Source organism: Hakea prostrata, chromosome 10 (assembly GCF_041222555.1).
Source record: "Hakea prostrata isolate BN-2017 chromosome 10, UWA_Hpros_2, whole genome shotgun sequence".
Taxonomy (NCBI): domain Eukaryota; kingdom Viridiplantae; phylum Streptophyta; class Magnoliopsida; order Proteales; family Proteaceae; genus Hakea; species Hakea prostrata.
Genome location: NC_142609.1, coordinates 13848420 through 13920508, shown reverse-complemented (window position 1 = coordinate 13920508; position 72089 = coordinate 13848420). Strand labels below are relative to the sequence as shown.

Below are 72089 nucleotides of genomic sequence, written 5' to 3'. Positions count from 1 at the left end.
TGAGACAGTTTATTAAGAAATTATATAAGTAACAAATAGAAGAATACAAAAGACATTTCATAAACCTATGGGGGTATATGAGGAATATCTCTAACATGCATGAATGATTTAGTAATTTATTAACTGTTTAAGCAGCATCCAAGAATGCAATTGGAAATTGGAACATACCAAACAGAACTTGTAATAGCAACTACTTGTCATTTTCTCCCTTCCAAGTCCCAAGTTCCAAGTTCCAAGTTCCAAGTTCCAAGTTCCAACCACAACAAAAAATGATGTATTCTAGCATTTCTATTAATTTTTTAAGGTTAGAATAACAATTCGATTAATCATTTGGTATGATTGCTAACTTTAGCGTCTGACTTGTTGATTTTTTAGGATATCTCATCGATCATAATTCATAAACGCTTCCTCCTTTATCACTCTTTCTACATATAGCCTGAATTTTCATTAGAATGCGAGTGGAATGTGATGAAATTGACCGAACCAGGAAATAGTAGGATAAATTACTTAATGTTCCTTAACCTTACTAACAATTGTGCATATCTCTTCATGTTTTTTAAATTTCATTACACTTAACGTTACTTTACTAGTCCTTTGAGAGTAGATTACCGTTAAATTTGAAAATCGACTTTCTTGTCCGTCACTTTAAACTTGAAAGGGACCATAGGGTTGAATTTGCAAGTAGAAAGCTACCTTAGATTACGACATAGATGATAATGTCTAAATGTGTTAAACAAGTTTATCTCAATACGTGTTAACAAGGTTACTCATACATTTATTTTTATTTTTTTAATAAAATATTTGATATATTTAGGGCTTGTTTGATTACATGAGTCTGGAGATTTCAAATCTATAGAGTCATAATTCATAAAATTAACTGTTTGATTAACTTGAATTTGTGGAATGAAATTAGTGGATTATTCATCTGTGATTTTTGTGGATGCATAAATATTTAGTGTTTTTATAGTAGAGGTGAAATCTCTGAATTTCACCACATACTCATAAATCTCAAGATTCTCGTTTTAGTGTAAAAAGACAAATCTAGGGATTTTCACAACTAAATGGGTATAAATATTGTATTCATAAATCCAGAGATTTGATGTAACCAAATAGACCCTTAGATATGCCCATTCAAATAACGGTTTTCCATAGTCTACATATCATATGAGGACTTCGAGGTAGATTATTCGTAAGTGATGTGCTATGTTGACGAGACAAAAACTTAATATTCTCTCCTATTTGTTAGAGTTAGGATCCTCTACCTATGAGGCTATATCATTGTGCTCTCTTCAGACTAAATCTAAATCTCTTTCACCTAGCCTATCAATCTATCAGACCATTCTCCCACATTTGCATGAGGTAGTGGAACTGACACTCATAGGGTTTGCCTGTCTCAAACATGAAAATGTGGGTTTCTTGCGAGTGTGGGAATATGGTCTAACGAGCAGGCTAGGTGGAGAGAATCCGCATTATAAACCCCATCCACCACATATTTAGGAGGATGCCCCACCTCTAATCGATTATAGTACTGCTTAGAGGAAGGCTCCCTCCTACATGTGTGGTGGAGAGAATCCGCATTATAGACCCCATCCACCACATATTTAGGAGGATGCCCCACCTCTAATCTATTATAGTACTGCTTAGAGGTAGGCTCCCTCCTACATGTGTGGTGGGGAGTGTAAGGAGAGCACAATCCTCTACCATGTGTATAAAGGATCAAACACTACTTGTTCTATGTCAATAGGTTGCATGTTTAATGAGAAAATACATATAAATGGGAGGTTTAGATGGAGAATTAAGTAAACCTAATTTTTTTTGTACAATTGAGTACGAGATGCAAAAGTGTTTGTTTGATATAATTTGAGTATCCACAAACAGTGCCACCACAGGTCCCTCTTTAGGGTTTGGGATGCTCCACATGCGAGAGGAGTATGCGCAGAAGTTGACATCCTCTACCCACAAGGGTAAAGCCCTAAGCGCTTCCTTTATAACTCTCTACTACATATTTAGAATAGGGACCAACCTCAATCCATATCATCAGTGCTTGGAAGTGGGTCATCTTCCTAAATGTGTTATTATTAAGAGAAAATCTCTAAGTTTGAATGTTGGAAAATTTTACATGTTCCTCCTATGAAATCATTGCATGGGGAATTCTTATGCGAGAATGCAGCCTACATTAATTGATGTTCTTAACATACCAAACCAAAGACAAATGGAGAGCTCTATTCATGGAGTTTGGATCCTCTACATTATACTTCCCTCATACACCTCCTCCACACTTTTAAGGAGGGGACAGGGGCGGAGCCAGGATTGAACATTGGGGGAGGGGCAAATGTATATGGGCCAATGTGGGACCCACTGTAGGTTCCATCTCATAATATATTATTATATTTTAATGTGGAGTTTGCATTAAAAATTAGGTAAATTAATAGAAAATTCGTGAGTGTGAGAGAGAGAAATGAATAATTTGAGAAAGAGAGAGTGAATACCTGATGTGGAGAAGATTCAGAAAATTCTAAAGTTTGCTAACTGCTTTAATATTTTGTGAGACGTGTGAGAAAAAATAGGAATAAAAGAGGAGATTCATGAGAAAATAAATAGAAATGAAAATAGGAGATAATATATAAGGAGAAATTCATGGATCGTGAGTTAATTTTTAAGTTAGTTTTTAATTAGAATTTAACTTTTTATTCCTTAAAATTAGGAATTTAATGATAACCATTAGATAAAGATTATGAATGACATTTGTATCCATCATCTTTATCTTAAATTTTTATTTTTAATTTTTAAAAAGGGTCAAATAGTGGTATTTCACATTTAAAGATAGAGAAATAAAGAAAAAAACAAAAATATTTACAATTTCAAAAAATCTGGGGGCCATGGCCCCCTCTGGTCCCAACGTGGCTCCGCCATTGGGAGGGGACCCATCTTGAATCCATCTTATACGTACTTAACTACGGATCTTCTTCCTAAATTTTCGTAGAGGATGCGTGTGAGGAGAATATAACGTAGAGGATTCAAATTCCATGACGGAGCTCCCCTTTGTCTTGGATATGTCGAAAAATATCAATTAATATATGCCATGTTCTTATATAAGAATTTCGCAATAATTCCACTAGTGGAACATGCAACTTATCTAACATTCCAACTTTGGAGAATTTTTTTTTTGACAATAACAAAGATAATAATGATATATTTATATTATTATATAATTAGTAATACTCTTTGTTTATTTCTTTGAAAAGGAATAATTACTAATATTCTAATTGGATAAGAAGATGATTGATGGCAACACTTATTTTTACTTATTTAATACCAACAAAAAAATGACGCCAGCTAATAATGAAAAAAAAAAAAAAAAAAAGGAAAAAAAGGAAAAAAGTGAAGCAAACTAGGTTGGATTCTCCAGTCTAACGTTCTCTAGTAAGCACGTGCGGACTGGAGTTTAAAGACTTCTTGGTAAGTAAAAGTCATTCCTTTCTGGCGTGTCAAACAACTAAAACCCTCTTCTCCATTATTCCAGGTAAGATGAACCTTCACGAACAGCATTGCTTTTTCTCCATTGATTCCTTGCTTCCAAGGTACAATCCTTCTTCGAATTTTTTTCTTGTCTTTCTCTCATCAATATAAAGACGGAAATCGCAGGAGTTCGAGCTGATAATCGCAGAAAGAGCAGGTACGAGAACATATTTGTTAATCTGTATTTCTCTTAAGTATCTGAAGTTGCGTTAATTACATTCTGCTGTTGATCCTTTCTTATTCAGTAAGAATATTTTGGTTCTCGTTATAGTTTCATATTTATTTCTATGTAATTGATTGATTGATAAATTTATGACTGTAAAACAACGTTAAATGCTGTAGTTTTCTAATATCGATCTGTCGGAGATTTCTAAGGAATTGGTATTTCACCTTGAATTGCTTCTTCTTTTTTTCTTCTCAGCACGCTTTGGCGTGTTCATTACTGCTGCAATAGGCAATTGTTAAGACACGAAAGAAAGAAACAAACTTTTTGAAGATGGACTCTTAGTTGAAAAAATCTACAGATCTAAGTTGTCAAACTTGGTGAAACGTTAATTAAATACCTAGTGTTTACGGGAAGTAAGCTAAAAGAGGTATTGCTAGGATAGGTAAACTTACGGGAAGTAAGCTAAAAGAGGTTTTGCTAGGATAGGTAACCTGTGGCTGTGGCAGTATTTGGTTATGAGATTAGCTATGAAACATGATGTATTGGCAACTTGTTAACAGAGTTCGAATGGATTTGAATGATTTATTTTCCATTCTTCCTCTTTTTACTGCTTTGTTTTGATTTAGAACATTGAGATTTACCCGGAATTCTAGGCCTGTCCGTTTGTTTATGGTTAGTAGTTTGTACCTTACTCTGCTCTCAAAGCCAGCTAGGATGTGCCCTTTTTCTTATGAACCATTTTGACAGGTCACATGCTTGAATGTTGTTTTGTGTTGAATGTTGTTTTGTGTCTTCCCTATAGAAGATTAAGTTGATAGCTAGGCCATAGCACTTGGTATGCACGCATTCTGATTTATGTTCATAAGGTCTTTGAACATTTTCCCTTTATTTTTGTAAGAGCCATTTAGAATGTTAGGTTAATACCCCAGCCATAGCTCATGGTGCGTGCATGTTCTGATTTATGTTCATGGACTATGACTTCTATTTTTATGTTTCTGTAACAGACATTTAGAATGTGAAAATTGATGCATACACTTATTAGTTAGCCTTCCTTTTAGCTATCCTCAAGCTGATGAAGTGAGGTAGTGAGAACAGTGAATTCCAAGTTTACAGGAATAAACAAAATTAAATGAAAAATAAAAGGGTAAGTTGCATTCTGCCACAGTTGCACAACCCTACCAAAAAATAGCAGCCCCTGGAGACTCAGCACCAGAAACCAGCTGCTAGCATAGTCAGAATGGGTAGATTTTCCACCTACGAAAAAGCTCTTGTTAACAAGCAAGAAGAGAGAGAAGGGACTGATCTGGCCTAGGGATTAGGGCTTCTCAGATGTCGGCTGAGGACTTAGGAAGGCTCATAAATCCAGAATAAACTTAGTGGAAGGTTGGAGGTGAAAATCCTATGCTTCCTAAGACACTATACTGTTATTCACATATACACAAGACAACTAACACTGTTTCTAATTATTCATCTTTTATAATGGACATCATGTTGAGAACCATACTTCGATGTCGTAATGGTTAAGCATGAAGAAGGCCAAGCTTGATACCTCACAGGCAGCACCGAAATGGAACTCCCTGTTTTTTGAGGCCTGTAAGGGTCTTTCTTCCAATGCTGGGAGGTCTAGGATATGTGGAACATTTGTCTCCCCTTACCCACCCACCAAAAAAGAAAGAAAAAGAAAAAGAAAATTAGTTTATCAATTATGGATGAGGCAGGAAAGGATCCATCCTGTTGGTTTAAGTAATTTTTTTTTTGTGAAAATGCTAAACAGCCAAGGGACTTTATTGTTATCACAAAAAACATCATCATTGTCACCAACATAGCGTTGTCTCTAATTACTAGGGACTGTCCACATGGATCATTGCTATTCGATCATTTCTAGTTGACATCATACATGACATAAGGCCTAACTTGTGCATATCTTTCCTTACCACTTCTCCTATAGTTTATGTCAAGCTGACACCCATTTCATTAACTTCTTTTGGAGCCTTCACTGTGAATCGAATCTCCTCCAATATTGGGGTGTCTCTATGCCTTCCCTAGACTTGGTTGTGGCACCTCAAACAACTCTCACATAACTTATCTTGTATTGCTACACGAAAACTAACCTTGTTGCAGTCATTCCGTAATTTGTTTTTCCTATTCTTGCCACACATCCATCTCAGCATTCTCTTCTTGGCTACATTGAGTTAATCACAGTAGATGCTTCTTAACTGCCCAACCTTCCACGCCATATATCATAGGTGGGCTTATGATAGGTCTGTTGAACTTTCCTTTAGGCATGGTTTGAGTCTTGGTCTCGGCCAAGATGTGCTCACATAGGTATTGATGGACAAGAATTAGAAGTGGATTTATTTGCAGGGATCAGTATGACCAATTTTAATGGGCATTCAGAAGTTTTTATGGAGGGGGTCAATGTCTTTCTAGTTACAGTTGGTTTGCATCATATGTCATCTCCTAGCCTGTCTTGTCCATGTTAAGAATAGCAGCACAAGGAAGAATAAGCTCTCACTCATTGACCTTTTGGGACTTGATTCATTGTAAAATTGTGGTTATGATTGGTATCATACAGAAGCATTTGTGGTGTGACGCAGCTGATGCTTTACAGAGTTAATTTCCTTCCCAAGGTTGGTTTCAGTACTTTGTCCCTTTGTGGATACTTTCAGATTGTCTAGTCTGGTCAGTCATTCTACATGCATGAAGGTTACTGGCAGAAGGAACCCAAAACGAAAAAAGAGTAAAGTAACTATGAATATTCTACAAACTCAAAATGATCAACTTCTAAGGGGAGAGTCTGCCATCATGCACCCACTAGTCTGGTACTTAAAGCTAAAGCCATTAGTGGATGAATTGACCTTCCTATCTCTAAGAAAAATAGGGTGTACCATTGTCACAAAAACAAATGTATACAAGAGTAGGGACTGAGAATGATGTCGTTTGTCGTATTGTAGTTGTTTAAGTTAATGTAATTTTCTTTCTTCATTTGAAAAATAAAAAGTGAATACAAGTATGCTAACCTTTTCAACGAGTTCTTTTCTTTTCACAATAAATGGTCAGATCAAATAGAGTTACTTTCTTGTGCTCTTCAATTAATTTTTTCTATAAATTTGTTTCTTTTTATTCTTTTACCCTTGAAATCATACACACCTGTATCAGGACCCTTTTACTTGATATTCGTGTGTGGATTAAGTACAGAATAATTGTGTTTGTTTAAAACATTTTCACTATACTTGATATTTATGTATAGGAAGTGCAAATTCTGTTTACTGGAGGTTGGTACCAATTCCACTAGAAGGATGTCTTTACCTATTGAGGATGTAGAAGTTTTGAAGCCTTCATTAAATGGTGAAGATTAGTATGTTTGGGTGGCATAATCTGTAGAAGTTCATACCACAGACTTCGGTTCAGAGTCTGTTTTACAGTTCTATGAACTATCATTAATTGGTTTCTTCTACCCCCCCCCCCCAAAAAAAAAAAAAAAAAAAAGAAAAAGAAAAGAGAAGGGAAATAAGGTTATAAATTGAATTTGATGTGGTTACTCGCTGGGTTAGTTACAGACTTTTCTCTTTTAATTAGGGTTATTATTGTCAACTTGTAATTATTATTCATTCTTGTTTAACCATTGTAGGAGTTCAAGTTAGTTTGAACTCTTATCTTCAGTCCTGTTTCAGATAAGGCTTCCTTAGATCTTCTTTATTTACTGGTATGCAACTTAGATTGATTAGCTAGATGATTCAATGAAGTTCGCATTTGGGTGACCTCTCCTTCCTCCCTCCCTCTGAGTCTGAGTTGCAACTCACCTATGAGTTTTCTCTCTTAGTTTCAGTCCCTTCTGTTAACAGCCAATTGGTTTTAGTGGTTATATGTTCCAATAAGACCAGCAAGCTCTTCTATTTATAAGAAGCAAAAGGAGGGAACATCATTAATAAGCCCCACACTGCTTGTGTCCAAGAAGAAGCCAAGCTGTGAGGGGGGTAAACCCCAATTACCCCTGCAGGTTACATATCTCTGTACCCTCTTATCTTTTCCTGGTTCATCTTTCTATATTCTCTTGATTTTGTATTGGTGGCATCTTGGAATTGGTTGTGTTTGCTTAAAACTCCTACAAACCAGTTCAACTTGTTACTTTAGTAGTTGGATCACCTCCTTTGGGAGACTCAGACCCTAGCTCCATGGCCTCCATTAGTTTCCCTGCTATGAGATTGAAACCAGGAATCAATCTGGTTCTTTTTCTTCTTCCCGTCATAGCTAAATTGTGGATCTGTTCTTTGAAAGATTACCTAGTTCAGGAACCTCTGTGGTTTGGAAATCCATAGTCAGAGATTGTGAATTATTCCCTGAACCTTTTAAAATGTTTGAGACCATATGGAAGGGTTTGATCCTCGCACATGAGGTTTTTCTTCCGCTTATTCTATCTGTGATGGTAGAAGAAGAAGACATCAGGTATTGAAAGTGGCAACTGACAAGAGTTCCTTAATGGTTGGTCAAAGACCCCCCCGACCCTATTTTATTCTCAATAATTCTACAAATTCCAGAAACGACACTGCTGTAAATTTTATTTCTTATCCCATCTTGGATTCTTTTTCTAACGTAGAAGGGGGTTTTCAATTGTTGTCTTAATTTACGATATTGCAGCTTCTTTTTAATACTTTAATTCTTTGTTACCTGTGGGCCCATTATGACTATAGCCTGGAATCATATTGCTGGTTCTTTTTTTTTTTTTTTTGGGTTGGGGGGGGGGGGTGGTGGATAGATCAAAACTTCATTACTTAAAAAGCACAAGTGCGTAATTCCCACGTCTATCCTGGGATCATATTGCTGATTTGTTAAATTGACTAAGCTTACTAATGAAATTTCTTTGTTCTATCAATGCAGTGAGAATATCCATTGCTGATTATTCAAGTTTGGCCTCCCTAAATTGTATACTGCCTTCACCTGAATTACAAGATAGCTGATATAGCGGGCACCCATAACCTTCTCTTTATTGAACCTAATGATTGGATGGATAGGAAGCAGCATATTGCAATTTTTACAACCGCGAGTCTTCCATGGCTGACTGGAACTGCTGTTAATCCTCTGTTTCGTGCTGCATATCTTATAAAAGATGGGGATAGAAAAGTTACATTGGTGATTCCTTGGCTATCTTTGAAGGATCAACTGCTAGTTTACCCCAACAATATTACATTCAGGTCTCCTGCAGAGCATGAAGCTTTTGTTCGTCACTGGGTCGAAGAGAGAACTGGATTTACAGCTGGATTTGATATAAAATTCTACCCTGGGAAGGTAAATTAAAGCTACAAATATTTTCTTTTGACTTCATATAAAATAAGCGTATAAAGAAATGAAGATTATGTTTATTTGGATTCATTGAAAATAATTTCTAGGATTATGATGCAATGCTGGTTCTTTAAAATTTGGAGATTATGATTCAGGACAATGCCCATGGATTTCAATTCACAGTCCATCTTATATTGTTTCTTTGTTATGTTTCTGTACACTAAGACAAGGCCCCAGTTTGCTTAAGCAGTCTCTCCCAATTTAAGTGTCTTGTTCTTCTTTCTTTTGTTTGACATTCAGTCATTTTGTGGACATCCAGTTCTCTAGAGACAAAAGGAGCATCCTACCTGTTGGGGATATTACAGAAATCATACCAGATGAAGAGGCAGACATTGCTGTCTTAGAAGAGCCTGAGCACCTGACATGGTATCATCATGGGAAGAGATGGAAAATAAAATTCCGATTAGTCATTGGAGTTATTCACACCAATTATTTGGAATATGTAAAGAGGGAAAAGAATGGGCTTGAAGCATTTCTCTTGAAACAAATCAACGGTTGGGTTATCCATATCTACTGCCACAAGGTACTACTTTCCTCTCCTCCATAGGCTACTCTATGCAGCAATCTGTGAGTAACGATCCCTATTGCCTACCCCATTTACTTGGGATAAGGCTATTTTATTGTTGATTTTAGTCTGCAATATGTTAGTTTTTTTCCGAAATGATCAAAACATCAAATTGTCACACCTCTCGTATTAGTCATGCCAGTAGTTTGTGGTGTACTGTTATGTGTTTACGTTCAAATTTTCAAGATGGGCTCTTTCAGTTGGTTGCTAGGAACTATTATTACATTATGGAGTCTATATGTAAAGGATGGGGAAGTGCTCTGAAGTGGAAACTACTATGAATGGTATTAGCCAGTCATCACTTCAGCAATCTTGTTTGCTTTTTCTTAGGATAAACAGCTAATCTTAGTTCAGTTTAGGATTGAAGGGGATCATGAACAGTAATTATTGGGTTCAGGATTGTGGAATACTGCAAGTGAGCATTTGACTTCAATTGGACTTAGGATTTTAAGAAATTTGAGATCCAAAAATGGAAAAAATGAATGCCTTATAGGTCTTGTGAGATATCGAACTGATTTAGGGCTGGCCAGTTTAGGAGGGGTATTTCTCAGCTGTTGCTGTTGGTTATGGTCCTTTTTTTTTTACTATTATTTTTATTACATTTTTTGCAATAATCTAAATAGTGGACCTCATTTAGTTGCGAGGAGGCTTGAGTTCTTGTTGTACCAATCTACCTTGATCACATTCAAGGGGTTCCTTGATCAAACACAAGGGTTCAATGCAGAAGATAAAAGCAAAGTAAAAACTTTGGAGATCATATTTATGTACTACACTCCCCCCCCCTCTTCTCTCTCTTTGTGTAACCGTATATAGAGAAAAAGAAAAAGAAAGACTCATTCCCGAAAAGGAAATGCATGGCCCAATTCAACTACTTAGATAGCGTAAAACTGACTAGCAAAGTGTCAAGGAGACAGACTCAAAACAGAACTGGACTTACAGAATCCTAATCCAGGGTAACTAAAACACATGGTAACAGTTAAAATAAAGAAACAAAGACACTTAACTATGTAATTCTGTTTGCCTAGCCTCTTTTCACGTTATAGGCTCATTACATCAAAATCCCATGGACCATTACAGTGGCATGACCCTTGTAGAGCCTACCAAAGGCATATTTTTGCTTACAGAAGCCTATTTAGGTGGGTCTAACTGCACCAATCCTGCTTCTTCCCCTTTCCTTTTCTAACTATCATAAAACCTATCTCTAGCCAAGAATTCCATTAGTGATTGAGGGGGAGCAACTAATTGGCAAATGAAAAATCTCAGTCTAACACAGCAATAACCTAGAAAAGAAGAGGATTGATGACTCCAATAACCTGTAGGAGTGACTTCAATATGAATCACGGGGCAGCACACAGTGATATGAAACTGGAGGCAAGCAGGCCAGATTAGAATTAATTTTAGAATTTAGTCACACTTTGATGAGGCTGATTATTGGATGCTTAAACCCTGTAGAATATATGCTTCAAACTGAACAAATTAGCAGAAATTTGCTGGAACATAAATTAGCGACATTTTATGAGACAGCAGGAAAGTCAAATAGACTCCCAACTCTTGTTGAAGGGAGTGTTATAGAGGAGAACAACTGGTCAAAATATGGACCAGATCTGAAACAGATCCAAAACCAGGAGCTAGAACTGGGAAAATTAAGAACTAGATGTGCTGTTAGGCAGCATAGCTTGAGCAGAAACAAGGTGAGCAAAACTGATTTTCAATCACCTCTGAAACTCAACATATGTTTCATGTGTTTAGCTTTAAGTATAAGAAGATAGTAGAAGAAGGGAAGAAGAATGATATGGCTATGCTTCACCACCTTGATTTCAATTTTTTCACTACAAGACTTCTACTTAACTGAATGAGACAAAATAATCCATGGCCAATGTGTGGGGGCTTCTGTCCCTCTATTTTATAAAAAGAGATTGCTACATTCGAAATCAGCAGGGGGGGGGGGGAGAAAAAAAGGAAGGAAACCCTCCATGTTGTGAGATGTCCTTACAACTTGGAAACAACTGAATACTGTAATTTCGTACAAAATAGAAACTCCCCAGGTCCTAGCACAAATGGGAATTTGCTACCATAGTCCTTACATATTTCTGCAGCTTATAACAATTACCAATCTTCTACTAGCATCTTGGCCCGTGCCATGGTCCACACATGTGATAAGCACTATGTTTGGTCTACACCAGAATCTGTCACAAAACCAGAACCTAGGAGGAAATTTTTTAGCAGGTTCCGTTCCTTCTTCCTGCTGTTGGATGCTGGTACTAATTGAGCTTACGTCAAGGATGACTTACTGAATGCAGCATGCATCCTGGCTCCCAGGACTCTATCAGCAGCTTCATGCAGTGCTGGTTTGATCTGATATCACATTCCACCACTCCTTTATTCATTTCCAATGGCCTGAGTATTTCAGGGTTTATTCTGTTTTTCATACCACTATATGCAGTATCATGCTTCGTTATCAAGGCATCTACTTAGGTGCCTAGGCGGGTTTTGACTGCCTAGGTGCTGAGCTGTTTTTTTTGACATGCAAGATTTGAGCCACTTTCTCACCTTGTGCATCCTATTGTAGCCTAGGTGCTAAAGCGATCATTTTTTTGACATATTTGTTCCTAAACTTTTTCTTTTTGGATTATTTGAAAACATTAAATTTTATTCTACAAAACCATGTACAAATATAATAGTTATTTATTTCAGATTCGGATATCATTATATTGACAATTATTCAGAATATGTGATCTATTAATTTATCAGTTTGGTTAAAAAAAAAAAAGACAAATTAAATTCCGATTCGGATTTGAGAATTATTCTTTTACTTTAAAAAATTGGGTAAAAAATTGGATGTTCAAGTTAAGCAACAAGCCAACAATTGTATATATTGTAGACCATCATGCATTTTTGTCCCACTACAATATATATATATATGCTTTTTGACTAAAGGTTTTAAAGGAGCTGACTTCCCTTTTGAACTAGCTCCATCCCTTGCTTTGCCCATTACTGCTAGAGTACATAAGACTTGGTACCCTATCTTTTTTGCATCCTAAATGAGGTAAGTGTGCTCCTTACTTTTGCAAGAAATCTTTCCTTTCCCGATAGGCTTTATTATAAGATGAGCTTTTTAAATTTTGTAATATAAAGGATTTTCAATGTTCTTGGCAAGGAACTTAATTTTGGCAAAATATCGTCAAAATTCGCTGGTTTCGCCCCCTAGCTAAACGATACTCAGGGGGCGAAACGAGTTTTGCAATTTATCGCTGAGATATCGGCGATATTTCGCCTGTTTCTCGCTGAAATGGCGATTTTTAATGATTTATCGTCGGAATATCGCCGTCTTGAGTTTGTTGCTGATCTGAAACTAAGCTTTCCGTTTCCGCCCTTCCGGTGATGGCAAAGAAATAGCTTTTGATTTTAGACCGAAACGACGAACAGAAGAAATGGAGAAGAAGATGAACAATTTATATTTTTTTTGAAAGTTTTTGAGTTCCGTTTTTGGTACTTGAACCTAAGTTATGGCATTTGAAGTAATGTCCACCCACTTGGCTCATAAATAACCATAAAATTGTTTATAAAAAACACAAAAACAAAAAACTTAAATGTAAATATGAGATGATTTGACTAGTCGAATTTTTCAAATATTATTTGATATAAAAAACACAAAAAACAAAAAACTTAAACGTAAATATGATTATGATTTGACTTAGTCGACTTTTTCAAATATTATTTTTTATATTTTTAAACACAATGCCTGACGACTTGATGTTTTGCAGAGAAATTTTACAGTAATTTGGGGTGAAATATTGCCGAGATTTCGCCGATATTCGCTGCCCAAGCGAACCGGACGAAACGAACGAAATTTCATTCTTTGGTTCTTGGATCCTTTTCTAGGCTAATTAATTCTTTTATTAAAAAATTTGGTCAAATAATTCTAAATAGACCATATACAAATATAGTAGTTATTTATTTCAGATTTAGGAATCATATGTTATAAACTTATAATGTCATTACATTATATTGCTAATTGGTTTTGTATATTTATATTATGATGAGGTGGAACTTATGTTTTTATTTTTATTTTTAATATGACAATCTTTCATAACTATGATTCTTTAGTATTTGTTTAACTTATAGGAAAACTATGTCAGTTTTTGGTAAATTATATGTGTCACATAAAATAGTTATATTAATAAAATGTGCTCAAACCACTTCGGTTGCTTTGACAACCATGATATTACAATGTCTCTTCTTTCTCTACAAATAAGAGCTTGGCTATCCTTATTTGTCTGAGTTATTTTGGGTATCTTCTACTCTGCAGGCCATACTTGATATTATGGCACAAGTAACAGGCAGTTATTTCTTGTTACCACCACATTAACGCTAGTCATCCTCAGCCTTCCCCTAACCATTAATACTTGTGAGTGCTCTATTTGTGGGTACTCACTAGTGGTTTCAGATTCACATTTATGTTTTTATTGTTCCTTCTCTTCCTGATGATCTCAGCATCCTTAACATAGTAACAAATGATTGTGTTTCAGTTTTCACTTGTTACCTTACATTGATTCATACCGAATTTATTATCTTGTACTATTAATAAAACTAGCATCTTAGCTATCGTCACTTTGTATATGGTGAAACTCCAGGCACCCCACTTTAGTGCCAAAAATTACAATTTACCCACTTCAAAATTAAAAATTACCCACAGTTACTTGATTATGTTAAGTCATTCAAATTTTGAATGTGAATGATCATAGGGGTAGTGTAATGACCGAATTACCTCCCATACCCAACCTAAGGTGGGTGAAGGGATCCCCCCCCCTCTACTGGAAACAAACCCAACATCTTCCCCAATTAAGAGTTAAGGGTTTATTCTAAACCCAAAACTAAAAATAACGGCGATTGGAAAACCCTCACTCTATAAATATGGTGATTCTTAACCCTAGAAGTCATGTATCAATTGGGTTCCATTCCTGGAGGGTTTTGGCCCTCTGTTTCTCTCTGTCATGTTCCTTGGATTAGGTTTTCATTTCTGATGGGTTAATCAATTGATCCAAGGTTTTGCCGTTTTGATTTCCGATGGGTTCTATAAACTTTTTCCAGGTCTTGTAGTAATTGATTGCCTTGCAAGATCTCAATTTTTGCAAGCCCTTAAGTTGTCGATTGCCTTGCCAGATGTGGATTTCTGCAAGCCCTAATGTCCAAGAGATTTCTGCAACCCTAATAATCGAGGTGTTAATCTGTGTACAAGATGAAGTTCATATGGCACGGTTGGAAGTGAGGAATCTTCCCCAACTGCTTGACTGTGATGATGCTAAGCTTTATAGTTTTCTCTATGGAGAATCCAAGCCAGGAAAGTGATCCATCCTTCCATGCGAACCAAAGTTATCTTGGTTTTTCTTCCTCCTTTGATTTTGGTTTTCCTTTTCCCATTTAATTTTCTCATTTGATGTTACACTGATTCTAAGTTTTGTGTTTGTATTTTTAATATTTTTCCAAATCTTCTCAATTAATCATGCTAAAAGATTTCATAACTGGATGTCTTCAAATTGAATTGATCTGACAGGGGGAAGACTTTCCCTTTACTATAATGGAGCAAACAAATTTTGTGTTTGCAGAATCCATTAGTGAAAGTCAGAAATCAAACAAAGAGATGTTGATGTTTTTTTCAGGTTTTCACTTGGAAACTCCATTTCTGTGGTCTCATATTCCATCACCTTGGGGAGGCAGCATTGCTGCAATGACCTCTTTGGATAGGCCATGAGACATATATTACTGATCGCTCTTTAGCTTTTTCTTTACATTTTCTTTCTGCGTTTTGCTCGCCTTTGAATCCTCCCTTCAATTCCGTTTCTCGTCTTCTTCAGTTCATCTCCAAAAATAAAAAATTAACAACAGATATTAACTATATACAACACAGAAGAAATAATTTGAAATTCTCGAACCAATCCAATTCACACCATTGATAAATCTGCTTATATTTTTTTCGGTAAGAAATGAAACTGCTCACATTGAGTTTAGGTTTATTATTCCTTAATTAATCCGTGTCCTTGCCGATTGATTTTCTTTCCTGGGAAGGGGGAAGATGGTGGGTTTGTTTCAGCAGGGGGGGGACGTGGTAAAGGGGTGGATAACCGGAAATCCGCCTGCAAGGTGTAGGAAGAAGAAGGATTAAGAGAGAATCCCTCCTCCCACCTAAGGGTTGTGTATGGGAGGGTAATTCAGTCATTATCACTATGCTTAAGGGCATTGTGGTCGTTCACATTCAAAATTTGAATGACTTAAAGGAATCAAGTAACTGTGGCAACTTGTAATTTTGAAGTGGGTTAACTATAATTTTTGGCTCTAAAGGGGTTGCCTAGAGTTTCACCCCCACTAAAGTGGGTAAACTGTAAAAAAACTAAGGGTGTCAATTTGGTTAAAAAACCGTTAAACCGACCGATTCGTTTAAACCTTACCGCCGACCGTTTCCAAATTCGGCACGGTTTGCTATCCGAATTTGGCCGAGATCTGATAAATGATGTCATACCGTCGGTAAATACCGTTGACCGATGCCTTTACCGCCACGGGGAAGATAGTAACGGGTTTAAAGTTTAAACCCTAAACTTATGTCGGAGAGTCATGCTTCACTTCGAAGATCGGAGGACAAGAGTCACAAAGGTCGGTAGTGTTGGGAGCATAGAGAGTGATATTATATAATGCTTGAGGTAAGTAACTAATCAAATGTTATAGATCTAATTAATTACTACCCCTTATTCTGTTTGAAAACGTGGACATGGACGTAGTCAAGGCGATATTCAGGGGCAATGGATGTAGTGAATGAATTGGAAGGGTTGAGAGAAGAATTCCCTCCTCCCAGACAGAACTAATGGATAGATTTAATGATTGCTCTTTTATGGGTTTTTGTAGATCATGGTAATGTTGCTGACTCAGTCATTATAGCTATGCTTAAGGGCATATGTGGCTTCGTCACATCACATATCTAGACTTTCAAAAAAAAAATTCCTGAAAGACCCATTACAAGTGACAAATCAAGAAGAACTGTGGCAACTTGTAATTTTGAAGTGGGTTAACTATAATTTTTGGCTCTAAAGGGGTTGCCTAGAGTTTCACCCTCACTAAAGTGGGTAAACTGTAAAAAAACTCAATGTTTTATAATGTAACCATCTTAAGAAATACGTGAGTACTTGTGAATTTACATTTTATTTCTATTTCTTGTTAATTTTTAATTCTTGGACTTCTTTGTTGCAATAATTATGGCTAGCAAGCTAAATCTTGCTTCAGTTTACGTTCTTTGCATGGCCTCTTTCTTATCACTCGTGCACTGTTTTGTTTAATCAGTGACACTCTTAACACTTTCTGATGATTAGCGCATTGGTGGGTTGACCTTTTCTTAACCAAACTAGTGCTGATTCCACTGAATCAATTTCAATATGCCTGTTACTTTGATCCCCTTTTCCTTAATTTACTAAGTAGCTTCTCTTATGACAGGTTATAAGATTATCAGCTGCAACACAGGATCTTCCAGAGTCTATTATATGCAACATCCATGGTGTCAACCCCAAGTTCCTTGAGGTTGGCAAGAAAAAGCAAATGCAACTGAAAAATGGGAACCAAGCCTTCACCAAGGGTGCTTACTATATTGGGAAAATGGTTTGGAGTAAAGGTTATAGGGAGCTCCTGAACCTACTTTCCAATCACCAGAAGGAACTAACAGGTCTTCAGGTGGATTTGTTTGGAAATGGAGAGGACCACAATCAAGTCGAAGAAGAAGCTAAAAAACTTGAACTTGAAGTGAAGGTTCACCCTGGACGCGACCATGCTGATCCTTTATTTCATGAGTAAGCTCTAAAAAGATCAATGACTATATCCTAGTCCCTACTGATGTTAAGTTTTATATCTTGTTTCTTTGCACTGTTTCCACTCCTCTCTTGGAGATAGAGGGGAAGAAGGCAAAAAGGTAAAAAGGGAAATGATTTTAACACAACTAAAGTGGAAATATTTGTCATCATCATGAATAAGATTTGTCTTAACGGCACAAGACCTTCAAATCTCATCATTATTTACTTTGCAACCAAATAGTACCTTGGTTTAGAAAATCCCTTTCCTTCCTAGATTTTACTTACAATCTGACAGCTCCATGGTGGTAACAAGTTTGGACACCCGATGCTGGTAGAAATCCAGTCTGTTGGCATGTAGTTTTTCCTCTCATCAATGCGGGTGAAATGATGTCTTATTATTCTCTTCTTTACATGGTATCCCCAGGGGAATTTCAGATTTACCTCATGATAGATTATTTTGTTTCATATACATGAAAAATTCATGAGGTTGACATCTTCTAATTCATTTCTTTTCTGCTCACAGTTACAAGGTTTTTCTCAATCCAAGCACAACAGATGTTGTCTGCACAACCACAGCTGAAGCTCTAGCAATGGGCAAAATTGTCATTTGTGCCAACCATCCCTCAAACAACTTCTTTAAACAATTTCCAAATTGCCATACATACGATGATGCGAAAGGGTTTGTACAAGTGACACGGAATGCACTGACTGAAGAGCCAGCCCCCCTCACTGATGAACATAGACATGAACTGTCATGGGAGGCTGCGACAGAACGATTTCTGAAAGTAGCTGAGCTCAATCTGGCCTTTCCAAATAGATCAGAGGAACCCCTAAAAAAGAACTTTATGTCGATATCATTAAATTTGAAGAAGAACTTTGAGGATGCATCAGCATTTTTACATTTTGCAGCTTCAGGGTTTGAAGCTACACGCAGAGCATTTGGCGCAATTCCTGGAACCTTGCAACCAGATGAGCAACAATGTAAAGAGCTTGGGTTATCGATTCCCAAAGCAAAACATGGTTCAAAGCGGCATTCATGACATTGACGCAGTGGTGTGCATTATTGTAGTTCATCGTAAACATTTTAGATACATATTTGTCAATATCCCCTGAAATAAGAATTCTCCTTGACGACACAAAATTTCAAACGTAATCTCAGGTATGGATATAGTATCTCATATTTTCTCTTCCAAAAATTACTTTGTTTGGTGTTGCTGTAGTTTTTTCATGGTAAAACAGGTAGGCACTTAGCCTTAATTGCAGGTAGGATATAAACTGTCAACAGAGTGGTATATCTGCTTCCTTTATTATCATACGTCTCTCACTGGTTTTCTGGCCTTCATCTTGGCTTCTCACCTAGGCAATCCCAACAAAAGTTCGCAGCATTTCTGTGGGATGGTTCTTGTTAACATTGTTCATATAATAAGTGTCTTCAGAATCTGGTACAGATGCAGATAAACAGGGAGGTCTTTTTAAGTGAGTGAAACAGATCTGAACTTATGAGTTCCCAGACTGAGTTCATCAAGAAGATTAGATTTCCCCCTCATTCAGTCTTTTGTCAAAACTTGTTAAAGGTTTCCATGTCCCCTGAATGTGTCAAGAGGCAGGTGAAGGTTGAATGGTTTGGGCTCGGATTCTGAGCCCCCATCCCTGTGGAAGTAGACCGAGTCTTTAGAGTCCGGATCAGCGACCCGGGGAGCACAAAGTGCTCCCCGACAAAGATCAGTGGGGCCCACAGTGAAAAACACTTTTTGGAAAAAAAAAAAAAAAAAAACTTTTTTTCACCAGTGGGACCCACTGGTTTCTGTACTCCTCCGACGGGGAGATGATCCGGATGATTCGAGTCTTTAGGCCTAGATCTAAATTGTGGGTTTTAGGGCATACATATGAGAACTGAATTTGAACTGATATGGGCCGTGAACCAATCAATCAGTGTCATTTTGGCTTTTAGGAGAAAATGGAAGCCAGTTTAATGATTAAATATGTTCTGTTTATACGAGAGTAAAAGCTTGAAACACAAAAGCAAAGACTCTTCTTGTTCCAATGATGCTTGGATTCTCTTCTGTTTTCTGTGTTGACTTCTCTGAGAAGAGCACAAAACGTAGCTCCACTTCCCAGTAGAATCAATTTTCATGAGGACATCTTAGATCACCATGATGTTCTCATATTTTTATTATATTTTATTCTAAGTTTATTCATGTAAAAATGCATATAAATATATAGAGGAACAAAAAACTTACAGAAAACTTTATTCGAGATTGTATATTAAGACATTTAGATGGATAAAATCTCATCCTGCATCTATGATGACAATTATTTGGAGGATATTGGAGTTCTATCTCAGTTTATTCTTGGTTGGTATTTGTTTTTTATTGTAAGGCTGCGTTTGTTTGCTGGAATAAAGGTGGGGTGGGAAAATTCATGAAAGAAAACAAAATTTTTCTACTTTTCCATTAAATCTTAAAACTGTATGTTGTTTGGTTGCTTGGAGTGGGAAAGTGAACTTTCCTCTTTTAGAAAAGTCTTTTTTGAGAACCCCAACTTTCCACCCAAAAACCCCACAAAAAGTGTGGAATTTTATAAAAAAGTATGGAAAAGTAAAATGTGGGATTCATAATTAATACTTTTTCACATTTTTCTTTCCTTTCCTTCCCTTCTCCCTCACCCCACGACACATGGAATTAGCATGCTTTTTCCTCACCTTTTTATTCCCACTTCACCTTAACAAACAAATGCATAGAGAGGTTAGTTTTGTAGTCAATGCTCTAGTAAGGAGGGTGTTGTCTTTGGCAAGTAAGACATCTTTCGCCAGTTTTCTCTTTTGGCTTCTTGTTCTTTGTAATTGAAATGTTGATCTTGTCCTGAATTTCCATAAATTGTTTTCTACTAAAAGAAAAAAAAGACAATTATCTATAGATAATGGGTTGTCAGTGAGAAGAGCATGTTCCTTCATAGAAAGCATCAACACATTAGGGTGTATTAGATGAATCCGGATCCTCACCCCCCGTAGGTTTTTAGTGTTCTTCTATTATTTGAGAATGGAAGAACGGATTGGGGAGACACGGATGAAATGTAAAGTTTTTCCTTTTGTTCTTTCCAAGAAGTGGACTGGATTCTTTGTGGTAAAGAACAGGATTGCCAAAGTGCTCCTCGGGAAGCTGATCCGGTCTTGATTAGATAACATTTTAAAAAATGTTTTTATTGTTCTTCTATTATTTGAGCCTGGAAGAACGGATTAAAAGAGTTTCTTAAAATGGTTTTTTCTTTTGTTCTTTAAGAATGGACTGATTTTTATTAAAGAACAGGATTGAAAGTGATGAAACTGATTAAAACCTTAGAATGAGTTTATTGAATATTAATTTATCCTATTAGTATTTTAAAAAAAAAATTAAAATAGGTTTACCAAAGGCCCATTTTTAAGCAAAGCAGTCTTCTAAACAGAAATATTAAAAATGATTTTGCAACTAACGGGGTTGGTCCAAGTGGTAAGCAGCTTGGTTACCTTAAGTAAGGTTCCGATATCGAATCTTTATGGATGTAAAAAATTTCGCTGGGAGACTCACCCACCACAGCTAGGTGTGCGACATGGGTCGAACCACCTGTTTATAAATCGGGATTGGCAAACCAAAAAAAAAAAAAAAATTTTGCATGAAAGATTACCACATACATAGTTGTAATTGAGTAGTGAGGAGACAAGTGAATTTGGAGTGATGCCAATGCCAAGTTCCTGCAAAACGTCTTTAGAATCTTTTTATGGAATTTTAAGTGAAAGTGACATCACCGAGAGATATATGTGAGATTTTAAGTTTTAATTTTAAAAGAACGCATGGGGAGTCCAAAAAGGAAGGTGAGAAAAGGAGTAGACAGAATTGATATTCAGGGCTTTTTGGTTCTTTCTTGGCTGCCGCCTGCTGGTGCCGGAAAATATTCTTCTTAAACGTCATATTTGATGTAAAGGGACATCATTACGGGCTTTGCTTCAATCCTGCACATTATAACTAACACTGTCAAACGTGTCATTTTAATCCGTTAGATCTTTCAATCTCGACCAAAATTTCGATCCAACAAACCAAAATTTTGCTTGATTGTCATGCGCATTAATTTCTAGCAATTTTGCATCATCACGGACCTACTCAAAATTGGGTCTTGCTTGGGTCCTGTGCATTAAATGTGCAAGACCATCAAGCCACACATTATGGGTTGTTTGATCAAAATTTGATTCAGCCAGTGAAATTCAGCGGTCGAAATTCAATTTTGTCCGAAATTTCGGACCAATTCAATTTAGCTTGAGATTTTGGAACTGACGGTTTGAAATCTCAGCTTGACGGTCAAGCACATGATCCAAACAATTTCCCTCAAAATCCTTATACTTTATTTACTACAACAACGATGTTTTTTTTTGGTAACCACATAACTATGCTTTCTTTCTTATTTTTGGTAAAAGGATATTTAATTAGAAGCAGGACAAGAAGAGCCCTAAATATCCTGAATACATGCTTCAATAAGCCAAGGAATGGAACAGGGTTAAACAGTCCTACTTATCACGGAATGGACCATTCTAACTATGGAATCGGCTACAGAATTAGCTCACCTAAAAACATAATGGATCGACCACGACGGGTCAGAACCCATAACACAACTATGCTTTCATAAGAATGTAAATATATCAACACTTTGGAAACATGCCTTTCTGTTCTGCTTTAAATTTGCTTCAGAAGCTTGAGAAAGGATGAGTTTTTTTTCCTTGTATTAATGGGGGGTTTTCTTTCCCCAGACACCAAATCCTTCTGAAAGCAGCGCCGCCTGCATGAAATAAATTTCCCCAGTTGCGTTTGATAAAAGAGAATGATTGCGAACTCAAAACAAAAAAATTGAAATTAGCAGAAAGAAATAAAGTGTAAAGTGTCTGCCCCAACCCAACAACTTTCACAGGAAAAGAGAGAAAGGATGAGAAAATCAAGGTCATGCGACTCATGCGTGGGTTTGAACTCATGGATTCTTAGACAAACTCCTCGGCCTGAGTAGTCTCCCCTCCTGGTTTTGGGGTTTTAATCTTCTAATCTCTCTGCTAGTTTCTTTTCCAACTGCAATTGTCTTCTACTCTCCATACTTAATTCTATGGGTGGCATGCCTAGCTTTACTATGTTATCTATTAGAACAGATAACGTTTCCATTTGAGTCTATATTGAAAGGGAGACAACTAGATGTGTTTGACCTCCCACTTCTTTTAGTTGGGATCTCTATCCATGGGTCTGTGCTCCTTTTGCACATCTTCACCCCATGTTCGAAGAATCAGTTTACTGTCAAGGAAGAATAATGTGTTCCCTTAACATTCTTGAATCGAATCACACAGTAGGGGGTAGAGTTCAAATCGAGTCTGTCTTTGAATTCTAACAATGGATCATTGGTAAGATCTCTGTAGCCCTTTTTCTAATGTGTAGTGAAGATTTGTGGAAAAGCACAAAAGTTTGGATGGAGGACTCAAACTCCATTTTTTAGTATAGAGGTTTGTGTTTTCGTTACACTTTTCTACTAAATATTAAGAGGGGTTTACCTCTGAATCCTAACAAGAAAATCAAAACTAAAACTCCTCATAATATGTCATGTAAAAATAGAATAAACGTGACTTCATAGAAAAGCGTGGAAATAATAAAGTAGTTACGACCCACAGTTAACACTTTTCAACAAAATTCATTATTTTTATTTCCTTTTCCTTCACCCCATACATTTAGAGTGGGGTTCATCTCCCAGTCGGGACGGTTTTCCAACCACAAAAACAGTAGGGCCCATGGGTGAAAAACACATTTTGGAAAAAAAAAAAAAAAAAAAAAAAGCCCCATTGTATTTTTGTAGTTGGAAAACTTTGGGGAGCACTTTGTACTTTCCGGACAAGGAAATGATCCCGATTCATACATTTAGGGTGCATTTGTTAACGTTCTTAAAAAATGTTTCTGGCGTTCTTCTGTTCTTTGGGAACGGAAGAACGGATTAGAGGCGTTTGATAAAACGGTTCATTCTTCTGTTCTTTAAGAACGGATCAGTCAGAAAAGTGTTCTAAAGAACGCTTTTTGCAAAATATAAAAAAGATATTTTTACCAAAGAATAGAAACGGAAATGATAAAATTGGTTCAAATTGAAGCCTTAGAACAAGTTTATCAAACACCAACTTATTTTTCAACAAAAAAAAAAAAAAACACTAACATATTCTATGTAGTGTTTTAAAAATATTTTCAGAACGGATTTATCAAACGCCCATTTTCAAGTAAAGAAAGGTCTTTTAGCACATAAACATTAAAAAACGGTTTTGCATAAGAACTGGTTTCTCAAAACGGAAACGTTACCAAACACATACTTAGAGCCTATATATTTTTTATTTTTTCACCCCACCTTTCGGGGTATTTCTTTATTTATTGTTGTCTTTTTCGAGCCCCGGATATAATACTGAACCAGGCATGATATATATATATATATATGACTTGGGACTTGGGACTTGGGACGGGAACAAACATAGCCGTTAGAGTGAACACAACAATAAACCGAGGACCCTTTAGAAAGATTGTACCTTAAAGAGACCGTGCCAATGTATATGTAGACCCCAATCGTCAACAACATGATTTACAATTTCTTGGTACAAAGAAAGAGGCAAAAGAGCATTGCGTGAAGTTTTGTGAGGTCTTACTGCTGCAGACTCCATCAACAAAGAGAGCAGAATTGGGTTTCTATTTTGCCTAATGTGACTTCATAGTCATTAAGCATTAATATGCTTTTAAAAGGAAGGAGAAATTTTTTTTTATTGTAAATGACTAAAGGGTATTTTAGTCATATCATGTCATATTTAACAATTAAAGAGGCATTTTAATACTTTTATATTAAAATTTGAAAATACTTAACATAAAATAACAATATTAGTTCAGACATACTCTATTGTACTAAGAGAATCCAACATTATTCTATGATGTACTAAAAGAGAAGGAAATTTTTGGTATCTGAGGTTCATCCAAGCCAGCTTGCACGGACTTCGATTACATCCTCAGGGGGGAGTTTTGTCGTTCGTATGGATCAACTCATGACCTCTCCACTGAGAAGTATGGATCTTACTACTCTACCAACCCTACATTGACACTTAGAGATGGAAATTGCTTCAGTCTTGCGCATTACGAAATTTCAGATCATAGAATCCAAAATTTCAATCGATATTTTGATCCGACGACTAAAAATGTTTGGCTTAACAATGCGAAGGACTGAAGCAAAGTCCCTAAGAGAAGTCATGCTAAAAAACACTCATAATAATGATATTTTACATAGCCTGGTTTTGTCTTTATTAAGTCATTTTGAGCTTGACCCAACCCTTATCCTGGCTGATCCTGTCTATTGCATGTACGATAGTTTTGTCATCGTTCGCTCCTTGGTTCAATTCGAATCTTGTGTACTCATGAAGTTATGTTTGTACCTTTTTTAATTCTCTGAATGAAGTGTTGTTTACTTAAAAAGAAAAAAAAAAAAAAAACAAGTGCAGTTTTCAATGAAGTCCATATTCTGTTTCCCATAAAGCCGACCTGTCCAAACTCCGGACCAGTTTTAGGTGGGCCACATGAAATGGGGGCCCAGTACTTGACTTACAAAACTGGAAAGCAGCTGGAAAAGGGTATTTTTGGAAATATAAATAAAAAAGAGGTCCAAGGCTAAGTAAGCTGTCTAGGTCAGAACTGGAATGCTGGAAAGAAAGAAAGAAAGCAAGAAAGCAAGAAAGCAAGGTACCTGCGGTGCCGTACAGAGGCCCATAGGTGCTTCCAGTGCAATGCTGGAATGAATGATTTCATTTCTCATTTCAGCATTGGAAAGGGAATCTCATCTCTGACACGTGTCACACGTCACTGTAATCATTTCTGACAAAGCTTGCAGTTGTAAAATTTAAATATATATACCATTAATATATAATAATGAAATGAAAAGCAAGTTTCAATAATATACCCTCCGGATTTGCAATCCATTACATTTCTACTTCTAATTACTACCTCATCTCTATTGTTAAATAATAATATCATCACTAAACAATAATGGTGGTGTGGGCCTAAAGATTTCATTTCTAGTTTTTCTTGTTAGTATTCGAACATAGCTCATCACTATTGTGTGTTTGAAAACTGTCAAGAGAGCACATTGTTTACAAGAAGGTTATCTAGATTCGAACCTGAATGTTGTTTAGAAAATCTCATGATTCTCAACGAATTCCCTTGTAGCAATTCTCAGCCGTTTCAACTCCTCTTTCACCGACTTTGGTGATCCTCTAAGAGTGGAAAGGGAATTTATCAGGTCTATTTTAGAAATAGACCATCTATTTTTTTTTGTTGGATGAAGAATTCATGTCCATCAATCACATTCAAAAGTTTAGATTAAATTAAAATTAAAAAAATTATATCTTCTAAATATTAACTCAACTTTTGGATGTGATTGATGGACATGTATCATTCGTCCAAAGGGAAATGACCTGATAAAGTTTTGAGTGTAAGATGATATTCAGAGAGAAAGAGAAGGAAGACGATTTAGGGTTTTCAAGTGCCCTAGTTATTTTCAATTATTACTTTTGGAAGGGTAGGGGTTTTATAGGAGATGAATGTGCATTTACGGTCCCCCCCCCCCCCCACCAATGAAATCTTCTCATTGTCTTGCAAATATTGACCAAGAGACAAATGTTTTGATGGGTCATCATTGTCGAAAATTTATCAGGTCTATTTCCTTGTTAGAAAAGGAAATTGACCCAATATTGGTCCCTTCATTGTCTGGTTTAGTTTTCGTATAATGTTACAAACCAATTAATTACTAGGCTAGGTATAGAAACTAATTGATTTTTGGCCAAGAAGAACCTAACTAGGTCACTTTCTTGAGTAGTCCATTATAGTTTTTGTAAAGGAAGTGAAATGCAAGTATCTTACAACTCAGTCTGTCAATCATTGGCTTCATTGTCGATCGTTGGCTCGAATTTTTCGTTGGAAGATTGCTCTAGCAACACAAGTTGTTGGCTCTTGTAAAAGCAGAATAATTGGCATTGTCATTGCCCTTATTTGTGAGACCTCTTCTTTAAATCCACATGAAAGAAGCCACAAAAGAAAGATTGATTGCATTGAAGCTGCTACTCAGTTAGGTAGGAAGAATTAGAATGAGTAACCAAGTAAGATGAGGAAGGAAGGCTTCTTTCTTCTTGCTGTTGGGGTGATGTGTAGGGAAAGAAAAAAAACAATTTATTAAGGAAGAGATTGGCTCAGTTGGCAAAATCAAGATCTCATAAGTAATGTCAAGAATTTAAATTTCCATGGGGTCAGGTAGGGGTACATTTGTCTCAATAGTTTTTTTTTTGGTAGATACACTATACATAAAACCAAACAGTTCTCTTCTCTTCACCGGGCATTTTCTGTATACGCATAAGCTTATTAGGTAACTTGATCAGCCGAATTACCCCTATAGATTCCCAAGTTCTTCCATAATTTTATTGGGACTTTGTGTCTTGTCTACTTTCATCATCTTTAATGCTTCTTTTATTTTAGATATGGTAATTCTCTGTATATATGTTTGAAAATTGATGCAATTATGAAAAGTGTAATCATTCGAATCATGGATACCTGAAGTATATTTATTTGGCAAGCTGAATAAATAAACTTTACATCTCTTCTTGATTTCGTCATCATGTACTATTACTTTAGCATTCTCACTTTTAATACATCTTACATAGTTTGTATCACTAGTCTTCTTGTTTCTTATTCTAGCTATCTCTTTTATAAATAGTTTTATCTCATTCTTTTATGTCTTTTATTATATGAATCTTCATACTTCTTCTCCTTCACTTTTGTCACAATTTTCTTAGTTTCATTTCTAGTTAACTTATACTTTTATGAATCCCTCTAAGTCATTACTCTTTTAAAATGTCTAAAAGTTAGCTTTCTTCTTACACACACACACACACAAAAAAGCTAACTTTCTTATTCTTGATGATTGCTTGAACATCACCATCCCACCAATAAATCTCTCTATAAAGATGTTGCTTTCCTTTTAACTCACCTATTACATCTTTAGTCATTTGCTGTTGTTTAATACATGTGATCATCTCATTTCTTATCATATTAGTATTAATAGGCTAATTTTATTCAACAAAACGGGAACAACACAAGGGTTTCGACCTTAGGTTGAGAAACCACATAGTGGAAATCAGCCAAGATGTCCTCACCAAACAGAAAACAACCCTCCTAGCCACCTAGTTAGGCGATCAATCAAAAAATAACAACTTGTGTAATATCCCAACCTGCAAATGTAAAAGAACTTGCAATCAAAAAATAACAACCCCAACTATTTAATGTTCCTTACAATTTCCTTGACCTCAAGCAGAACAACTCTATTTGAGTTCAACAAAGAGACTAACTCTAGGTTATCTGATTCCACGATTAAGTAATCCAAACCTTCAGCCACAGCAGCCAGGATGCCTTCTCTAATTGCACTTGCTTCACCTCCTAATACCGAGACAAAAGGAGTTGGGTCTGACATCGCTAGGATCACCTCCCCTTACCGGGTTTTGATAAGGAAGCCTATTAAATTTTCTTTATTTAAATAAATAAATTAAGATTTTGACTTCTCATAATTATCATGTGGCCCAAACATTATTGGCAATTAGAACTTAGTTCAAGGTAATCGCCTTAATAAGTATTTAGCGGTTACCTGGATGTGTTTAATGGGAACACCATTTCTACTTGGCTCATTTGAACTCGTATTCTGAGAAGAAAATATTACGATAGTTTTCTGTGAACTCTGATCCTAGTTTTATTAGCAAGAAAATTTCTTGTCTCTCCATCATTCGGTTGCTAAGGAAAAATTGAAAGAACTGGATTTCTTTAACGTTGAAGAGGACAATCTTCTTAGAGAGGAACTTGCAAACAACTTCCAAAAACAAGTCTCCATGGCTGGAGGTAAGTATCTTATTTTGTCTTTCGCATGATTAAACAAAGAACTTGATTACAACTTGGTTCTAGGGTTCAAATTCAGTAGATTGTATACTCTGCATGTACTTCCTTACATTTGGTATCAAAGCAAGGTTTCTCCTCTACTAGGAATTATTTCTAAAGATGATGTGATGATCCATGATGTTATTGATCTTGAGATTTTGATGTTTGATCTATTAATCCATGATAGAAGTTGTTTTAAAAATAATTGGGGAATTTTTCGAGTCCATTAGAAGTGTTGGATGTTGAAAATTTTGAAATCTAAAAAATTTTGGACGTTTTTTGGATCCCATGTCTGATGACGGAAGGCAATTTTTCATCAATAGAGTGCATTGTCTGGTAGAAGGCGGTGCGCCATCTAGGTGACAAGGCGCCTTTAGAACTAGACGACATGCCTTGTAACTATGAGTACATTGCAAAGAGCAAATGGAGCAGTCCGTCTACCAGAAGGTGCGCCATCTAGGTCAAATGGTGAGCCATCTGGTGGTTGTTTTTTTACCCTTTTTAAGCTCAAAGACATGTATTTTTTAGATTGAAATGTTATATTGAAGAACATATTTGATTAATTTGGATTAGTCACAAAATCTTCATTATGAAAAATATGTTTATATAAAGTGATTAATCTTTAGATCACATGAATGAAAATGACATTGAATTCTAGTCGTGCAAGGAGATATGTATATTGTTTCTTCATGTATGATTAGGATGAAATAGAAAGTTGTTGTAATTTCTTAAGTAGCCTATAGGTATTGAGATATTTCAACGATTTTCTAGTTTCATCAAATTTTAAGATAAAATCATTATATTGTGAGATTTTTACCCACAAGGAGGTTTTATGATATACAATTTTATACATTTGTGTTAGAGTAATTGTGTTACACCCCACCCGACAACCCGTGGCAGTGATCCGTCACAGGATCCACGGTTTTAGTCTATCAATAATAATAAATGCAAGTAAAGACAATCATGAACAAGAATAAGTTGAATATTTAAATAAAAGGATTATAGGAGTCCAAATACTTCAATAAAATAATCAAGGAAATAATAAATAATCAAAAAGAATATGAGTTCAGCGGAAGCAATAAAAAAGAGTTATATGATTTTCTTTCCAGTTTCTTTTTCTAAAGCTAGATAATTTTTCTCATGTATTTCTAGAAAGGGGTCCTCCAGTTCTTCTCCATATGATGAGCAAATTGCCTGGCAACCTGTCTCCTCCACCCATCAATGGGTGCTATAAGCTCATTCCATGCACTCATAGGAGCTCCCGCACAGGTTATCTCCATTTCCCATTGCCGTTGCCACATCTTCTTCATACGAGACGGTTCCTTCATGGGAAACCAATCCATCTTCCGGTGTATATCCTCCATTTGTAAAGGCTAATAAAATAGAGACAAATAAAGGAATGAGTTATGGAGAACTCAGTAAGAACAACAATAATCCCTATCCATATGTCAAACCAATCAGAAAATGCATATATGATATGTATGAGTGCAGAGTATGAATACCGCTAAGATCTAACTATCCAAGTCTCTAATAGTTGACATGCTTTAAGATATTACACCAGCTCTCCTCTGGGTAGGTCTAGTCACACTGATCCGGCAAGGACTAGTTACCTCTGTAGGGGTCTTGGGTAAAATGGAAAGTCCACACCTGACTCTCAAACCATGGTTGGGGTTAAGTCAACACTCTCTCACCACGACCATTGGCATGAGTACTGGCACATGTTGGGGTTTCTAATCCAATGCAAGTCATACTGGTAACATACTACATGAAGTCCAGATACATCCCATATGGCACCAACCAACTCGGTTCAGTATCCTTTGCAACCTAGGAATGAGAGCCCTCACGGACTGGTTACCGCTATTAGACTCCATTCCATAACCCTATGATCATCCACATATTGTTGGGGCGGAATGCTCTCATGACTCCTCATGACACCGGGTCCGTTCCTTGGACGTCCATGAGCCCAACCCTAACATATGCAACCCTACCATTGTATGACCAACAGCGGACCATCGTCACATCACTGTCGTCACGGGTCATCTGGCTTCAATTCCCTTACCAAAAGGGTAGTAGCATGTGGGGTACCTAGCCATGCAACTCTAGACTCTACCTAAGTATGTCATCTAGTAGTTATGACAAGTCTGGAGACATCAGCGAGCATGTGTTCCATACCACAACCCTCTGATATCCCAAGCCAAGATATCCCAATGGAATACCCCTTCCATCAAAACCACAAACCATCAACCATTATCATATCACATTCATAATCGACAAAGTATAAGTAAAGACAGCACAAACAACAAGCATCTAATAAGATCAACATGCTAAACAAGGTTACAACAACATATGAAATGAAAGGATAGTAATAACAGACACTGGAGTAGCATGTTTGAGTCATTTCATAAAGATATGATTGTATGTCCTTCCCTGTAAATAAGTAGAATTCTTCTAACTTGCAAACCAGGAACAATTATAAGAATTCTATTTGAAACAGAGAACACCTATATACAGGGTTACAATAAGGTATAAGTCGAATAAATCAAATCGGATCAAAACCAAAAGTCATTTGGTCACTGGAAACATGTCGGTCGCTTGGGCTGGTCGCTTAGGCTGAGCAACCGCCACTAGTGACCGCCCCAAAAACAAAGAGTTTCAATCCAAAACTCAGGCTTCTAATCATCCGATTTCAATCCGAATTTTGGATGATCATAGTTCGAATTTCAAATCTATCACTCCCATAACCAAGGGTGATACTAAACATAACCAATGACATCAATTTGGTTATCCAGAATCCTCCCTCTTGATTAGATCAACCTTTTTCACGAAAGCAGAGTTTCCTTTTCAGATCTGATCTCACCAAGATCATCAAAAGGGTAGACAATGCAATAGAAGGATCATGAACAAACAAAGAGGAACACTAATCTACTTTTATCATAGCTAAAAGTGAAGTATGAGTGAACAAGGAATCACTTACCTCAACCAGATCAGCTATGAAGGACAGTAGAACCTTCTGGAACACTGACAGCACTTCAAATCACCTTTCAGCACGTCTCCACAACCGTCTAACCTCCAAAAACAGCAATCCCAAATATAATATTCGTAAAATAGGTGAGAGTTGCTATTTATAGAAGTCTAAGGGCAAAATAGGGCAAAACCCCGCAACCAGGACCAGGCAGTCGCTTGGGGCGGTCGCTTGGTCTAATCAACCGCCACTAGCAACCGCCCCCAAGTATATTGCTATACAAGGGTGCTTTGCTCAGGGGGTTGATGTCCAAGTACAACCTAACCCTAATGGACACATGGGGGAGGTCTTACCTTCATTCCGAACATCTCCCAACATCAAATTTTGTGAGTTGTGTTGATTCTTGTAAATCAACATTTGGCTATGTCTTTATGCTAGCTGGTGGGGCCATCTCTAGGATAAGTGCTAGGCAAACCTCCTTGTTATAGTGTTGCAATGTTATTTCAGGCTTTCATTGATGTTGAGAAGGATTTGACTAAGAGGGAAACTCCAATCAATAGATTGATATATTGAGATGTTGGCTTTGGCAAAATAGAAGTTGCTCTATGTGCCATTTTTTGTGTTGTCTCAATGGGAATGCAAGCTATGGTTCTAGCTCCAACTATTGTTTTGGCAAAACAACATTTTTATGTAATTTCTGAGCACTTTTCAAGGTATCCTCACATCAAGGTTGGACTCTTGACCAGGTTTCACGTATGAATGGTTCTCTTCATATTAGACTAATCATATTTTTCATTAGTATTGCTTCCCTTCCTATTAGACTAACTATATTTTTCATGAATATTGCTTGAATCCTAGTTAATCTTAAAAAAAATGATGTACTAGAGAAACACCATTCAAATTAACCTATCAAATTGAAGCTCTAGCCCTAGTGGGAGTGATGGCTAGAACCTTCAAAGAAAGAGAGTTTGAAGAAAAGCCCAACGAGGAGTGTTTATTAGACAGCTTGGAGTTCCTAAATGAAGTTCAGGCAAAAACAATTATTCAAATCCATCATTACCGCATAGAAATGTATCATCCTATTACAATGTGGTTAAGAAACTTCATTTTCAGGCTTAGAGTTGTCGAGTCTATCTCTAGGCCAATGAAGTTATACTGTGATAATATTGTTATAGTGTTATTTGCTAAGAATAGTAAGAGTGGAAGTCGAAGTAAACATATCAACATTAAGTACTTAGCAATAAGAAAGCACATTAAGGCTAATGAAGTGCTCATAGAACACATAAGGACTGAACAGATGCTTGATGATCTGTTGACAAAGGGCATGCTACCTAGAGCTTTTGAAGATCATGTTGTTCATTTGGGACTTCGGGAAGATTTATCTTCATGAAAGGTAATTATTACATATCCTGATGTAATGATTGTTGTGTTATTTGTTTCTCATTTTCGCTGTATACATTTCTATTGAGATTTCAAACATGTTGTTGGACCAGTAATAAACATTTGAGGTTTATTCATAATTATGCAAGAAAATAAATATTGTATTATGATACATGGAAGGTACTGTCTGGATCAAAGATGTCTACCGCTATGATTCGTACAATTCTATTTTTTTGTTTAAACATTAAGAATTAAGATGTAATGTTTGTTAGGGCCAAGTGGGAGAATGTTAGATTTCCTTAATTTAAATAAAGAAATTAAAATTTTAACTTTTCATAATTATGATGTGGCCCAAACATTATTGGTAATTACAACTTAGTTCAAGGTAATCACATTGATAACTGTTCGGCGATTACTTGGAGGTGTTTGATGGGAACACAGTTTCTACAGGGCTTATCTGAACTTGTATTCTAAGAAGAAAATATTACAACAATTTTCTATGAACTCTGGTCCCCAATTTTATTAGCAAGAAAATTCCCTGTCTCTCCATCATTCAGCTACTAAGGAAAAACAGGAAGAACTTGATTTCTTCACTGTTGAAGAGGACGATCTTCTTGGAGAGGAACTTGTAAACAACTTTCAAAAACAAATCTCCATGGCTGAATGTAAGTACCTTCTTTTGTCTTCTGCGTGATTGAACAAAGAGCATGATTATAGTTTGGTTCTAGGGTTCAATATTTACTAGATTGTATACTGTTAGAGCAACCTAGAGGGGGGTGAATTGGTTGTAACTAGTGGGTTTCCAATTACAGTAATTGTGAATTGAATGAAAGACTAAAAACTAAACTACCCCCCCCGATTTTATAGTGGTTTAAGCTCCCCTGGCCCGGGTCCAGGATCTTTCAAACGGGAAAAAAAAAAGGTTGTTCTCACGTGCAAGAGTACCCTCTACAATCTTTTTTCAAGGGCAAAAGCACCCAAAACCAATTATAGTCTACCTAGACTTAAAATTGAAGACAAACAAATACAATAGATGGTTAGAGATTACCTAACAAAGGATGTGACATTTTATCCCTTGTATGAGTGTGATGCAATAAGAGTTGCAATAAGAGTTGTACGCCCAAATGATATGATTTGCACCACCAATGACCTTCCAACAAAATCCTTCAACCACCTCAAGCTTTTCTCCAATGAGCTTGCTTAAACACATTGATATGTTTTTCAAGGGAGAAGTAAGGGTGAGAGGCAAAACAAGTGAATTCTTGTAATTTGAGAGCTTGGGAGTACTTGGAGAGTAGTTGATCAATTAGAAAAGTTAAGGTTCTCAAGTGGGATGAATTTGGCTAATCAATATGGCCTTCAAGTGCTATAGCCCAACCCCCAACAGATAGAAAATGGGCAAATTTTAGCCCAGACAGACTGCAATTTGACTTAGACGGACGTCCTTCTGAAAATATAGCCGTTTAAAAAATTAGCCGTTGGAGCAACAATACCAAACGGAATTTCCATCTAAGCTTCTGTGACCAGACGGAAGTTCATTTGGCCCAGACGAACGTCCGTTTGCAGCATAGAATGCCTAGTCAGAGAAATATAGCGACTTCAAGGGTTTTTAGGGATTTCAAGCCAACCCTAAACCTCGTACACTCTCCTAACATATCCTAGGTCAGTCTAATGACATGATATATATGCAATTGAGTGCGATTACATATGAGTGTGCATGAAAATGTCCTAAGTCCTGAATTTTCTAAGTCTTCTTGCTTGAGCTTGACTTGATGTTCATTGATGTTCTTAAGTCTTCTTGCACTTCATTCTTCATGCTCATCTTGGCTTGATCTTGGCCTTGACTTGGGCTTCGGCATTCGGTGTTGAGTTGGTTTTGGTCCACTTGCTCTCATATAAACACAACTCAATATAACAATTAGTAATTCATGTTTGTTATCATCAAAACAAATGGAGGCTGATTTGGCAATGCTTACATGGCATTTCCCAACATATACTTTGAATGTAGTTCCTTACAAAGCCCACTCCTGATTTTTTTTTCCTTTTAGACTAGCATCCACATTGAGCTTTAGGAAAGGGGCCGCAGGAGGAGTCCCTTCTTCTCTTTGACCACATGATCTGAAATATTAGGAATAGAGGAGATGTGAAGACCTTTATATGCATCATTGAAGGTCTCCCAATCCTTTGAGGCCCAATGGAACGTCTCAATAAGGGACCCTATGTCTCCATCGAAAATGAATTTATTGCGGGGGCCTTCCAAATATGCTAACACAAGTAGTGGGAATGAAGCAGTGGAGCTTTGGATTCTCAGGCAATCTGAAACTCAAGTGGGAACTCAGCCAAGATGCTCTCGCAAAGCTACATTCGATGAGAACATGGTCAATGGACTTCGGCAGCTTTCCACATCTAGGGCACTCCGGCAGCCAAGATGCTCTCACTTTCCTAGTTTGACTACTTCATTAGTGAAAGATTTCCAAGAATTCACTTTCAAGTTCCACTACCTTATTCTAAGATAGTTAACTTCACACATTTTATAAAGGGCAATTACATAAAGACCCCCTGTGTTCGTAATCAATTACATCTATTATCCCTGGAAAAAATGTCAATTACGGATGCCCTCCTACTGTTAAGAATTGAAAGCTATAAATTGGACAGCTCTGTTGAAGCAGTAATGGGGCATTTATAATTGATTTTTTTTAAGGGGTAGTCGATGTAAGTGATACAAAATACATGGGGTTTATATGTAATTTGCCTTTTTATAAATTTGTGAAGTTAGCACACATCAAGACCACTAGTCTATGTTATGTGATTAAACTTTCTCTTGGTATCACCTTGTAATCCTTACACAATAATCTCTCCCACCTTCTAGTTAGGAAATTTATTTGGGTTCTATGATGATTGATATCCACTTTTGAAGCTAATAATTAAATGCTTCATTCTCTTTTTGAAGTAAATGTTTATGATTGATAAATCAAAAGCAACAATAAAATTTAAAACTAAAATTCCTTTCATTCATCTCTCCAAAACTATATACTCTGAGTACATTTTTATACCCTCTTTGATTTTTTCTAATAGATCGATTTAGATCACATACTATGATAATATTTTCTCTTTGACGAATTTTTTGTACTAATCTATCCATCTTTCTCAGAATTGCAACTCTTGATTTCCCCCCAATACTACTTGGGGTGCTTAGGCATTAATTACATTTACGATTTCTTTCTCCATTGTAAGCTTGATAATTATAATCTTATGGTCAAATCCACATCGTTCTTTAAATCTTTATCCTCTATTATGCCTATTCTATTTTTATTACTTTTACTCTAATGTATTAAAATCTAAAGTCATCCTACTCCTTAGTTTTTTTTACCTTTTCATTTTTGTCTCTTGTAGTCCTTTTTTCTTCATTAGATCTATTAATTCTAAGCTCTTACAAAAGAAAGATAATTTTTCAAAAATAATTAAAAAAAAATGTTTACTCATTGAAAAAAGTTGTCTGTGTAAATACTTTCTCAAAGTGTATCATTTGTCATGAAAGAATAAATTTAAAATTACAAATCGATTGACACTTTAGAGGTGCCATTAAGAAAATCACATTAATCTAAGACATTAAATCACTGCAACCATATGGATAAGATTTTTAATTAAATACCTATAATTTCTAATAAATAAAAAATTAAAAAAAAAAAAAAAAACCCATAAGTAAGATCCTATACTTACAACACTCTCCTATCAAAAATCATATTCAAATCTCCAATTCCAGCATTTAATTCTTGGAATTGAAAAATGTTGGGTGCAGCTCCAGATAATCTCAAAAGACACAAAACCAAAATTTCAAACCCTTTAATTCCTATATTCTAGGATAACAATAAAATAAGTAATCCAGAATATAGACTAGTGAGTGGATCAAGTTTTATACTTAGATAGATATAAATGAGAACATATATCTATGTTTCTTATTTGGTGATGGAAATTTCATTCAAGAAAAGCGAGCAACAGACTCCAGATCCTGAACAACAAAGAAGAGGATTCGAAGATTGGATAAAGGCCAACTGTCCGGCTCGAAATGAATTCGGCCTCCTTGGCTAGAATATAAATTCTATACTTGGAACACATAATTGGTATCACACCATACCGAATGAAAATCTGAGATCTATTTCTATCTAAAGTTCTAAACCCATATGATATTCCATCAAAACTTTTCATAAATATTTCATCTATGGTTATTGGAGAGAACCCACGTACAGGTACAATCCAATGGTGAACCAATGGAAACACAAGAAGTGTGTGCAGAGCTAAACATGAATTTCCATGGCCGAACCCCAAAATATATAAAATGAAGAAAAGTTGAGATTCTTAGACCAATCTGACATGCCCTTTTCGGCTTTTCTTTTCCTGTGAGAGTTGCTTTACACAGCCTTGAGATCGTTCAAGGCTGGGAAAGATGACTTTTTAAGGTTCAATCTTTTTCATCCAAGTAGCATTTCAAAGATCTTGGCTCTTACAACTTGTCTGCCATTACAATAAATATAACTCTCTCTGCCTTCTTACTGTCACAACCTCACAAGTCCTAGAACTCTAGTATTCTCTTTTCCTGATTTTTAGTACTTCTTTTAATTTTATTCTTTCTTTTACGTTTTCCTCTGAAAGTGGCCGGAAAATCAGTCGACTGGTGGTTTTCTCGGCCGTTTGGTGGCCTTCTTTATTTCCACTTTATTTCTTTGAGCTTATATATTCTCATTTTTTTCAGTTCTCTCTCTCTCTTTCTCTCTCTCTCTCTCTCTCTGTGCCTGGGCTGGTATGTGTGTTATCTTGAATGAATTCTGCACTTCGTTCCTTGTCACTACTTGGGTTATCTCTGGGAATCCTGTTCTTCGTCCTTGCAGCATTAACTGATTAAACTCGCTGGTACGGCCCCAGAGACCTAAACTAGAGAAATTATTATCTGGGTTCTGCATTTTACTGTTTTTCCTCACCTGGGTGCTCTTTTGTTTTGTTTGTATTGAAAAATGGAAATGATAATTGTACGAACGGAGCCAGTTGAAGCTGCTATGTTGTACCATTCAACATAAACTCAGTCTGAACTCAGAAGCTGGAGCCTGGAGCTGAGTTTCTGCGTTTTGCTACATTTTTTCTCACTTTGCTCAACTTTGTTTTGTTGAACAATGATCAAAGGAACCGACCTTTATCATGTTCTCACTGCGGTTGTACCGCTCTATGTGGCCATGATTCTTGCTTATGGTTCGGTAAAATGGTGGAAGATCTTTAGCCCAGATCAGTGTTCTGGTATCAATCGTTTTGTGGCTCTCTTTGCCGTTCCTTTGCTCTCTTTCCATTTCATCTCCACCAACAATCCTTACACCATGAACCTACGCCTCATAGCTGCTGATACGCTTCAGAAGATCATAGTTTTAGTGGTGCTCGCCATATGGTCTCGAATCAGCTCCAGAGGTTCTTTAGAATGGTCCATAACGCTCTTCTCCCTTTCCACACTTCCAAACACCCTTGTCATGGGAATCCCTCTCTTGAAGGGAATGTATGGAGACTTCTCAGGAAGCTTAATGGTTCAAATCGTTGTTCTTCAGTGCATAATCTGGTATACTCTGATGCTTTTCTTGTTTGAATACAGAGGAGCTAGGCTTCTAATTGGTGAACAGTTCCCTGACACGGCTGGTTCCATTATTTCCTTCCGAGTTGACTCGGATATCATTTCCTTAGATGGGAAAGAGCCTCTGCAAACTGAAGCAGAGGTCGGTGAGGATGGAAAACTCCATGTTACTGTAAGGAAATCCACGAGCTCTCGATCTGAAATCTTTTCTCGGCGGTCTTATGGGCCTCACTCTGGTGTTTCTTTGACTCCTCGGCCATCAAATTTAACGAATGCAGAGATTTATTCTCTGCAATCTTCAAGGAATCCCACGCCCAGGGGATCCAGCTTCAACCACACTGATTTCTATTCAATGGTTAATGGGAGAAACACTAACAATGTCAGCCCAAGGCATTCCAATTTTGGTAATCCGGGTTTTGATGAGGAGGCTGGAATAAACAGAGCAAATGGGATCTTTTCGCAGGGGAATACTGTTGCCGGAGCAGGATATCCGGCGCCAACAAGTGCCGGAGCAGGATATCCGGCGCCAACAAGTGCCGGAATATTTTCTCCAGTTGCAGGGGCTGGGGCTAAGAAGAAGCCCAATGGGACTGAGGCAGGCAAGGATCTTCACATGTTTGTGTGGAGCTCCAGTGCTTCTCCTGTCTCTGAAGGTGGCATTCATGTATTTAGAGGAGCAGAGTTTGGGAATGAACATGGTGGGCTACCTCATCCTGCTGATACTCACCCTAAAGGTTAGAAACGTTTGAAATCTCGTTTGGGTTTTCATTTTTATTTTTTATTTTTTCTCCTACATTGGTTGTTTCCTGTTTAAAAGCTGGCTTGATTGATGATTGAGAGGGTTTTTAATAACTTAGGTTTTTCTCTCTGATTTTACTGTATTTGTCTTCATTTGATCTGTTCCTTGGGGAGGATAGGTTTTTCTCTCTTACTTTATTGTATTTGTCTTCGTTTGACCTGTTCCTTGGTGAGGAACCTTTTTTTGTCTGTTTGTCTATTTGTTTGACGCTTTGGTTTTTTCCCTTCATCAATTTATGTTTGAAATGGGTTTTCTTCTGTGGACTTCCTGAACAGATTTCAAATTATGTTTTTTGTATTATTTGTTGTGATTTGTTATGCTTGTCTCCTTGACTTCTTGTTTGGTTGATTTTCAAATACTTCTTATCTATATTTGATGGATACATGGCTTGATGATTGCAGAATATGAAGAGTTTGGAAGAGATGAATTCAGCTTTGGAAACAGGCAGGCTAATGGAGGTGACAGAGATGGGCCTAGCTTGTCCAAACTGGGGTCAAGCTCTACAGCTGAGCTCCACCCCAAAACTGGAGGAGCTAATGGTGGTTCAAAGTCCATGCCACCAACAAGTGTCATGACCAGGCTCATCTTGATCATGGTTTGGAGGAAACTTATCAGGAATCCAAACACATACTCCAGCCTCATAGGTCTCACTTGGTCTCTTGTCTCATTCAGGTCTGCAAATCCTATCAAGTTATCTCTTTCTTGCAAGTCATAACCCAAAAAAATGCCTCACTGTTGCCTTGCTTTATAGGTGGGGCCTTGAGATGCCTGCAATAATCGATGGTTCAATTAAGATCCTATCAAATGCTGGACTTGGAATGGCCATGTTTAGTCTTGGTAAGTTTTAAGTACAGTAAGGTTGGAAGGTTAAAAACTTCTCTGAAAGTTTTACAGTTCATAGCTAATGTACATCTGTTGATGTTACAGGTCTGTTTATGGCTCTACAACCAAAGATCATTGCCTGTGGTAATTCTGTTGCTGCCTTTGCCATGGCTGTTCGGTTCCTCGCTGGTCCAGCAGTAATGGCTGCCGCCTCTATCGCCATTGGTATACGCGGTGTGCTCTTGCACATTGCTATAGTTCAGGTAAAGGGGACTCATCAGAGTAGGATGGCATTGAACCCTTGCCCCCAAAACACAATTTTTCTGAATGAGGAGTTAAACTCAATTAATCTCTCTTTCATATCTTTCAGGCAGCACTTCCACAAGGAATTGTTCCCTTTGTCTTTGCGAAGGAATACAATGTGCATCCAGACATTTTGAGCACTGGGTTTGTATCTTTCATGGCTACTTATTATTGAATTTGGATTTTCTTTTGACATGTTAGTTATCTATTCAGCAGCAACTTGAATGATGTCTAGATTTTTGTTTCAATGTTCTTTGTGTACAGGGTTATATTTGGGATGTTAATAGCTCTTCCAATCACTCTAGTTTATTATATTATACTGGGGCTTTGAAGCTGAAGGGAGAGGAGAGGAAGGAAGAGGAAGCTACCCAGGAAACAAAAAGACTATACTGTGAAGTTTCACCCTTTTGAGGGGTTTTTGCTTCTCTAACAGGATTTGCTGAGGGATAAGATCTTCAGGTAGTTAGGGGTAGAATCTTTGATGGACCAACCACCCTTGGATTTCTTCCAAAGTAGAAAAGGAGAAGAGAAGGACATGACCCTTAAATATAGATTTTTTGAATCTGTCCTTTTCTTGTCGTTGTTTGGCTGTAACATTTTAATGTTTGTTCACTTTTTGTTCTTTTTCTCTTTTAAATTTTGGAAAGTGAATCTTTTCGTTAGTGTTTTTTTGGGGTTAAGGCCTATGGGGGTATCTGATGTTGTTACTTGGTCGGTGTAAAAGAAAATTAAAAACTGGAAATTTAGGTCACTTAATTCTTCAACTGGTTCTGATTGAAAAAATTCTTGGCACTCCAAGTTGGAATCAAAGTTCCTCAACTTGTTAGCAAACAAATATGTTTGACCAAATGATCGGCAGCTAGTTAGAAAATCAGAGTTCAATTTTTGGCTTTCAAAATTGAAGGTTGACATTGATCATTGGATTGATATGTGTTGTGGTCGAACTTAGAGATACGATGGTCAATCGGAATGGTTCAACCAGGCTGTCACAACTTAACATGAACATGGGCAAACTGGAGTAAAATTGGTAGACCATACGCCAAGTATTTTAATCACAAATCAACTCATGTTTAAAGAAAAGGACGAGAGATCATAAAGAGTAATGACCAACTTCTTCAACATTGTCTAAGAAGAGTTTAACTACCCTCAAAGAGGTAGTATTCTAGTATAATTCTAAACAAGAATACCATAAGTAATTGATTCCCATCAAACTATATAAATGAGTATCAATGTATCATCATCAATAGAAGGTAGGTGTTCTTAAGTTATTCTAAGAACTTGGAGATTGAGAGAGAGGAAGTTGGTCCTGTTTTCTAGAAGTGAACTAACTTGATCGTCGAAGACGATACTCGACCACACAGGTCGAGCACGTTTTTTACAGGTTTGTACGTTCGAGCTCAGAGGATGGGATTCTGCAACAACAGTATATTTGTTTGAGATGCACTTCCGTAGTCTAAAGTGGATGGTGGATGCTTAGCATATTTCAATGGTGGCACATTCTAAGCAATAGGGTATACGGTAGACAGATAATGAGATGAAGCCTCGAGGAAAAATTGTTTTGTGGTTTTTATATGAGAGTTCTCATATTCCATGTTATTAGGGTAACTATGGACAATAAAAGAAATTTCACGCTATTAGAGTAACTATGAACAATAAAAGAAAGGTAAATATATGCAAATGCAACATATGAAATACTTTAAATTACAATAAAAGAATGGAATAATTACTATTTCCCTCTTGTACTTTGGTTTTATTACTAATCAAACTTCCTTTATTATGAAATTACTATTGCCCCTTCACTTTTAATGGTGTTAAGTGGCTATTAAAATCAGATATATAATGTCTATTTTTCCCTTCATTAATTTAGAAGTCAAAAAGCATTACCAAAAAAAAAATTTAGAAGTCAAAAAGAAAACATTATCCTCATCTATGAAAATTATATTGAATGCCAATTATATCCTTAAAATCTTTTATTTTAGAAAATCAATTTTGGATTTGATGGGACCACATACTTATGGTTGTTGAAACTCTCATGTTCCACTTAAATTTCTCACCATTACAATAATGAAAATTTTACAAACAAATTAACATATAAGATGCTAATTGAAAGAAAATTTGGTAACATGCATAATGGTCAGTATATATTCGGTGATTTTCAATTTCCAACTTTGAATTAAATCTGATATTTCCACATATTTAGTTTCTATTTTAAGTTATTAAATCACATTTTTCATTTATTCAGTGATTTCTTTTTAGAGGAGAAAAATCAAATCATTCATTTATTTGATAGTTTCTTTTTAGAAAAGAAAATTGAATTTAATATTACTTTTTTCTCAGAGCTAATTAAGGGTAGTATTATAACTTGACAAAAAAATAAATAAGCAAAGAGATAACTACAAGATTATTTTTGGAATTTTGAAAAATATATAGATGTTACATCATTAGTAAACTAACAAAACTTAACGGTAGGGGGCATTAGTAATTGTAGACAAAGTTAAAGGTTGCATTAGCAATTTTAAGAAGTATAGGGGATAAAATAGTATAAAATCAAAGTATAAGGGGCACCAGTAATTATCCCTAAAAGAATTGATTAAGACAAATTAGGAAAGTAATAAGATGAAGGGAGCAGATTACATAGAAATAATTCAAACAAAGTACATCTAGAGATAAGGATGAAAAAAATCATCCGTAGCACATCTAATACTCCCCCTCCAGTTGGACAGCGAATCAGGGAAAGAAATCTCGATGGGTTTGCCTGGTTCGCCGCCCGGCGAACTAGGCGAACTGGGAGAGATTTCGCTGACATCGTAGCAGCACTTGCAGCCTTGCAGGTAACCTGATGTTTCAGTCGACCAACTCTAATAGCCCTGAGATTGAGAAAGCTTTGGATTTCCGATCTGTCGTCGTCTTATCTCCCAACAACAATAGTCTCTAGCTGAGGCTACAAAAGCCAAAGATTCTTCTGCAGCCATCTCAATCCTTCATCATATTCTTGAAAACCCATCTTCATCCTCAGAACTACAGCAGCCTATAAACAACAATCTAGCGATATCGCCGTTGTTTAACTACTTGTCTTCGGTTTCTTTCTCTTTCTCTCTTTCTTTCTTCTTCTTCTTCTCCTTCAACGATCCGGCGATGTTGCCGTTGCTACTACCTCTGTTTCTTTCTCTTTCTCTCTTTCTTTCTCCGCTGCTACTACCTCCTTCCAACTCACCGCCGCTACTACTTCTCTTTTCTTTCTCTTTCTTTCTTTCTTTCTTTCTTCTTCTTCTCCTTCAACCATTTTCGTTTGATTCGCCAGGAAATCGACGATTTTCAGAGATTTTAACTAATTCGCCGGAAAATCAGATGATATTTAAAGATTTTCGTTTCGATCAGTTTTTTGTTTCGCTGGTTAGTAAAACTACCAAAAATCGGTGAAATAATGTTCCATGGAGCAAATGTCAAGAACTTCCAACTTGCCTCTATGACCGGGAAACAAATCATTCTAAGGGCCTTGGTAAAAAGTTCAACAATTTGGGTAGCACTAGTGGTGGAGGTGGATTTAATGAGACCATGTCAAATTTGATTGCGGACCGCATGAGAATTGATCTCTATGTGTCTGGTATGCTCATGAAAGACTAGGTTCGCAGCAATATGTAAAGCAATTTGATTGCCATAAAATAAAGGTATTGTGCGAGATACCATGACATGAAGACCTTTGAGCAATGTAACTAACCACGTTTGTTCATAAGTGGTTGTGGCCATGGCATGATATTCGGCCTTAATAGATGAGTAGGACACAATGGCTAGTTTCTTCTATTTTCAAGAAAGAGGGCTAGAACCAAGGAATACAAAATATTTAGTTGTAGATCGTCGAGTCATGAGGCAACTCACCCAACATGAGTCACAATAAGCACGAAGAGATAGTTCACTTTCAGCAGATAGAAAAAACCCTTGTCCTAAAGACCCATAGAGGTGACATGGTAAACGATTAATAGCATTTATATAAGGTCTAGCGGTCCCTGTCTTCATCTTTGTGGCATGTACACTCTGAGAAAAGCAAAATGAGGGACACCTAAATATGGTACTCAGGTTCATCCATTGTATGAAAATCACTCAACTGTTTTTCCTATTGAAGTTTCATCTTAGAATGACATCTGAGCAAGGCATCGACCATGGGCTTTTTATGGTACAGGGGCTTTCAAAAGCATCCAACAAAATTTAGTGATGACTAAGTGCACAACAATTCTAGCTCCAACACCTATGAGATTACTCAATGCCAAATAATGGTGGAAGTGGGTGATCCTTTAGATGAAAAACTAGACCCATAAGCGTGGCAATAATGTATTGACTAGCAATTTGCCAATTTTATAAGCAACCTGTACACCAAAATGGATCCCATCAGGCACATAACAATCTACTACCCTCAAAGTAGGGGTGGGCAATCCTGCACCACATAGTTAAGGCTGCCAAAAAATTTTTGATGAAAAATTATAACATCTAAAATTTGGAAAACGTTATCAAACTATTCCAGGGACAGTAGACTCCCAAAATCAATATAAGACTTGAAGTGGTAGCTTTACTGGTACACCAAACTTTCAAGATATCAATTCAAGCTTTTGAACTTGTTAAAGTCCCTATAGAATGTCAAGTTTTTTGTTCATGCTTTTTCCAACATTCAAAGTCAAATTCTAACTAACAAAAATACAACATGTCCTTCTAAAGTAGTTTTACCTTTGGCTTATATACTCCTTCACAAAATAAGACAGAAAATTTATACTAGTTATAACATGGGAGGTGTTGCGTTCAAATCTAATTTCTCCAAATGAATAGGGGTCGAATCGCAGTGGATCCTATTCAACACTTGAACATAGAGACAACAGTAAAAATGGACCGACTGTGTTGCTCGAATAGACACATCTGTCAATCAAGCCAGTAGGTTGGAATAACACCTTTCGAATAGAATGGAGTGCTGAGGGCACAAAACTAAGGAGTTGCAAAGCCAAAGATGGAATACTTGATGCAGAATGAATTCAATAATGAACAGTTATTCATAAATGAAAAAATAATAATAATAATAAAAATAAAAAAGAGCTAATCCTTTAAGAATATTGTTCAGTGGATCAAATAAAACAAGAAGTAATAATTAAACATGCAAGCTCTTTTGTCTCACAATATACTATTCTGGTTTTCCCTCTCATTCTCTCCTCCCACTTCTCAGTCGACTTTTTACTGAATATGTGGATTTTTTTTTCCTTTCTTTATTTCCATTGAATCTGGAAGTGGTGACTGAAATGATGAAACTGTGGCTTCAGATGATCTACCACCACGCGCATTCGATATTCCCATGTTTCCTTTAGGTTGTTGTCCCCTCAGGCCTGAATCATGGTTTACTAGTTGAGGCTTTCTTTCTCAGAATAGTAGTTTTAAAGGTGTTGGATCTTGGAAGTTGTATCTTTATTTGTTGTTGGGTTTTTGTTAATCTTTCTTAGTGGGTTTCAAACTAAGAGTTCATTCATTACTCAACTGATCAAAAGAAAAGTTTACTGTTAATGCTTCTTATATAAACAGCAGACACGAGTACAAAGAGAAGCTTAAACAAATTTATCTCTTCATCATAACACCCAACTTATTACCAAATAATGTCTCCCTCAATAGCAAAGAAAATACTTTTTTTCTTCTTTTCCTTAAGCAACTTTTCCTTTGCTTTCCCTTGCTCTAGTCTATTTGTAAAGTGGTGCCTTTTAGAGCTCAAATGCAGGGCTAGATTATTATAAAAGTAATGTATTCTTCCCATGACTGGAGCCCTTTTAAGTTCAGGAGAAAAAGTTGTGGTGTTTGGTTTATGTGGTTACACTCATTGAAAAAGGACCAACTGATGGGAACTCTTGCATATGTTTATACTGTTAATGAATTGCTGCCATTTATATATATTTTTTTCTAACATGATCGTCCTTTATTGTTTAACTTCAGGACATGGGCTTCAATCTTTTCGATTTAGGGGCTTTCTGCTCGTCTCTGTATGGTGTTGCCTTGTTATTCTATGCTAAAGCTGTTTCAGAATTTTAGAAAATTTTGGGTACTCAGATTAGAATGGTAGACGTGTTAGTGTGTTTTTTGAGAATATTTATTGCTTTCCCTTTGATGATGTTTTACAGGAAGCACATACAGGCGTTCTGTCGTAGTTAGTTCCTGTCATTGAAGTGAGAGGAAGTTGCCAACATCTTGCAATGGAAGATGGCGGATTTGTGATTTTGTCTGTTGAGTGATATGCTCTGGATGGTGGAATTGTGTGATCAAAAAAGAACCCTAAAAATTTTGAATTCAGTTGCTGCGGTTTCATTTTCAGTAAAGGGATCCACATAGGGTATGATATATACAATTTACAAACATGTGTAGCCATAGACCCAGCCCATATTTCATGCACTGACTTGGAGTCTATGGTCTGAAAGTTTTTAGAAATATAAACCCAAGTTGTATGTGACATCATTTATTAATAAATGAATGCTTGTTCATAATAAACCCAAGTTTTTTTTTTTTTTGTACGAAACTGAGCCTCACTGAGAAATCGCACAACAAAGAAAACGATGCGCCGGTCGTCCGACCGGATGGAGGACCAATGCATACTGCAATAGACCCCGCCCCAATGCCCTGACTTGGAGTCTATGGTCTGAAAGTTTTTTGAATATAAACCCAAGTTGTATGTGACATCATTTATTAATAAATGAATGCTTGTTCATAATGAATTCTCACATTGCTTAATGTGGAAACTCTTATAGTGTGTGTGTGTGTTTTTTTTTTTTTTTGTACGAAACTGAAAAGCTTCATTCATGAATTAAAAAAAAAATACAAACACAACAAAGAAAAGAAAGAAATACAAAAGATAAATGCATGAAAACACAAGGTTCAATCCGAACAAGGAATGGAAAGTGACCAAATGTATACATGCAATAGACAAGGTCATCCAGGCTAAGGAATGGATCGAGCCCAATCCCTTAGAAAAGTGGTTGTAACAACCACAACAACAACTAAGCACAAGGAATACGACACACGTATCCTCCATAAAAAATACCCAAAGAGGCGACACGCCACAAAGGCGGACATAGACACGCCACAAAGGCAGAGAGATAACACGCCACAAGGGCGGAGAGATAACACGCCTCAAGGGCGGAGAGATAACATGCCTCAAGGGTGGACACAACAGCCACAGTGAAGACACACCAACGGCGACCAACAACATAAAACTCTCACAGTAGCAAAGCTTCCAGATCCACGGGAAGTACTTCAAGCTCCAGCATAAAACCTCCAAACTGCGGAATGCACTACCGAATCTTGCATCAACCTGAACTTCTCTTTTTTTTAATTTTCCTTTTTTTTTGTGTGTCCTTCTTTAAATCATTCACGGAGGGGGAGAGAGAGAGGTGAGGGAGGTGAGGGAGTAGAACAGGGGTGTGGTGGAGATGGACAAGGCAAACAGAGAGGCGGAGAGGGGAGGTGAGGGAGTAGAACAAGGGTGGGGTGGAGATGGATAAGGCAAACAGAGAGGCAGAGAGGGCAGATAGGGGTGTTCCACCGATTAGAGAAAAAGAGAAATAAACCGATTGTGGAAACAGAGAAATCAGAGAGAGAGAGCCAAAGAGGATGGGAAACTGAGAGTTTCTTTTATCTTTTTTTGTTTTTTTTTCTTATTCTCTAAAACCGGTCACGGAGAGAGGCGGAGAGAGGGAGAAGAGGGCAGCAGAATAGGGGGGGGGGTGGAGATGGAGAAGATAAACAGAGAGGCGGAGAGAGCAGACAGGGAAGATGAGAGAGATCGGCGATGAGAGAGCTTGGAAAACACAGATCAAAGTGTTCGAAACCAAAGAAATAGAAGAAAAAAAGAAAAAAAATTTCCGATCAGATGTGAGCAAAGGAGGGAGGGGAAGAAGGTGGGAAGAGGAGGAGAGAGAGACTGCAAAGGCTGAGTGTCTCCACCTCAAACGGTGGGATGGTGGAGGGTGTTCAACATCGACAGAGGTTAGGGTTTTTTTCAGAAAGGTAGGGTTCTTTTCCTTGTCTATATGCTTTCCTGATTCAGCAAGCAATATTCCAGCACTCTTATAGTGTGTTTGGTTACTTAATTCCATTGATGCTTGTATTAATTATGATTTTTCAAATTCATAGACTTAGAATTTATGGATATGTTTGTGATACAAAGACATTATTGCTGATTCCATCATGAGCTGATTCATCTTGGAAACTACCATAATGATGTAAATCAAGGTTTTCTTTACTGCTTTACTCAAGGTTAATTTAAAGGAATTCATGAGTACGTTTAACCTCAAACCATGAAATTCGAATAATTCTATTTTTTTTTCCCCTTTCTTGGAACTGGTAACTTTTATGCAAGGAAATAACTATTTTATATATATGGGGCTTCGTCCTTAGCCTCAAGGAACTTCGAAGTTTTGACCAACTAAGCCAACCTTATGTTTCTCTTCGTTAAAAAATAGTTTGTAGTGTTTCGCAACTTTTACAAATGAAATGGTAGAGATGTGAGTTTGGGATTGTTGGCTAGAGTCCATTCTAAGCCCGAATAGGGTCCGCGTAGGGTTAAAGTGGGCCAAGAGAGAGGCTAGGTTTAAGCCCAACCTGGTCGGGCCCAACAATATCTTCTTCTTCTTCCTTCTTGGTTTGGATGTGCACCGTATGGGCCAAAATTGAAAACATGGGCCATGCTTAGATGCAATATATTTAGAAACAAAATAGCAAATTAACTGCAAAAAGTAAAGTTTGTGATGAACTGGGGGTTTCACCCAAAAAAAAAAAAAAAGGGGCATTCCGAGAATTGAACTCGGGACCTCTCGCACCCTAAGCGAGAATCATACCACTAGACCAAATGCCCACGGTGAAAAAAAGTAGAAATACTAATTTAAAAACAATGAAACTGAAGCTCATTATTTTAACTGCAAAAAAAAAAAGCGGAATAAAAGGCAATAAAAAATGTACATCTTTTTTATTTTAATTAGTAAGTAACCACGTGGAAATGCATGTATTTTGTGGTTAAATATGAATTTTTCGGTTTTTTTAGTTATGGTTTGGAAAACACAATTATTATTCTACTTAATGTATATTTTTATTTTATTGTTTATTGGTAGTTTTTATAAAAAAATATATATATAAATACAACTTTATATGTTTTTTTGCCCACTACATATTGGGAGTGTGAGAGTAACTAAATTTTTTTTTTTTTTATTGGTGTTTTTTTTAATACTGGAAATGTAATGCTGTCCGTCTCCACTAAGAAGTATGGATTTTTACCACTCAATCAACCCTGCATTAGGCTAATTGAAAAAAAAAGATCACTATCAATCTTTTATCTTAAGTAGTTTTTTTTTTTTAGGCTAAATTTTATCTCAAGTAATTAATGACGTGTCTTCTTCACCTATATAACTCAAAAGCCTGAATCCAATTTTCTAATGAAGACATACATGGTGGTTCTAATATCTAATACCACAAGCACATCCATAAAGAATTCATTGCTAGAATTGACAAAGGGAAACCATCCTCTAAGATCACCATTCAAATGATATTCTTATTATCCTGAAATGCAAGTTTTCTATGACTCCCATGCTATCTTGATGGTAATCGTATTACAAGTTCTCACAAATACAAGTAATAAAATTGTAATTCAATTGGAATTTGAAGATCCTTAGCTGATTTGAAGAACTTGACATTGCAACCTAGCAAACCACCAATGGATAAGGTTGAGTTACACCTTGAGTGCTGCTTTTAAGGTAATTAATGCACCTGCTGTCAAGAATTGCTCTGCACTACCGCCTCCAAGATAAAATAACCTCCAACTAGAAGATGAAGCAGTTCTTTTAATCCTTTTCAGCAGCCAAAAGTTAAAAAACTACGTACTAGAAGTTGAATTCTTTTGATATGTTTTGATCATGAAAGTCTTGATAATAATCAGAGGCCCAGCCCATACTTCATGCACTGATTAGGAGTCCATGGGCTAGAAGTTTCAGGAAATATAAACCCTAAATGGATGTGAAATCCATCAATGAATAAATGGAGGTTGTTCATGGTGAACTTCACATGTGAAAACTTTTAAAGATTCATATGGGTTATGTCTTACAACCCCCTTTGGCAGGGTTTTCACTCATGGTATCAGTCATTAGTTACAAGATATTGACTTCATACAACTATAAGGCATTGATCATTGCCAACTGAGACAAACCCATAGTCATGATCATGAAATTCACTGTGTCTTTCTCCATATCAAAAAGTAGTTGAAACTTTGAGATATGAAATGGTGGAGATGTGAGTTTGGTCTTGTTGGCTATAGTTAGAATTTTGTTTGAGAGAGAACTGAGAGAATTCTTCCGCACTCAAATTCATGAGTGGGAAATATATATATATGGATATTATTTGAATTTGAACTACAACTTGTTGGGTATATCTATCCTAAGCCCAACTCAGACAGTGGGCTAAGATAGAGATGCTAGGTCTAAGCCCAACATTATATTCTTCTTCCTCGTGTTGTTTTTTCTTTCTTCTAAGTCTAAGAAGGGTCAAAGGCTTCAAAATTGAAATGAAAATGCTGGAAATCATGGAACTATGTAGGCACTTCTCTTTTTGTGAGTTGTAGTCTACGCAATCATTGGGAAACTTAGGGTCTCGAAGCCGTCACTTACCACATAGATTACTCTAATCCAAGGGCTCAAATAAAACACCTCTATTTTACCCAAATGAAACCCATGAAACATGATTCAACCCAAACTTGATCTAGAAAAAAGTCTTCACTTGGATTTAAGGATTTGATTATGTTCCTTGCCTTTCTTTTCATAGTTGAAATGTGAAAGAAATATGTATTCCTATCCCCAAAAAGGGACACGAAATTTTTGCTGCCATATTTGATCAATTTGGTTGAGAGTCGGCCTTAAGGTGGCTAGAAGATGGTTTTCAGTTAGAACCATGAGAGTTCAGCGTGCTCACATCATTTTGGGCACTAACAAAATGTATACTAGTGGTTTTGGGACTGGGTGTTTGGACCAACTTATGTGCACTTTAAGTTCATATATATTAGGCTAAGGGGGCATGGAGTTATTTGACCATCCTTAGATGCAATAAGAATAAAAAAAAACCACAGGGGCATTCCGAGAATTGAACTCGGGACCTCTCGCACCCGAAGCGAGAATCATACCACTAGACCAAATGCCCTTGGAAGTGTATGATCGAAATATAATTTTTAAGATCAAAAAGCGCAATATCTTTAGTGCTAGAGGAAAGATAGTGGTTAAGCGGTGAATAGAGAGACTCTTTGCCTGGCAGCCAAAACCTCATCTTTTTCGGCAAGAGGACAGCATAGATACCAATTACGTTTTCAGATTCTTAATCACCTCTTTGCATGCTTCATTTTAAGCTTACTTTTGCTTGGTTCTCTTCTTCCATCGTTCAGATGTTTGCTTTCGAAGAAAAGGATTTGGGGTTCTTCTTCTTCCACTCCTAACTCTTGATTGTGTTAAGCTCTCTATAGGTTTCCCTAGTTGATTTCTTGATTTGTTGAAGGACTGGCTTCTACTTTGCCATAGAAATGGTGGACTTGCAGACAAGAAGCTCTTGGTAGAACTTCATTGGGTTTTGGCTTTCACTTATTCCTCACCGAAGTCCAATGCTCTGTTGTTATTGGTGTCTTGAGAGCTGTTTGAGGCATCCTGCTTGAAGCTATTTGAGTGGGGTTCAGTAAAATCCCATAGAATCCTAAACCCCTTAACCCATTGTTTCAGGTCCACAAACCCAAAGCTAGAGTAGAAAGCAACTTTGGACCATTCAAGTTGAGCCCGGAGGCTCGAAAATTGAACCAAAGGAGGTGGATGACCACAAAGAAGACACAAAACCACTCTAATGGAGTTCAAGAAGAGAGAGAGGATTAGTCCAGAAGGCACTAAAGGAAGATTTTGGCATGCCCGGAATTCAATGCTAGATGAATCAAATGTCAAGGTAACTATACCATTTATTGAGCAATAATTAGAGTTTTCTACCCTCCGAAGCCCCTTCGAAATTGGCCTTCGCATGAAGGAGATAAACTGTTGGTCGATTGGACTTGGTTAAATGGGTGGATCGACCGCCTAAGCCCTGTTCAGGGCCAATTTCAGGATTTTGGGTTTAAAATCCTATTTTATGTTTCTCCTACCTTATAAATGCATTGTGTATGCTAGAGGGAGGCTGAGAACATGGGAGAGAGAGGAAGAACTTGGGATTTTAAAGAGTTCACTCATTTGGCGGTGCCGAGGCGTGAAATATGAAGGGAATCGCGTATTAAGGTAAGGAGACTCTAAAAACACTATTTGCAACCTTTCTCTTGGTGCATTTATGTTGAGGTACTGCAATAATAGTGGTTGTTGTGGAAGTTGGATAGTAATGAATGTTAGTTGAGTTTCCTTTTAGCCATTATTGAGTATCTAATGGTCCCATTTTACCCATATGAGGCCGATTGGACCTCTCTGAGATGCCCACGAGCAACTCTTCGAGCGCCAAATTGGGAATTTTTATTTGAGGACTTGTTGGGATGATTGGAAGGTGTTTTGGGGACAATATTAGTGTCCCATTGAAATCCCAAAAAAAACCCCAAGCGAGTTGATTTCGAGAAGAATTCGAAGTCGACCAACAAAGTTTGACCGGCCCTGGTAGGCCTATCCAACCACCCGCTAGTTTAGGTGTGTGTTTTGGCCTCTTTGATACCCGATTAATACCCATTTTGATCTTCATGTTTCTAAAGTTATTATGGATTATTTGCACTATTATATTGTGGAGATTTCTTTGGAAATTGGAGATCAATCTTGTCTTTAACAGGTGAGGAAATACATTATCATATCTTGCATATCTGATTTATTCTAAATTCTCACTTATATCAATGTTGTATATTTATCATGAAATGCATGAGACTTTGCACGAACGGAAGGTAAATGATGTCATGTTTATTTACTATTCAATCTACATAAATTATGATTGTGAACCTAATGTATTTGGACTGAATGGTAGGACACTGTCCACTTATATTTATATACCGACTGGGGTTGGGGTTCGCCTATTACCCTGATGACTTTACATTCACTTAGACCTGCCAATACATGGTCAATAAGTGTCTAGATGTGCTGGATAGTGAACCCTTTAATACTACTGCCCTTTCGGCAAGGGCATGGTTGGGTCCTATGTGCATCGTGCATGCCCACTATCATCATGTGATGGTAGATTACATATGTTTGGGTTGGGCTCATGGGGCATCTAAAAGACTACTTGAGTGTCGTGAGGAAGCACGAGAGGCATCCGCCCCAACATATATGGATGACCATAGGGTTAAGGAATGGAGTCCAAAAGACATCTCTGGTTGAGGGTACAATTCCTAAGTGGAGAACGATACTGAACCAAAAGGGTACTAGGCATGAGGGAAGGTATCTGGACTACATGTACTACGATACTTTAGGACCTTGCATTGGCCTAAGATTATCCCTGACACGCACCAGTTCTCAGACCAATAGTGATGTGAGAGAGTGGTGACCTGATCCCCTGCCATGGTTTGATGTGACTTGACCCAACTATGACAAAGAACCCAAAAGATGTCTCAAGTTGAGGGAGAGTGATGAGACCGCTTAGAAGAGGCTCGTGTGTAGCTTAATGCGTGTCAGTAAGTTGTTTCTGCTATTATTTTATATGTTAATTAACTATTTTCCCTGTTTTTCATTTTTTTTTATTCCCCCATCCCCCCCCCCCTTTTTTCTTTTTTTTTTTTTTTTTTCTCCATAATATTTTTTTTCTCCCCCCCTTTTTTTTTTTCCCCCCCTCTACCATGGAGACTTCATTGTTAATTTAAGAGCATATTTGCATACTCATTCATTTATTTATCTCATTTATGTATATAAATAGATTGTTTATTGAATTGTGCGATGGATGCATGTTATATGGTCATGTTAACCTCACTGAGTTCTGTTGAACTCATTCATTTCTATATATACTTTTTATATCTTATTACAGGTTATGAAGACTCCATTCAGGTGGAGAGTACAACGCTGCCTGAATTCTATAAGGGACGGACAGGCTAGGATGCGGGGGCACATGAGAGTCATGCCCATGTTTAGATTGCTCCTACAAAGCCGAGTACTATTGAGGCCACGTCAATCACCTATGAGATTGTAGTTGCCCTCGTGACCATTTGTTATATCCTTATAGAACCAATGGATGGTGGCACTACTTAGTCTTCTGAGCCTCTTCGAGAGCACAGACTCCCGCTGATATACAACATTTTTATTAAACTCTAATCATGAATTTGGATAATTCGATTAACATTTGGGGATACTGTAATAACTTTAATATTATGATTTTGGTACTTTGATGCCTTTAATCCTTTTTTGCTCTTTGATTATGCGATGTTGTATAATGGTTATGGATTTGGCCGTGAACCTAGATCCCGTAGTGTTATCACCCCCATGGCTATTCGGATGAGTTTGGATCCAGCTGGGTGGGGTGTGATAGGTTCATGTCATGGTTTCTCCCTTTCTTTATCTGAATGACGTTGCTACTTGCTTTTCCTTCGGCTCTTCTTGTTTCTCAACTTCAAGAAATTTGTTTGTGTATCTATTGCTCTAGAGGTTTGCAGTATTCTATTATGTTTTTATCCGAATTCTTGTATATGATTTGGAAGATGAACCTACACCGACATATTTTGGTGGGCGACCCGAATGACCTATTGGTCGACCCGTTTACCTTGTTGGAGTCTATACATATGTATCTTATGTTCGCCAACCACATTATTGAGAGATTTGAAATTTTCAATTAGAGTTTTGAATCAGAGTTCTTGTAATGTCATTCTTAGCGATTGGTTGTGAGATCTTATTCTATTCTTCTTTTACATGGTGAAAAAACTATTCTTTTTTGCCGGTAAACGTAGTATACCACATCAATATATCAATCTCGTTAAAACTATGTGTGTTTTTGTTTTTGTTTCTTTTTTAATTTATTATTTCGTAGTGTTTATTTTAACATATTCTTTATCTTCTCATTTCAAATTGCCATCTGACGATTTCAACTCTTGCAATAAGTGAGTGTCATACTTTTCCAGAAGAAACTTTGCTTTCATTTATTGGCATCATTTGTTGCTGACACAAACAACGCTGCCACTCGTCTCCTTGGCTTTTGTCCATCTTGGTCTCTTCCTCAATTTCTTTGTAGCGTAGCATACTAGGGGGCAGTAAAATCTTATGAATCTGCTGGGAAGCTCAACAGTGAGTTGGGGTTATCTGTAGTTGTGATGGTGGACATGTCCCAGCCATCTAGTGACCTATGAAAACTCTAAGCTCAAACTGTTAAAGGTATGGCCGAACCTCGACAAGGAATGAGATCAAGGGTTTGATTCGATGGCATAGGCCAAGTTTATTATTTTTGTTTAGAAATAAAATCTGTTAGTGTCAATGTTAAATCATATGAGGAGCTGCCCAAGACCTTTTAGGTTCGAATCATTTTGGACACTAGAACCTACTTTCATGGAAGCGACTAAACAGAATTGGAAATGCTCTCGAGCAGATTCTTCTTTCATTTTCACACAACACTTTGCAAGATCTAAGTTCAACTATGATCACCTGGAGCAAATCCATAGTTGAAGAGATGAAAGTCAAGGAAGATTCTTTGAAAAAACAAATTTGTTCTTTGGCAGAAACACTGTGGGACTCGCGATTACAGGATTGTTTCGTTGTAGAAAAAGAAGTGAATGCAAAACTCAAATTAAACCTCATTCAGCAGGAGAACCTCTGGTTTTAGAAATCAAGAGCTTCTTGGATTGGTAAAGGAGATCAAAGTACAAGGTTCTTTAACTTGGAAGTGTCAAACGTAGAGCTTTCAATAAAATAAGTGGTATCCAACATGAAGGGCTCTACTTCATTGAGCATCAACAAGTGGTAGAGGTTTTTTACCAAGCATTCCAAATCAATCTGTAAATCGCCCAATCCTACTCAGCAAGATGATTACTTCAACGTGATTCGAGGGAGAGTGTCATAGGAAGATCATCAAGCCCTCTTAGCCCCAGTCATAGAAGAGGAAATTCAAAGAGTTGTCTTCAATATTGGAGCCTGTAAGTCCTCAGGACCGGACAGCTTCTCAGGTATTTTCTATCATAAAACCTGGGGGCTCTGCAAGCATGATGTCTTCTCTTATGTGAAATCTTCTTCAATTCTGATCCATTCACGGGCACTATGAATCACACTTTTTTAGCTATAATTCCCAAAGTTGATTCACCAACTTCAGTAGGGGATTACAAACCGATTGATTTATGCAGTGTCAGTTGTATGATCATCTCCAAGATTTTGTTAGTTGACTGTAGCCCCTCTTAAACAAGCTCATCTCTTTCAATCAAAATTGTTTCATTAGGAGATGGCATATTCAAGATAATATTTTAATTGGTCATGAGATGATGCATGTTATCAATCAAAGGAGGAAGGCAAAAACAGGGTTGTTGGTAATTAAATTAGATATGAGTAAAGCCTATGATAGGCTTGAATGGAGTTTCATAGAATCAGCTCTAAAAAATTATGGTTTCCTCCTAAGGTGGATCAAATAGGTAATGTTTTGCATTATAACATTGAGATACTCCATTCTTCTCAATGGTCGCCTCTCAAAATACTTCAAACCGACTCGAGGCTTGTGACATGGGGACCCTTTATCTTCTTATATTTTTGTATTATGTGCGGATGTATTATATTATCTTCCCATTTGGAGAATGCACGGTTATGAAAGAAGTTGAAGGGAATAAAAATAGCACAAGGGGGAGAGAGTCTAACTCATCTTGCTTTCGTGGATGATTTAATCCCTTTTGGGCTCGCATCATAAAGAGAAGCAACAACATTCTATGAAATAATTCAAGATTATTGTCTCAAGTCTAGTCAGCAACTAAATATCAATAAAACATGAGCCCACTACAGCCCTTGCACCTCAAATAGTCTGAAGAGGATCTATCACCACATTTCCATATCACCCCCAAATCGGAGATGGATATCTATTTAGGGATACCTTTGATCAGTGGAAAATTGAAGAAAAAACACTGTGAAACACTCACTCAAAGGGTAAACAACAAATTGCAAGGATGGAAGTCTAAGCTTCTAAGTGCACCAAGGAGAGCCTTATTGATACAAGCAACAACCTCAGCTATATATGCCCTCTCACTTCATGTCACGCTTCAAGCTTTCAAAGTCAACTCTAATGGACCTAGAGAAGGCAAATAGAGACTTCTTCTGGTCAAATGGTGAGAGAAGTCTTGTTCACACAATCAGTTGGAATGCCATCTGTCAAACTAAGTGATCAAGGGGTTTAAACTTAAAAAGAATGGAAACCATTAACTCAATTCTTCTATCTTGAAAGGCTTGGGAGCTCCTCAATCCCAATGACTCACTTTCGGGAAGGTTGATGAAATACAAATACTTTTCAAGAATGTTCATTTTTTGCAAACAACAGCAAAGCCGAATGCATCTTGGGGGTGGAAGTCAATCATATTGGCAAGGGACTACATGAAGCAATGACTATTACATATTGTCAGTGATGGTACTACAAGTAACCGTTTGAAAAATTACTGGATCCCAAATAAGAGACCCTCACAAAGCCCTACATCTCTATCAGCTGATGCCCCACAAACATGTTCTTTCTTTCTCAATCAACACAATACCACATGGAACACGGATTTTCTAAGGGCCTGTTTGGTTACATGAGTCTGGAGATTTCAAATATCTAAAGATTTGAAATCTATAGATTTGAAATCTATAGAGTTATAATTTATAAAATTAGGTGTTTGGTTGTGGAATGAAATCTGTGGATTCATCCTAAAAAATTATTTGATCGACGTGATTTTTGTAAATGTGTAAATGTAAAGTTTTTTTGAAATCTCTGGATTTCACCCCTTACCCATAAATCTACAGATTCACGTTTTTAGTGTAAAAAGGCGAATCTCTAGATTTCATGAATCTAGAGATTTTTACAACCAAACGGGTATAATTCTCAGATTCATGAATCCAGAGATTTGAAATCTCTCGATTCATGTAACCAAACAGGCCCTAAAAGAATGGTGGCCACCAGATATTGAGGAAGCAGTTGTACAAATACCCATCTCTATCCTTGATTGGCAAGACAGACTCATATGGTATCCGAAGGCCAATGGGATCTTCACAATGGCCTCAGCTTACAGACTAGGGATAGCCGATTCCTCTCCTCCGCAAGATCGGGTTCGGCTAAAATTATGGCATCTTGATTTGGCTCCCAAAATAATCTCTTTTATGTTACTAGAACAAAATAAAGTGGATCCATTGATGTTAATCACTTAACACACACACACCCCCCCCCCCCCCAAAAAAAATAAATAAATAAATAAATAAATAAATGCTACATGAGCTACATCTATTAAACCATTTTAAAACTATGCATGGATTTGAATTCCTGATCAAATCTTCAACAAGTGAATACTTGATCAATTTACCAAGTGAAATCACAAGCAATTATATAGAATAAGAAGGGTTTAGCATAATCACCTTCACACCTCTCTATTATATATTTAAGGATGAGTCCACCTATGAATATTCATAAAATGTATACAGATTTTTTTTAAGACTGAGTGCCTGGGATCAATTTATGTGGACCTTGAGCTCATATAGGAGATTTTGAACTCTTGACCTCTTCCGTATGAAGAGTTGTAGTCTTTGGTCACTAAATCAGTCCCTTAGGGTCTAACAAAACACTCTTGATGCGTTAGATTCAGACTCCCACTAGATTCCAATCACCTACAACAGGAATAATAAAGTTGTTATGTAATGTAAGGACTTATAGACCTACCCAAACCAAAGGACACCCGGATATATAGGGATTTGGGGATCCTAAATGGGCCATAACCAAATACTCCCAAAGTCCATAGCTGGGTCCGGACCCTAGTATCTAATGAAAACTCCATTTTCGGATCAAACAACTCCTATACAATGTGGGTAAGATATCAGGATATGGATCCTCATATAGTGATATATTTACGTGGAAACTATATATCAAACAGTCTAAAAACCAATCTAGTGTTGTCAGCTCCCACTTGTGAAAGATTCCAAACCAATGGCTCTTATTTGGAATACATATCGTATCTCGCGCACTCTAGGTCCAAACGGAACGACTGAAGAACTTGATAAATTGAAATCCCAGCACCTCTCATGTCTCATATCCCAAACCATCGATCAAAAGAAGACAGACACAGAAACCCTGATCTCATCTCATTTCATCACCTAACTTAACCTGGGTTTATCAGAGTTCTTCAAATCATCACTACATGCAGTCAGAAAACTTACCTGGATATTCAGAGCTTTACGAAATGCTCGCCGGAGCCGGTGGGATCGACGTTGGGTCTGGTTCGTATGGGTTTCCTACGAATTATGATTTCACGGCTGTTCCAAGCTTCTCTGAGGGTTCTCCGTTTCATCCTTTGGAGATGTCTGGAATTACAGAGATGCCACAAGCGAGAGCTCTCGCTGCTTCCAGAAATCACAAAGAAGCTGAGAAACGAAGAAGGGAACGAATTAATTCGCATCTTGATCGTCTTCGTAGTCTCCTTCCTTGCAACTCCAAAGTAAACTCTCTCTCTCTCTCTCTCTCTCTTCTCTCTCTTTCTCTCTCACACACACCCACACCCACCCATTCACCCGATCACACACACACATTCTTACATCTGGGTTTTAATCAATTCGAGTTTTCCTCTTCTCTGAACAAATTCTGATTTCTGAAGGATATCAAAGTGTTTCTATTGAATAATGGGATTTGAATTTCGTTTTAGTTGTAATTTCAAGCTTTTCTGGGTTCCTGAAGCATACGAGTAGGAAGTGTTGCTGAAAAGAAGAAGAAAAATTATATTGTTTTTGCATATGTGAGTTCTATGCGTTTATGGATGTGAAAAAATACAGTTCTAAGGGTGTGTTTTTTTTCCCATATCTTTAGAGGACAGAAACTGAAATTTCAAAAGAAAGATGACAACCTTTCTACTGTTTAGCAAAGTTACGGTGCTTTTTGCAGTTTTGGTTTTGTGTTAGGGATTCTCATCTTCTTTTTTTCTTTTTGAATCTTCTTGTTTTCCTTTTCGCCGTCACAGACAGACAAAGCTTCACTCTTAGCGATGGTGATTCAACAAGTAAAGGAGTTAAAGCAACAAACCTCAGATATTACGGAGCTCGATATGTTCCCTTCCGAAACTGACGAAATCGCAGTGTTTTCCAGTGATTTCTGCGGGAGGTCGATTTTGAAAGCATCAGTCTGCTGTGAAGATCGATCAGATATCTTACCTGACTTGATCCAGACATTGAAAACGCTTCAATTGAAGACTCTAAGAGCAGAAATGGCAACCTTAGGCGGAAGACTCCGAAGCGTTCTTATCGTCACCGGAGAAGGAGACCGGTGTTGTAGTGACGAATCAATCGGTTACTTACGCGACGCTTTGAAATCTCTCGTCGAACGATCTAGCTCCAGCGACCGCTCTAAACGGCGTCGCTTCGTAGATAAAAGATGAATACTGATTCTTCTTGTTCTTCTTCGAGTGTTCTTCGTTTGTGTATGTGCCTTGGAATAGTTGAATGTTGGTTTGTGTGAGAGTGGATTTTCGTTAGTTAGGGTTTCATGGTGATCCGAAACACAGGTAACCTCTGTAAGTAATTGTAATCGGCCATGGCTGTGATTCCTGTTTCTGTTTGTTAGATCTGAGCATTAAGCAAAAGCAAAGATGATTTGCAGTTCTCTGTGAAATCTTTTTGGAAGAAGAATCGATGATAGTGTTCGGCAAGGAAAAGGAAATGGCGGCTAAGGGAGAAAATTTTTCAAACTAATGTGGCACTTTTTTCGAGAAACACAATCAAACGTGTAGGGTCACTGGGGTTTGGTGCTGACTTGGACCAATTGCGTCCGGTTCAGTTGGACCACAGGTCCACAAGCGCAATCGTGCTTTATAAACGTTTGATGTTGATTCGCTGGCCGGTGCGAGTGGTCCATCTGGTTCAGAGAATTTGGCAGTTGAGTTATTAACTTATTATTGACCACAGTATCCTTTTGACAACTGAGGATTGCTCAGACTTGTTTAACCAAAATAGTCCCACATCTTTTTTTCGCACTCTGTGGTTCCGTCACCTCCACGAGACATGAAATATGAGAGGCCCTGTTTGGTTGAAGGGGAAATAAAGGGAAGGCAAGTGAAAAGAATAAGTTGGACTACTTGTGGATAAGGGTAGAAAAGTAATTTTACTTTTTCATTTATTTTTTTTCTTCTTTCTCTAGGAATATAATGATAGTTTCCCTTCAGCCGAACGCGAATTGCTTCCGTGCTGCATAGCACTGTGCAGCCTATAGTCCAAATTGAGACAAAATTCTGTCCACTCATTTTGCCTCGTCTCACGTAAATGAATTTTTTTGAGGTAAAGTTTAATTGTGAAACAAATGGTCGATATTTTATCTCGACCACATTTGATTTAGACTGTAGGTTGCACGGTGCTACAAATTTATTGCTAGTACCTAAACTTGTAAACGGATAGGATTCGGCTCGGATACACTAGTATCATATCCGAATCCGGCAGAAATTTAGAGAAGGCAGCCAAATTCGAATCTCAAACTTTTTCGAATATATGATAATAATCCGATCCGATAAACTATTCGATTATTGATTGGTGATTGTCATTTTTTTTTTTTTAACTTCCGACTTATAATTATTCGGTTTTCGATTACTGATTTCCAAATCCGATTATAACCCATTTTTCAGAGAAAAGTGTTTATTACTTTATTCTAACCGGATAATTTTCGATTTCTGATTATCCTATTATCATCCAATTTCAGAGAAAAAATGTTGAATACTTTACTGTATCCGAATATTATCCAATCCGATAAACAATTATCCGAATCTGAATCCGGTTATTTAACCGACGGATACAGATATTTTCTAGTAAGAAAAATTATGGATACAAATTCCCTTAAACGAATACGAATGCGAATTCAAAAGCAGATTTCGGCTATCCATTTACAGGTCTACTAATACCCAAATAAAGTCCTTAACAAACAAGGAACAATGTTAACTTTTGTACCTCTATTTGTAAGGTTTTCACAATTAGGGGTATATGTCACGAAAAAAAATTTAGACCTAAGGTTTATCGAAACCAACTTATACATACCTCGACTACATACTACTGGTAACTTTTATACATAAATAAATATAATTTAACTATTCCATCAAAGAGAATCTAGCATTGTTACTATTCACTAAGAGATGTAGGTGAAGAATGAACTCATTGATGGTGGTACATATAAAAATTCTTATATTTTTCTTTCTTCCCACTTTATGTCTTGTATTATTGGCTTCTAATGATATTTTAGTTGTAAAATTAGAGTTTGTTTTGTATTGTAATCAATCATTATCCTCTCAACATTATTTGTTTACTTTTCCCTTTAGATAGTGCTTTCAACCTATATATCAAATCAATTCAAGATAGACTTGCGAATCTCTTATCTCTAAGATTAAAATCATTGTAATAAGTCTTCATCATCATAATGATCTTTGTCCCACTAAATCATTTACTTCCATCTTTCCTAAATGGCGAAGCATAAGACTTGATCCAGTCTTTGGATATTATCCAAAATAAGTATTTGATGAAGGTAATGCTAATTGATGCTTTAAATTAATATTACAGTTTCTATGGGATACTATGGACCAGGAGTGAAAAAGGTAAAATGGAAAACTTTGAAGGACACTCACAATAATTGGTATAAAACATAGACATTCCTAAACTATACCAAATTAATAGTCGCCCCTTTTTCTATCAAACCATCAGTTGGTGAAGAAAAATGACAAAAAAAAAAAAACCATAGTTTTAGTGTTCTATAACATAAAATATAAGATAACCAACATAGGAGGGATAAATAACTCATTGGATAAGAAAGAATATCAAATTTACGATTTTACGATTTTATTTTATCAAGGGTAAATTGTTAAAGTCACTAGAAATTAAAGGTAATTTAAAAATTATGAGATTAGTATAGAATTTGCTAACGTAGTGTAGTCTTGGATAACATTTTGTTATTATTATTTTTGGTCCATAGAATAGTCATACTAGCAACTTTAAGAAGATAATAACAATATTCCTGAAACTGAGTTCACCTTAAATGAGGGCGAAGACAGCCACCAAACACGAAACAAATCTTTACCAAAAAAAAAAAAAAAAAACGTGAAACAAATCAAGAGATCTAGAGATCTAGCTAGAAAACCAACAAAGAGATTTTGAACTATTGTGTAAATTTAAGAGACACTTTCAGGGATCATTATTAGATTTGACATAGTTTTGATGTGTCTATACTTTTCACCAGCGAATTTTACAATGTCCTTCATTTTTGCTAACTAGTTATAGGATGTCCTTCAAATTTTTCTTAAAATGAATATTTCTTGAAAAAATGAATTGCAAAATTTGAGATAGCTGCTAGGTTGGAAGTCATAGTATGATACAAATTTATCCTTTTTTTTTTTTTTAATTATTTTGGCCATTCTCAGCCAGTGATAGTGACTAGGAGTCCATTGGTTCGGGAGAAGGGCAGGAGAAAGGGATTGGTGTGGTAGGAATAGAGGATCAAACTCATGACTTCCTTGGACTTTATGCCTCTATAAGGAGGCTGCCACCCTTGTACTATAAGTGCATCCACAGACTTGTCCTTAATATTCTTCAAAATATTTTTGTCTTTATTACCTCTAATGAAATAGATCTGATATCCATATCAAATAGGTATCAGATTCATACCAATCAACACAATATTAGCTATAATATTGATAGCTAATGCTATGCCTATAACAATGAACTAAAATACTAGCCTTCAAAAGGTATTAGTCAATATATTCTGAGTCATGTTTCAATATTGTGCGTTAATTATGTAGTATTTGAGCAAAATCCGTATATTTGATCATTGTAAGAACAAGACTCTCTCCCTTCTTTTTTCTTTTTAAAAGCAAAAAATTATTCTTTTTGGAATAAGTGATATTCGACATAATGAACCATCAGAACCAATAGACAGAATCGAACCCACGATTTATTCACTAAGAGGTATTGATAAGAATAGACACCTCTACTTGCCAAGGTGGAGATGGAGAATCTTGGCCTTCTACTTCAACACATATGTAGTCAATTTTTCGAATAGAGTTTCAGTGCTACGCAATTACTGAGCTGCATACGATGGAGGTGGAATAGAATTGAATAGTCCATAGACTCCATACTTCAACCTCTTTGAAATCCGAGTTTTTCCATGGCAGCTTTGTGACACGAGCGAAGCGTAATTGACGGAAGGGAAAGATGGTGAAGAAGGATTATTAACGCGTGCCAGAGCCGCTAGTGTAGAACCGAAAGTTTACCGCAGGTCTACCCAAAAAGAAAAGAGTTTTACCGGAGGCTGAGGAGAGAGGAGAGAGGAGAGAGAGAGGAAGGAAAAAAAAAAAAAAAGACAATGGTTGTTGGGTGGTTGGTATAGCGAAGCCGACAAGAGAATAAAATTGTCAGGAGTTGTCGGCACGTGCTACGGAGGCGTGCAGAAAGCTGAGAAAGTGGGGTTTGGGCGTTGTTGGTATTTGCATGCTAACGTGCGCTCTGTGGCGTGTGCAGCTTTCGGCCTTAAGCGTTCCCCCAAGCAATCATTGCTTGCCTCCTCTTTTCTCTCACATTCTTTTCTTTCTAGTTAGTTTCTTTCTTTTTAAATAAAATTATTAAAGATAAAAGAAAATTAGTATTTTATCATTTTATCATTTTATGTTTAGAGCCTAGAGAGAGAAAGAGAGCAAACGGAACAGTAGTGATGTCAGAAGAAAGAATGCAGTAGAAGGAAAGGAAGGAATACTCCGAACGAGACAGATCGTCACGCCACCACCTTTGCTTTGTTGATTATAAGAGAGTAAGAGACTAAGAGAGAGAGAGAGAATGTGTGTCAGAGAGGAATGTTGACTTGTCCCCACATTGTCTTGGGATGGAATCTGCTTTTTGTTTATTCTTGTGATTCTTCCGTTTCTCCTGCAAATCACTGTACTTGATCTTCCTTGCCCCCCCCTCTCTCTCTCTCTCTCTCTCTCTCTCTCTCTCTCTCTCTCTCTCTCTCTCTCTCTCTCTCTCTCTCTCTCACAACCAGCATGGGTGGGTTGAGTCTCGATTACCCCCTTCATCATCAGGGGAGGAGGAGAACAATTCTCTTCTAACATCTTCCATTCCATTCCCAACACCCCACCACAATAGTGGTAGACCCCACAAGTAAATATTAATAATAAATAATATTTCAGTGAAACTCATTGTATTGTGGGCAAGGTCCGACGTGTCGACCTGTGTCGCCATGTCGGTGCAAGGCCGGCGACACGGCCGATATAGCGACACAGGCCGATATATCAACCGACTTTTTGACCAACAATTATCGAGAGAGAGAGAGGGGGAGGCTTACGGTGAAAATCACCGTCTTTCCAGTTTTCTCCTACTCTATTCTTGTACTTCTTCCCTTCCACTATTCTCTGTTCTTCTCTTCTCTTTGCTCTCTAATGGGTTTTTCTTCAAATGAATTCGAAGGAATAAGCCATTTAAGTTCTTGATCTATGGCCACACCGGCTAGATTTGAGGCTTGCTAGGTAAGCTCTGTGATGCTCAATGTATCAGGTTTTGCTGAAAGATTTGAAATCGGGAAAGTCATTTTCAGGTGTGAGGGTGAATCCCGTGAAGGAGAAGGAGAAGCCCAAGCTAGCACTTGACGCCCTACTGAGAGCGGTGCTGCTGCTCACCTCGTTGGACGACACCACCTTCAGCTGTGCACTCCTCTTCTTCGGTTCTTCCTCAAGTGCTGCTGCTTGTGGTGGTGGTGGTGGTGGTGGTGGTTGTTTCTGCTACCACCACTACTGTTCTTTGGTGATACCGCTGAGAATCAGCTTGACAGTACACTATACACCCAGCTCCACAGCATGAGTCACACATGTGAGTCTAGCCACCGTTGCTGCCACTGCCTCTACCGGCGATTCCACCTTCTTCCTTCAACATTTGGATTTGCTCTTCTCTCTCTCTGCACTACTGATGCTTGGGATTTTGAGAGTGGAAGTGAAGAGGGAGGGGGTAACTGTAAGCAATTGAAGAGAGGAAGCTTCCCGCTGCTGCTGCCGGCGACATTATCAGAAAAAGTCGATAGTCGGCGATATTTTGCCGACTTAGTGTATAAGTCATGTACACGGCACCCCCCAGCGACACCTCGACATATCGCCGACACGAGGAACCATATTTGTAGGTTCATCTTTATTATATAAGATAAAAAAAAATTAAAAAAAAAAAAAAAAAAAAAAAAAACGTTAAGGGAATACATTGTTCACTATTGACAGAAAAATTAAAAAGATTCAGATCCTCTTTTCATGGCTACAAAGAATTTGTTGTTGGGGATATGGATGCACAAGTACGAACAAAGAAGAACATGAGTAAAGTACACACAGAAATTTAATGTGGTTTGGAAAAATCTTGTCTACATCCACCAGAAATAAAAGAAATTTTACTATTTCAGAAAACCTCACACCATTTTTACTATTCACAAAGTGTTACATCTTTAGTCGTCTCATCTCTATTATTGGGATGGATTCTTCAATCCCTTACATGGATTGATTCATTTAAGTTTGAGACTATTTATAAAGAAACCTAAAACCCTAATCCCAGTATAATTACAATTTTAATCCAATACTAGTAATTGACTCAAATTTTATTTCAATTATAAATACAACCAAAACTATAATTATATGAACCCACAGAATACAAAACACCCAAACTCAATATTTGTAATGTGGACTCAAGGGCTTAACTTAAATATTTGTTTTTATTTATAAAACTATGAGTAGGAGCATAAATTCGATTGGAAATCTCATCTTTTGCCTTGCTCTTAAGTCATTATTTGTTTTGTTGTGAAAGCCTAATTGGTAATTTGGAAGGAACAAGAAGATGAGAGTACAAATCTTGTTTGTGGTCTCATTTGCGTTGTATGAGTTTTTGGGTATAAAAGTATTTTATATATATAAGAGATGTAGAGATTATTTATACCATCAGTGAAGGTCGAATCTACGATCTCTTCATTAAGAGATGTTGGTTATTATAAATTGAACAATCATACAATTATTGGATTGAATGAACTTTGCCTTCGATAAAAATAGATATTTTATCTCATCACTTGGATAATTGGATATGTATAATCCACCTGGTAAATTCTCATAATTCATTGGACACAAAAGAAGATAGGAACATTCGAATGTTTTGACAAAGTTATTGAATCCTATTTTTTAGTCCTCATCATCTTAATCCATAGGGTCACACGTTAATATATTGACCTTTTTCTAAAAAAAAAAATTAAAAAATTAAAAAAATTAAAAAAAAAATTTATAGTCCATATCTTTTGGGCAACTTTGTCCAAATTATCCAACCTGTGGGGTTTTAGGGGGAAATGTACTTATTGTTTGTTTGGTTAATGACTTCACGGTACCAGAAGTCCAGAAACCAGCCATTCATTTCAAAGCAAAATAAATAAAGCGAGCACCACACAGCATGCAAGGAAAGACCCTTTAAATCATGCAATATTGACACGTGGTTAATTCATATTCCACCCTTTAGATGCCCATCATTTGTGGATCCATTTGGAATATACAAAAAGATCTTGATCATCAAGGTGTATCATTACCAAATAGTAAATCTTGTTTTGAATTTGAAAGAATCTCACTTATATCACATTATTATTATTATTTAAATTTCAAGGGCATTTTAACATAATTGGCGAAAAGAATAGACATTTCAAAATATACCAAATTGGTGGTTGCCCTCTTGTCTTATTCTATGTTTTATTTTATAATATAAAATGATAAAAAAAAGGAGGAAGAAGATAAAAATTAGGATTCTATTTTACTATGCGTAACATTGTTAAATTACAAAAGATTAGGGTAATATAGGACTTATGAAATTATCTAGCCATAACCTCATAAAAATTGCTAATAAAGTGCAATATTATGCAAATTTAACAGACATTTTGGGCTAGAGGCGGGGGAGATAATTGCCAATTCTGCATATAAAATTCTAGGAACATGTCAAAATAATTGGCAAAAATGCACAGACACTCCAAAAGTATATCTATTTCATAAAGACACCTAAAAATGTCTCTAAAGTTACATAATGATCATACTCCATTAGCAAATTCCATTAAGTAATGATTAGATAATTTTACAGTTTATAAATTGCCCATAATGTCTTGTGAGTTGTGACTTTATAGTATTACCCTTAACCCTTTGCATTTAATTTATGTTATAACTATATAATTTCCAGTATATATATATATACTGTAATTAATTTACAATTCTAACAAAAAAGGGTGATTGTGCTTTTCACTATTTATTTTGGACAGTCTCCGAAAATTTTCCTTTTATTTTTTAACCAGGGGAGGGTACTGTTGTCCAAACCAACCAACTTATGTATTCCTCACTTTCATTCTCAGGATAGCCTTTCATAACTATATAATTAAATATATGATAGAGGCAAACTCTTAACCTCTTACTATGAGGCATTTATTTTTGCCAAACTGAGCCAACATTTAAGGTTATTATCCTTTGTTTTGACACTACCAATATATATTATTCTAATCCAATGGAGATTGATAGGTTCTCCCTTCTCTTTTCATCCCTAGCACAACCTTAAACAATGATGAATTTTCTATCCAAAAAAAATATGATTCTCCAGTTTATTAATATTTGTTGAAATATATTAAAGCGCTTTAGATACAACTTAAAAAGATAGAAGATTGGTGTCGGAAGACACATAGAATAGAGATAATTATTGTCGCCCTAATATAGCTTAATTATTAATTGAAAGTAGGCACGTGAAATATAGAGATAATTACTGTCGCCCTACTATAGGTTAATTAGTAATTGAACTTTACTCTTTATGAAATTACTATTGCACTTCTCATTTATAGTGGTGTTAAAAGACTGTTAGGTAACCAACTGGGGTTGGTCCAAGTGGTAAGCAACTTGGTCCGCTTAAGTAAGGTTCCAGTATCGAAACCTTGTGGATGCAAAAATCCCCACTGAGAGACTCACCCACCACAGCCAGGTGTGCGACCAGGGATCGAACACTGGATTAGTCAGGGCAAAACCTTGGAAACCGGGCCCCCCCCCCCCCACCAGGGGGGGGGCCACAAATTAGAACCCCGGATTAGTCAAGGCAAAACCTTGGAAACCGGGGTCTCACCCACCACAGCCAGGTGTGCGACTCGAATTGAACACCGAATTAGTCAGGGCAAAACCTTGGAAACCGAGGTTGACAACTTCTAAAAGACAATATTACCTTTATTAAAAAAAACCATATGAAATACTAACTTTTTACCTGATCCCCATTGGATACTTTGTTGGCCAAAAGGTTCTTGGATGAAATCACTAAGAATCCACTAAGATACATTAAACCTTTCCACTTTATAGATGATTTGATATCCATAGAAGAGAAGCCAAAAAAGAATATTAGGTTTTAAATGGTAACAGGATTATGTCGTTTTCTTTGGAGAATTAAGCAATAATATAAGCCTTCTTTTCAAAATTTAATTAATTTATTGATATCAAGGAAGAATTGACCATCCAAAGCAAAATTACTCATGGGTCAACCGAAAAATCCAAAAGACTTTTAGAGAAAAGAAACTTTTAATTGAGGAAGTCTTTTCTTGGGTCCCTTTTTTTGTAGAAGTTCCAAACAAATTGTCAAACTTTAATTAATTCTAAAAGATTTTGGTTGATCTCTTCAGAAAGATTGGATTCCTATGCTAAAAAAAAAAAAAAATTCCATCAAGTGTTTTGTTCAATCTGAAAAGACTATATAGATATTACCTTCATTTACGGATAGATTGTCTCTGTGCTTGAATCTATCGATCGACAAGTTGCAATTGGATGATCTTACCGTTTTATTAGTATTTTAATCTATTATAGTTGGTCGTTTAAAAGATTCGCCAATGAAGTCAAGATGTCTCCAACTAAATCAATAGATTCTAGCTACGACAGTCAATGGTTTGATCTAAGTCGGTTTTGGTTTGGACTTTTTGGTTTCAATGTGAAATCATCAAATCCAAGCACAGAACATCAACAAATTTGGATTTTGACTCGGTTTCGGATTAAAGTAATAGGTTAGTCACGGTGTTGGTTTATTTGGGATTGACATGATTTTTAACATCTAACTCATATTGCATCCAATAGCCTTAGGTTGATCTGGCTTGGGTCTTAATGGGCCGATTTGACTCGTTTTCGACAGTTCGGTCTCAAAATTGACACCCCTAATTCCATCAGACTAAACCCTAGAATCAAATGTCTAATCTTTGTCAATGGTGGGTTAGTAGAGCGGTTAAAAGCCCAGACTCCCATGGGGAGGTCTTGGGTTCGCACCCATCCGGCGACGTTTCATTTACAGTATTAAAAAAGCAAACAGAAAAAAAAAAAAAAAGTGTAATCTTTAGCTCAACCCTGATCAGGAAACCATGCCAATATTGTTGGGTTCAGTTCTCATGGGCTAAAAAATGCCCATTAGTGTGTTTGGAATGGGAGGCCTCTTTAATAAGTGGTTAGGCCCATTTTTGAGCAAGTAAGGTTCATAACTGCTGGACAGTCTTCTTCTTTATCTTTCTAGGCCCATTTTCCCTTTGTAGGAGATAGGATAAGACATGATTTGGGCCTAGGTCTAGCATTAAGAGTGATATCATACAAATCTAGGCCTGGTCTGTTTTAGGAAGAAACAGTGAAAAAAACTAAATTTTAATAAAAGCACTACCAAAATAAAAATAACAAAATTATTATATTTAAGTATACCAAAAAAGAATAAAATAATATAGGGATAATTACTGTTGCTCCCCTGTAGTTTGCTTTTATTACTAATAAAATCATGTTCTTTACAAAATTTGCCCCTTCCTTATGGGGAGAAGCCAAAGAAGACAAAGAAACAAACAAGAAAAAGCCCAAAAAGAAAAAAGAGCCACCAAACAAAAAACGGACAAGAGCGGGGGGGGAACGGAGAGGGGGCCGCAGGAGGGGGGGTTTAGAAGGCCGCGGGGGGGGGGGCAAGGGGGGAGGGGGGTGTATCCCAATAATATAATATGGTGTCCAATCATCCAAATAGAAAATAAGGAAAAATAAAATGTTTGAACTTGAAAATATGTTGAAAATTTTCAAAAACTTCCCTGAAATTTTATAAAACCCTAAATGCACTCAAAAACCAAAAAAAAAAAAGAAAAAAAAATCCATGAGATTACTAAATCTCCCTCAATTTTATTTACCTCTTTATCCCCCCCTACTCACGAAACTCCTATCCAAAAAAGGGCCTAAGAGTTGAATTTATTTATTTATTTTGAATTGGTGTTTTTTTAATTCTGGAAATGAAACATCGCCGGATGGGTATGAACCCAAGACCTCCTCATGGGAATCTGGGCTTTTAACCGCTTTACTAACGGATCATTGACTTTATTTTTTTATTTTTTATTTTTTTTTGTCATCATCAAACTAGTCACAAGGATTAACCTCCATAGGCATAAAGAATGTGAAAGGATGTGGAGAGATGGAAGTTTTCTTGTCTTTTTCCTTTTTTATTTTCTTGTTCTTACTATCTTTACATAGGAGCATGAGTTTACAAGGAAAATTTTCAATTACAGCTCTTGAATTATCCAATTTATCAATTAGACCCTAAAAATAAAATCAGTGGGCTTAGTTAGTTTTTTATATTATCAATATTACCCCCAACACCCTAAGTTTAAAACCACTATCC

General features: G+C 36.8%; 3 protein-coding genes and 3 non-coding genes across 7 annotated transcripts; 4 read left to right on the top strand and 2 right to left on the bottom strand.

Moving 5' to 3' along the window:
- The first annotated feature begins 3475 nt into the window (after positions 1–3475).
- Positions 3476–18599, top strand: LOC149002030 (digalactosyldiacylglycerol synthase 2, chloroplastic-like). Of its 2 annotated transcripts, XM_089138152.1 has the most exons (6): positions 3487–3523; positions 3646–3676; positions 8564–8971; positions 9285–9548; positions 17070–17419; positions 17943–18599. In XM_089138152.1, exons 3-6 carry the CDS (start codon positions 8690–8692, stop codon positions 18457–18459), a joined length of 1413 nt encoding a protein of 470 aa, XP_088994278.1. In that variant the 5' UTR covers positions 3487–3523; positions 3646–3676; positions 8564–8689; the 3' UTR covers positions 18460–18599. The 2 variants fall into 2 exon arrangements, with proteins under 2 accessions (XP_088994277.1, XP_088994278.1); XM_089138151.1 differs by having other exon boundaries at positions 3476–3676.
- LOC149002031 (small nucleolar RNA Z103) lies at positions 14850–14944 on the top strand. Its single transcript, XR_016170503.1, has one exon. It is a non-coding gene; the product is annotated as a small nucleolar RNA Z103 (small nucleolar RNA).
- An 18505-nt stretch (positions 18600–37104) lies between the features above and the next one.
- LOC149002029 (putative auxin efflux carrier component 1b) lies at positions 37105–40954 on the top strand. Its single transcript, XM_089137044.1, has 6 exons — positions 37105–39088; positions 39555–39825; positions 39905–39990; positions 40081–40238; positions 40346–40422; positions 40543–40954. Exons 1-6 carry the CDS (start codon positions 37912–37914, stop codon positions 40607–40609), a joined length of 1836 nt encoding a protein of 611 aa, XP_088993170.1. The 5' UTR covers positions 37105–37911; the 3' UTR covers positions 40610–40954.
- Positions 40955–49072: 8118 nt separating this feature from the next.
- On the bottom strand, positions 49073–49144 carry TRNAP-AGG (transfer RNA proline (anticodon AGG)). The gene has a single exon. It is a non-coding gene; the product is annotated as a tRNA-Pro (tRNA).
- A 2252-nt stretch (positions 49145–51396) lies between these two features.
- On the bottom strand, positions 51397–51468 carry TRNAP-CGG (transfer RNA proline (anticodon CGG)). The gene has a single exon. It is a non-coding gene; the product is annotated as a tRNA-Pro (tRNA).
- A 7930-nt stretch (positions 51469–59398) lies between these two features.
- LOC149002026 (basic helix-loop-helix (bHLH) DNA-binding superfamily protein) lies at positions 59399–61174 on the top strand. Its single transcript, XM_089137303.1, has 2 exons — positions 59399–59881; positions 60398–61174. The coding sequence occupies exons 1-2, from the start codon at positions 59585–59587 to the stop codon at positions 60809–60811; spliced, it is 711 nt and encodes a 236-aa protein (XP_088993429.1). The 5' UTR covers positions 59399–59584; the 3' UTR covers positions 60812–61174.
- Positions 61175–72089: the final 10915 nt, after the last annotated feature.

Bases quoted from the DNA above. Each gene is read 5' to 3' on its own strand.
- LOC149002026 (XM_089137303.1), top strand. From the start codon at position 59,585: ATGCAGTCAGAAAACTTACCTGGATATTCAGAGCTTTACGAAATGCTC. The intron at 59,882-60,397 runs GTAAACTCTCTC...TCGCCGTCACAG, and splicing joins TCCTTCCTTGCAACTCCAAA to ACAGACAAAGCTTCACTCTT.
- LOC149002029 (XM_089137044.1), top strand. From the start codon at position 37,912: ATGATCAAAGGAACCGACCTTTATCATGTTCTCACTGCGGTTGTACCG. The intron at 39,826-39,904 runs GTCTGCAAATCC...CTTGCTTTATAG, and splicing joins TGGTCTCTTGTCTCATTCAG to GTGGGGCCTTGAGATGCCTG. The intron at 40,239-40,345 runs GTAAAGGGGACT...CATATCTTTCAG, and splicing joins TGCACATTGCTATAGTTCAG to GCAGCACTTCCACAAGGAAT.
- LOC149002030 (XM_089138151.1), top strand. From the start codon at position 8,690: ATGGATAGGAAGCAGCATATTGCAATTTTTACAACCGCGAGTCTTCCA. The intron at 8,972-9,284 runs GTAAATTAAAGC...GTGGACATCCAG, and splicing joins TAAAATTCTACCCTGGGAAG to TTCTCTAGAGACAAAAGGAG. The intron at 9,549-17,069 runs GTACTACTTTCC...CTCTTATGACAG, and splicing joins TCCATATCTACTGCCACAAG to GTTATAAGATTATCAGCTGC.